At 30.4% G+C, this 52,861-nt stretch overlaps 1 protein-coding gene across 1 annotated transcript; it reads right to left on the minus strand.

Annotated features, from left to right (window-relative positions):
- Nucleotides 1–5,445: 5,445 nt before the first annotated feature.
- LOC108549084 (gamma-2-syntrophin) lies at nucleotides 5,446–39,479 on the minus strand. Its single transcript, XM_017902320.1, has 5 exons — nucleotides 39,106–39,479; nucleotides 13,066–13,490; nucleotides 11,310–11,495; nucleotides 8,037–8,383; nucleotides 5,446–6,066 (listed from the first exon to the last, which is right to left on the minus strand). The coding sequence occupies exons 1-5, from the start codon at nucleotides 39,254–39,256 to the stop codon at nucleotides 6,015–6,017; spliced, it is 1,161 nt and encodes a 386-aa protein (XP_017757809.1). The 5' UTR covers nucleotides 39,257–39,479; the 3' UTR covers nucleotides 5,446–6,014.
- Nucleotides 39,480–52,861: the final 13,382 nt, after the last annotated feature.

The raw sequence follows: 52,861 nt of genomic DNA on the forward strand, positions 1-52,861 counted from the left end.
TTAATTAATTCCAGTTTTGGCACTAGAAAGACGGACACGGTTACATTTGACCCTTTGTACTTTTACAATCACACTGATTCTACTTTTAATTACAACAATATTGCACAATATTTTCGTTTCTCATAAAAATTTCTTATTTTAACGCTGGGAAAATTCAAAGAAATCCGCCATTTTGTTGAATAAAATCGTTGTCGAATGAATCTGAATTTATAACAACGAATCACACGAATTTATAATAACGATCGTAACATGTAGAACAATTTTAAGATTTAAGACATGGCGACATGATTTCGATGAAAAATTAAAGAAAAGAAACGCTATACTTTTACGTAACACTATTATCGTGTAATTACTAACATTTTTATTCGTTCACTTATTTGCGAACTAGTTAAATCTTAACCGATATCGTATGTTTCTTCGATAAATTCGCAAATTTTGAATTTGTGCGCTTTTTTACTTTTCAGAGAGAGGTCTTTCATTGATCTATAGAGTGAATCGTATATTTGGATCGATATACCATTTCCAAAATCCTAATAAAAATATACCAAGTTCAAAAAAATTCTTAAGTGATTTAATCGTCTACAATAATTTTCTTTAAATAGCAATATAATATCGTTAATAATAAAGTATAATTTATCTATATACTAGTTATTATTATGTATTAATTATAATATATAACATATGTATAAATATATATATATATACAAATCTTATCTCAAAAACAGAAACAAAAAAAAAATAAATAAATCAAAAATTTTAATTTTCCAAACCTCCTCAAATTTTTCAATTCTCAATTAAATAAGTGACAACTGAAATTACACGACTCACTCTATAGCTTCATCGAACACCTAATCAAATCATAATCTCACGAACCACATCCTACAATTACTTCGTCGACAATGAACATATCGTAACTCCCATAGTTATTCATACTTCAACCCATTACAAACACATACACCTACAAACAAACCAAGTATATATATACCTCTATCTCTAAAACCGACCACTCTTTCAGACAGTAAACGAAGACAAAAATCCTACTCTTAACGCTAACTTCCTAAATTAATTTTAAATTTTAACATCAAACATTGAAAATGTCACGAACAAAAATCCTACACGATACTCTTAATACAATCTAATAAAAAGAGAAGAAAAAGCTATCCACGACGAAAGATACATTATTGAACGAATTTCCATTCTCGTAAAACATGCCAAGTACATACGAAAGAAAACGTCGATTTTTTGGTCAAGAAAAGCGACCGCTGTCCGGCTTTCTCGCCGGTAAGGGGATTCCCTTACCACGGGAAAAGACACTGCATCATCTAAACAGCAATAAAACCAACGTCCTTCAAACCAGCTCGAAGGGTGACAGGTAAATAATTGACGCACTTCATTCTACAATTGTATTAAACTTCCTATTTTATTATCTGTGCTTTTTTTTCTTTTTGAGCGGTCTGTCGTTCAATCTCGTAGCTCTCGACTCGCGTCGCGAACGCGACGTATGATCACTTCACGTGATCCTTCGTTCCACCTCGTTCCTCTTCCGCGCTCCGCCGCCGGGAGGCGCTGCAGTCGGTTCCCTGCAGTCGCGATCGACTCGATCGTTCGCGCGTTTCCTCGTTGAATATACTCTTCTTTGTCGATTTCGATGCTCGGGACTGTTCCTCTCTTGGGTTCGTCGTTGGTTCTAGGAGCAATTTCATCGTTCCGATTCTTCGTTTGGGTTCACGTGGTTCGCTATATCGATACAAATATTGGTAAGAATATCGACTCAGTGACAATTCCATGGTACTTACGCGCGAGCACGGGTGGTTGCTGGGTAATTAAGATAACCAATTGATGAAGGATTTTCCTCGCTCGTGAGATATTTTTATTATGTTTCCTTTTTATTTGTTTATTTATTTATTTATTATTATTCTTTGTTTGTTCGACGTGTTCACGTAATTGAAGGTTGTTTGAAGAATTATAATTCTTGTATAAACCTTTGTAACGTTGTGGTTTTTGTATTTGATTTTTGTTTTTGGTTTTGCTTTTAAGATTTTGATATGATCGAAGGTTACTTGGAGATGTGGACAACTTTCTTGTGATTCTCGTTATTTATTGATATTTTTGGATGATATTTTTCGAAGGTTACTCGAAGAATTTTATGATTTTTCCAGATTTTTCTTATGTTTGGTATATTTATTTTGATTTTTGATTTTTTCAGTGATTTTGAACCTTCTTCGATTTCATATTCACTCTGTTAGAGTTTTGCTTGGTCCAAACTTTCCTGATTTAATTTATATATTTTGTTTAAGATTTTCATTGACTTCTTTTTATTCCTTGGATAATAATAATGCGAGAAATATGCTTTAATTTTACATGTTTGAAAATTTTGGCATTGTCACGTAGATCAATTTAAAATGTATATTCATTTACCTATCTTATCTTACTCATTGGATTTTTATCTTTACCATTATTTTAAGTTACCTTTTTAAATTATACAAATTTGTATATTATCTCTGTCAGTATGACTTCATATTTTGCCACAGAAAATTCTGAAATTGAGGAAAAATAATTTAAAAGCTGAATTATTATTTGACATAATCTGACATCTAAACAAATTTTTCGAATCGCAACCTAAATACAAAATTCTATACCTAAATTATAAAGATTGCAATTTTATAGCTAGTTTCGTTAAATAAATAATTCTTTTCATTTTATTCGAATGAACCTTCGATCATTCTCACGGGCGAGGAATCATCCAAAGATTTCATTCGTTCTGCACGAATGAAAACTTTATCCGAAATAAATGCATCGTTATCTTATTCCTTACCTGACTCTAATCCACGAATGTTGCTAACTATTCACGATTCTTATACTTTAAACGATACTTGTTCACTCGACTGTGTAGACAATATGGTTACTTAAAGTTCTAAAAACAAGCACAACTCGAACGACAGAACAAATCGACCTCGCATATCTCGGCAAACGTTACAATAACCTTAGTCCAAGTATTTACTCGTCGACGATGATTTCTTGAACGATTAAATTACATACAAACAAACGCATTTCGGGAAACGTTCCCCGCAAGGATGTTCGAGAGCTTCAGCTCCGATGGGAATTCGTGAAAACGCAGTGGACGACAGTTTGAACCCTCTTAAAAGCTAAATCGATTCCTAGTACTGTAAGAGAAAAATCGGTGGGAGTCGTTCTAATTAATACAAGACACAATCGGTGAATAAACAATTCTCGTACCCCTTGGTTTTGTTGTTCCACGCTTGTCGAGTGTGTGATATCAATTCCTGTGTGTTGGTAAAGTATGCAACGTTTGTATACAAAAACGGAATCCAAAAGCTGATTAACAATACAAAAATCTGCTAAGTCGCGAAGATCACGGGTAGAACTCCATTTATCAGAACCCATTCAAGCTTTCAACAGATTAGATCAATTCGTACAGTGATAGATCCTTGATTTTCTTTACTCTTTATAATATTTAACATAAATATATTGAATTGAAAATAAATCTATAATAATTAATAATATAACGCTTTTGTAATATTTAATATTTAAATACCGAATATTATGTTAGATTTGATATTTGACGTATATATTCCAATATCATATATTACAGATACTTAGACATTTAATAATATTGGTATTTAAATATTAAATTTCAGTGATATTTAAATATCAAGTATCTATGATGTATTTAATACTTGATATTTAAATATTACATATTCAATTTCACTTTGTTATTAAATAATAGATACTTAAATATTAAATATTGTAGATATTGTATATTTTACTTCGCAATTTTTAATAATTTTTTCGATCGAATCAGGGTCCAAATTTTAACGATTAAACGTTTGCTGCCTATAATAGTTTCTATATAGTTTCTATACCTTCCACGTTCTTTCATCAAAGGACCAAATTCACCAGTGGAATCAAATTTGTAAGCGTTTATTTAATTGAAGTGACACTCGGCAGTATTTCAGATCACAAGAGGTCGGCAGAATTCTAGCAAATGGCGCATCGAGAGAAACTTCGTTTCAGTAAATGCCAATGGAAATAAATGGAGTTCTATCACGATCAAATTTGTCCGACTCGATATTGGGACTAGCTACTTGAAACAGCGTTTCTCAAGCTCTGTTCGCCGTTTTGAACGATGTTGTAGCTACTATTCGCTTATTCTCGTACGATGTTCGAATCTTTATACGTCGGTGAGCATTATTATCGAAAAAGTAACGATTATACAAACGGTAAAAATTGTGCGTTGTATTTTTGTAGGAAAATGAAAGGGACTCTGAAGTTGGATCGTTTTATTCGTACGTGATCGTTCGTGATCTAGATCGTGACACTAGTTAGTCGACATTCAACGAACACTAGATCATCTTAATTACCTTAATGACAGTGAGAGTGAGTTTCGTTTGAAATAAACGTTGGTTAGGGGTGTAATATAAAAATCTAAGGAAATTAAATCTAGTTGTACCCTTATAGCCTATGTACGTTCTTATAAGTGAAATATCGTGTACATGTATAACATGACTCTATAGAAATATATCCTGTCCAAAGTAATTAAGAAATTACATTACATTTTTGGAATGAGCAAAATATATAACATCTCCTTCATTGAGCTTCTCCTCTGATAAGGAAATCCTATTCCATCTCATTCTTTTCACATTTATACTATACTCTGGAGAAAATATTTACTGTACCTAGTGGTACAAAGATCAGGGTCAAAGACTTTTAAAGCTTGCAGTACTAAATAAGAGAAATAAAATATATCTAATTAAATATAGGTCTTACAGTCACCCTCTATATACCTCTGAATCAATTCCTCCGTTTAATTCAATGTGTGCGAAGAAACTCACGCATGCACACACATACACACTGATATCGAATAATTGTAAGTAATAAAAGTTGATCCTGAGTTGGAAGGATTAAATGTAGAGCCTATGTTTGTTAAATATTTTATATTTCTCTTAGCGAGTACTCAAGCGATTAAAATCTTTGACCCTTTCTTCCTGCCACTCTGTACTCTTTTACTACTCTTCTAGATTTGTTAAGTCAAGATTCTTCCGTTGCTTTCACCGAGTGCTTTAATAAACAGTCCAATTCATTCGAGCAGGCAATTATTAAATTACTTTGAACAGTGTACGATAATGGAACACAAATATTTTCTAGAATCCGAAGAAAATTAAAAGCACAGCTATTAAGTGTTCTAATTATAATACCTCTTGAGAAACATTGCTTCAAGTATCGATTACGTCAACGAGTATTTAATCTCCGACAAATACAACGCTTTTGACAACCAGTAATTATTACAAAATGGTGTTCGTGACGCTAAGAGACGAAGTTGGTGAATCGAGCATCAGAGTCACTGGTAATAACGAGATCGACGAAATTCAGTGAGAAATTGAAATATATATATATATAAACAGCTAGAAGACGAAACTTGGGAGTACACAGCAGAATAATTGAAATTTATACAATAAAGGATAATTCACGGAAATGTGTAGAAAATCGAAGTCGTCAAGAGCGCTTAAGAATGAATTCTTCACGATGTTTCCGACGTTGTTCGGTAATTAAACAGCAACACGTTTACACTGACTTATGTTCGAAGAAATTTGCGATTAGAAAAGAATATTTCTAATAGCAAAAAATATGGCAGATTTTAAAGTACGTTATATTAATCCTAAGTTAATTACTCGAGTGACCTCGAAATAAATAATTCATGTATTCTGTCGATGATCCCGATGAGGTTTCTCAAATGAAAGTGAAAACAATGGTTGTAACGCTAACGAAGTGGTTCAAGATCTCTGAAGAATCGCGAATTTGAAGAGTATCTGCGACATGATCCACGCGATGAATTTGCGAACGACAATCGAGGCGATGATGGCGACAGTGATCGATGAGTTTCTGATTTGCGACAATGTTCGTTAGGAACCGGAAACAGGAAGAGGCGAAGGACATCTCAAAGGATCTTCGCTGCTTCGACTTCTTTGCTTCTTTGTACGGTAGGTCGGCCTTTGTCAACCAATCTTTATCCATCTATCAATCGAATATTCGAGCGCTGCCAGCCATCTGCAAGCAAACACAGTCGCTTGTTCCAAATAAAATTCGTTTGAACTCGAGATGCTAAAGTCATCTTCTACGTCGATATTATAGTATTGGAAAATTATTATAACTTTTCGTCGGAGAAGCGAAAATTATAATATATATTCTTTCGATAATTAATTAATAAGAATTAAATAATTAATTGCGAGCAAACGCAGTCGCTTGTTCCAAATAAATTTCATTTGAACTCGAGATGCTAAAGTCATCTTCTACGTCGATATTATAGTATTGGAAAATTATTAGAATTTTTCGTCGGAGATGCGAAAATTATAAAGTATCTTATTCCAATAATTAATTAATAAGAATTAAATAATTAATTGCGAGCAAACGCAGTCGCTTGTTCCAAATAAATTTCATTTGAACTCGAGATGCTAAAGTCATCTTCTACGTCGATATTATAGTATTGGAAAATTATTAGAATTTTTCGTCGGAGATGCGAAAATTATAAAGTATATTCTTTTAACAATTAATTAAAAATTTAATCCAGTTTGATTAAAAATTGAAGTAATTGAAGATTATTAAAACCAGAATAGAAAATTGATCGATGATTCTCGGGATTTGAATTCAAATTTGATAATACTCGTTTCTTAAATATTTACTTGGTGTATAAATATTTATTAAAAATAGAGGGAACGTGGGCAATTAAAAATTTCAAATATCAAATGTACAAATATAAATCGTGTTATTTAAAAATTGATACTTTTTTTTTAAAAATAAGTTTTCTAATTTAATTTAATTTCTTTTATGGCGTAACAATCTTCAAATATAATTGAAGCTATTATAGCGATACTAAAAATGGCAAAACTATATTAAAATTTATAGGAGCTTCTCATATAATAATCATGACTGCCAATAATTCCGGAATATAAAAGAAACTGAGACATTTTTCATATTCCAGACAGGAATAGATGCAGATAGATGAAGATTTATTAACCTATTTCAATCATTCTAATATGTCAAATAATTAATAATACTTTAATTAGAATAGTACATAAATCAATAAAGATACGAAGAAATTGGAGTAACAAAAATAATAATATACAAGAGGAAATAAACTAATCCTGAGAGAAGAAATAATAAATAAATTAAACTAGAAAAAGTAATAAAATAATACCACAAGAATATAAGAAGAAAAAGAAATTGATTTAACGAAGATTTAATATCCCACTTCAATTATTTTAATATGTCAAATAATTAATAATACTTCAATTAGAATAGTAAATAAATCAATAAAAATACGTAGAAATTAAAGTAATAAAAGTAAGAATATACAAGAGGAAACAAACTAATCCTGAAATAAGAAATAATAAATAAATTATAATATAACAAAGAAGTAATAAATTAACGAAACTGGAATAATAATACCTAGAGTAATAATCCCACAAGAATAGAAGAAAAAGAAATTAATTTAACGAAGATTTAATATCCTGTTTCAATCAGTCTAATATGTCAAATAATTAATAATACTTTAATTGGAATAGTAAATAAATCAATAAAGATACGAAGAAATTGAAGTAATAAAAATAACAATATATAAAGGGAAACAAATTAATCCCGACAGAAAAAATAATAAATTAATTAAACTAGAAAAAGTAATAAAATAATAATACCACAAGAATATAAGAAAAAAAAGAAATTAATTTAACGAAGATTTAATATCCTGTTTCAACCATTCTAATATGTCAAATAATTAATAATACTTTAATTAGAATAGTAAATAAATCAATAAAAATACGAAGAAATTAAAGTAATAAAAGTAACAATATACAAGAGGAAACAAACAAATCCTGACATAAGAAATAATAAATAAATTATAATATAACAAGGAAGTAATAAATTAACGAAACTAGAATAATAATACCTAGAGTAATAATCCCATAAGAACATAAAAAGGAAAAGAAATTAATTTAATAATTGAAACAGGTAGCATGACTTACCGTTTCTTGTCCATTTCAGATTCCGTGGCAAAGATGTAACTCCTCTGCGTGGGGTCCGGTGGCTGCAGCTCGAACGCGTGTTTCCTGCCACCGGAAGTGGGCGCGCTGCTGTGCACCCTGAAGCCATGAAGACAGGCGACACCGAACGCCTTCTCCGCATTAGCGTCGTCGTAGAAATACAATGCGGCGTCTTTTAGCACGCAATATCGCCTGGACCAACCGGTTGGAGAGGACGTTTTCTTCGCATGTTCCTGCTGCTTGCTCAGGTATCCAAAGCAATCTGGTCTGTGAATGGCGCACGCCGCCATTTCACGCATTCTCAGCGACGCTTCCAGCCAGGTGTCAACCTGTGAAACGTGTCGAAGGCAAAATTAATTATCAATTATTAAATTAATTATTAATTTTTAACCTCCTGAGAACATTCGCCTTTATACACATTTATATAAAAATGATCTAAGATCCGAAGTTTAAGAACTAAATTATTTTACGAAAATCGGTGAAAAAATTTCTGTATTTTAATTTCTGATCTATTATCGATTAAATAAATAATCGCGATGTTTAGTAATATATCGAGATGAAAAGTGGAAGAAGTTGATGTTTTGGAAGATACGGATATAAATACATTTTAAAGGAGTTAAATTGGTAATTATTATTATTGTGAGTTTAGTTCGTTGAAAATATTTTTCGTTATGAACGGCAATTTATTTTTAGTAGAATGTATCACCGATGCCTCGGCATTAATGAAATTATTTTTGCGTGCGAAAAGTGGACTAGATGGATCGTTGGATGAATTTTGGTACTGATAGGAGACTGTGAGTAAATATTGAGCTGCTTTAGGAGACTATAGTGTAACTTTTTGTCGTAGAATATTAATTTATAGTAGAATTGAGTTAGATAATTAGGAAATACAAGCATTTAAGAAATAATAATTAGTATTATATGGGATGTCAACGAATTTTTTAATTTAAATTTTTTATTAACAAATTACCAGTTATTTAACTATTTATATTTAAAACGTGAATAGAAATTTTGATAAAATATCATTGGAATTTTTACATGACAGTAAATTAAATTCCAATGAAATACCTGAATTTGAATAACGAAATTATGGGAGAAATTTTGGAAATACGTGACTTTAAACATCATCGTTCAATATATCGTATGAATTTGTTAGAAATTTATATATTATATGTGAATAATAAAAATAAAATTATTATTAAAAAGATAATAAAAATCCTATAATAGAGAAGTTTAGAATTAAAAATTTGTTTAATAAAATCATAATATAAAGAGAAATTTTAGCAGATTGATGTTTTATTCCTTTTATAATTTCCATTAACGTATCTGAACTGCAATTCCTTCACGATTGCCATTTATTTTTCGTTAACCCAAATAATTTCTTATCACGAAAAAATCCAATTACTGTTTTATTAAATATTCAAAAATCGAGTGCAATTATGTCGAAGAATCGTGTTGTACAAAATTTCGTGGGAACAGAACGACGATAATCGAACGGTATAATTTTTCTGAAGGTATTCAGAAGTCCCAGCAACTAATCCACTGAAGCTACTCCAACAGGCAGATAGCCAAACTTGGAGAATTTAAAACGAATCTCATTTTCTTGAACTTACAAAGCCTCAGACCTTCGTCGTTTCCTTAAATTCTTGAAGCCTTTTTACCCACACAGAGCAACAAAGATATTACCAAAACTGTCTACCGAGGATCATAAGAATACCTTGTCAATTGTTACATTTACATAATTCTTGCATATCTGTTTAAGAAAATTTAATTAAATTTTTATTTTAGGTGAAGATTCCGAGTAAGATAGATCTTTATGCAAATTTTTAAATCTATGAAATAAATATATTTCATTCGATATCTTCAGTTTCTTATAATCGTGATATTGTTATTTCATATTATAAGCATAATCCATATGCAAACATTGGTTTTTCCTGTTATAATATCCTTCCTCCTCTCATATCTCGTTCGTCTCCCTATTATTACATTTCCAATGCGTATAACCGTAAAAATCGAAATATGATTATGACATTATCACAGTTCATTTGATTTATAATTTAAAGTACGTTTTATTCGGAAAAGTGTCCCAATCATAATAATAAAAATGTAAATACTTCCAAGCTATATAATTACAGTGATAATAAGAATCCAAATTTTTTTAAACGATGTAAGAATAAAAATCGAAATACCTCTGCAGGACATAATAAAAGAAGTCAAAAGATTTCTGAATTCAGGCATCGCATAATTTCTCAACTCATCCACAACATTTACTGGATATAATAGTCATCAAAATGTTTTTTTAAAATCCAGTACTGAATAATAAAAATCCAAAAATTTCTAAATGACGTAATTAATAATAAAAATCCAAATACTTCCAAGCTATGCAATTACAGTGATAAGAATATAAATTTTTTTCAAATACTTCTGCAGGACTTAACAAAAGTAGTCAAAATATTTCTGAATCTAGACATCGCATAATTCCTTGACTCATTCGCAACATTTATCGGACATAATAGTTCCCAAAATATTTTCTTTTAAATCCAATACTGAATAATAAAAATCCAAACATTTCTAAATGACGCAATAATTAACAATAAAAATCCAAATACTTCCAAGCTATATGACTTCAGCCATACCAAAAATCTAAATACCTCTGCAGGATTTATTTTGTCTCCTTTTATACAAAAAAAAAATTTGGATTTTTATTAGAAATTAGTTTGGAAATATTTTGACTTCTTTTCTTATTTTTAAACTCAGATATCGCATAATTCTTCAACTCATCCACAACATTTACCAAATATAATAGTCATCAAAACCTTTTCGTTTAAATCTAGTACTTAAAAAATTCAAATATTTCCAAATGATGCAATAATTAACATTAAAAATCAAATACTCCCAAGCTATATAACTTCAGTGATAGTAAATATCCAAATTTTTTTAAACGATATAACAAAAATCCAACACTACAGGATTTATTTTATTATATTACTAAATCCTGCAGAGGTATTTGGATTTTTGTTGTTACATCGTTTAACAAAATTTGGATCTTTATTAAAAATTAGTTTGGCAATATTTCGACTTCTTTTATTATTTCTAAACTCCATGCAATATAACCACAGTGATAATAAGAATCCAAATTTTTCTAAACGACATAAGAACAAAGATCCAAATACTTCTACAGGATTTAATAAAAGAAGTCAAAATATTTCTGAACTCAGGCATGGCATAATTCCTCGCCTCATCGGCAACATTTACCTGGTCGTTTCTCTCAATGGCTTCCTTGATGACCGTTGTCCATCGAGCGCCCGCGTCCTCGGTGTCTGCCGCGAGTCTCAGCGTTGGTGCACCCTGTTTCTTGATCGCGAAGCTGTGTAACCTCAGCTCGGGGGTTTGCTCCACGTCATATTTTATCAGCATCACCGCCCCGACTGGCTGTGAGTCCTATGAGAACGGAATCGTGGTCTGGTGAACCATTTTTCGTGCTAACGAGATACGTGTAAACACTCGTCGTGTCGATAGACGCTATTCACCGGAAGGAATATCGGTTAAATGGGTTCCGAGAGACCCGGAGGTGTGGGCGTGTGACTTTTCGTTTGGTTAACGACGGGTATCCAAGGTTTACAGGCTTTCGATGTATCAGGGTGAGTAATGAGTGCGGTCGTTTTTCACTGACGTATGCGGCGTTTCGTGCAGTCTTGTAAAAGCGTTATTTATGGCAGTTACAGCGAAGAAATATATAGAGAAATCAGTTTGTTTATGTTTATGCGAGGAAGTATGTGTTTAACCTCGTGAAAAGTTACTAGATGATTTTGAAGAAGTAAGAATTTACGTTCCACGAATTTTTTTTATGAGAAACAAAAGGCTTTTTTAAAGCTATGAGTGAAAATGTGTATAATGTGGTTTGATATAATGAGATATTAAAGTTGGGAAGTGATTTGACTCGCGTTTCTTATATTTGACATTAAATTACTAAAATAGGATACACTAAAATGAGTAAAAATCGATTTCCTCGATTAAAGCTATTCTGATTCGAGTTATTTATATCTCGATCGTATTTATATCTAGTACTAAATTAATATGAACTGTATATTTTATTTGATATTAGAATTATCAAATCATAATGTATAGTATATAATATAATGTACACTAATAAAAATAAGGAAAGTGACACGATTAGAAAAATAAAAGTAGTATATATACAAGAAAATCTATACTTATCACCATGAAAAACTACTTAAAAATGATCTAAAGAAAGTAAGCCTCTCCATTTTCAATCTCAAATGAAAACAAAAACAAGAGAGAAAAAAGAATATCCAAAAAGAAGCAGAGAATATAACCACACTAACAGCGTCAATTTTATAACAGTGAAGTTTATAATAGTCAGTTTTTATACAAGTTACAGCGAAGAAATAGAGCGAGAAGTCAATTTGCTTATATTTATACCAGAAAATATATATTGACTTTAATAAAAAGTTATTTAAAAATGATTCAAAAGAAGTAAGCCTTTGGATTTTCCAGAATAAATGAAATAAAAACAAAAGTAAGAAAAGAAAGAAATATATTTAAAAAAGCAAAGAGTATAATCCTTAACCACGTCAGTCTTGTAATACTAAAGACAGTATTTATACTACTTACAGGAAGAAATATAGTGAGAAGTTTGCTTATAATGCTTATAATGGATGTCTCAAAATTCACACAAGTAATTTTAACAGAAAACATAGGTTTCTAATTACAAATTGTAAATATTGCTTTATATATTATAAATATTCATTTGTAAATATTCACTCTATATATGTGTGAATATTTACAATTCACTATTCACAATTCACAATTTCACTATGAGTGAATTGTAAGTATTCACTCTATATATATATAATAAATGTAAATATTGCTCTATATATTGTAAATATTCATTTGTAAATATTCACTCTATATATTAAGAAAATACCTACTTTTATAAAAAGTAACTAAAAAATGATTGAAAAGAAGAAAAGTATGTAACGACACTAACCGCGTCAGTCTTGTAATAGTAGAGGCAGTTGTCGCGTCGCAGGGCGAACCACCTGCGCACCCACTTGTCCGTGTTCGACGAGGTCGCGGACTTCCGCCACAGGTAACCGGAACAGATAGGTGCCTCGTCGCTGCCTTCTTTCGTCCCTGGCCTGGCGACTCGCGGTGCCAGCACGTTGCAGGTCCTCGCCACCTCGAGTTCAAGGACGTCGGTGCCCGAGTGCGCCAGCCTCACCACCTCCGAATGAGTCGCGTCCATCTCGCTCTTCCCGTTCACCGCCATTATGATGTCCCCGACTTCCAGGCCCGAGCTCTCCGCCGGGGTGTCCGGCTCGATCGCTGACACCACCACCGGTTTCGAGCCGTGAATACGGAAACCGAACTCACCCCCGGCCTCTCGCTTCACCACCACCCTCTTGTCGCTCTCTGTAACCACCACCAGCTCCGTTATTTGCACTGTTATCGCTTTAACCGGACGAACGCTTTTATACGGACGCCTCGCGTTGAAAAGGGCTTCAACGAGACCAGTTCGTGGGAAATCGAACGATGGAATCGCGGATAGTGCAATCGGCGGGGATTTATTGGACGATAATGTCCCGCGTGTTCGAATCTATATGGACCTCTGTGGATCAGGGTTAGTAGATGGTAATAGGTACCGGTGCTATCAGGATAGAATTCCAGCCAGGATATTAGAGAAGCTTTAGATCTGTGTCTGAGGGAAAGGATTCTTCGATCGGGTGTAAGGGAGTTTTAAGTGCTTTTGGATAAGGTGTACGTAGTCTGGAATGGGTTTTGATAAACATTGGTATGGTGTTTTATCGAGTTTACTGTTAATATTATCGTTTTCACTGTAGTTTGCCCTAAGGGCCAGATAGTTTCGCGAATCCGTAAACATTTTGCTGCTTCTATTATTCCGAAATGAGGGGAATTTAATTTTATTTGGCGCAGAGGAAGACAAATAGCTCTATAAAGTGAAAAATAGTTCGATTAGGTTATGTTCTGTAATAATTTTTAACAGAGTATCGTGTATTCTTTAGGCGCTTTGCTAGCGGTCTCTAGCGGCTGAAATTCGTACCACGGCAATATGGCGCCAATGGTCGTCAAAGTGTTGTTAACGCTGTTATTAGAATTACTAAATTTTTGGACCAAATTGTTTCGTATATTTTATTTTTGCAGTGTCTGAAAATGCGTAGCTGTTTTTGACAAAATTTGACAGCATTTGTGTATAATGCATTTGGTTATTTATTAGAGATAGGTAATTCAAGTGTTCATTGATATACTAAATGATTAGATCAAATTACTCAGAAAATTCTTTGACGAGTTTCCTACAAAGTGTTTCATAAATTATCAACAAGGTATAGCACGATCAGCAGATCATTCTGTAGATGAATTTTCCGTGCACTGATGAGCATACTTCACTTTGCTGCCGAGACGAGAGTCATTTAATCTCGTTTCAAGTACAACGATAAGCTTTAGTTAATAACGAAGGCTGTCAGCGATGCACATAAGCAAATATACTCGGAGCTGCACAAGCGTTCGCATATATTAACAAGTATGTGCGAAATATCTCATTATCTGTTAGCAATCTTCGTGTCAAAAATTCCGAATTTTTATTTTACAAATTGTAGATATTAATGGAAAATATAGATAGAAAGTCTCGTGTTCTATTGTCTGAAAACTGATTAAAAATTTTTACACAAATAAAATTTTTAAATAAATTTGAAGATATTTGTTATATCCCTTAGATTTTGAATTTTTATTATATTAAAGAATTAAATATTGTAAATTTTTGTTTAATTTTTTGAATACTCTCCTCTGTCTCAAAATGAATCATTTATATTACATTATTCATTAATGTGTTTATTAATACACAATAATAAATATAAAATGAGTAAAATATTATAAAATTTTGAATAATTGATATTATAATTTGCAATAAAAATTACAAGAAAAATTTGAAACTTGTGTTCTATGAATACTAAAATTAACTATTAATGAACTCTCAAATTCTTCAACAAAATCATTCTCATAAAGTAACATTTCTATCAATATCTTCATATTTCATCATATTAATATAAACACAAATCCTTTCAATTCTTAATACATTTTAACCAATATCCACAATTATTCTTTTATTTCTTCGTAAAATTTAACTTTAATAATTAATTACTTATAAATTTCCTCCATACAAATTTTTCAACTTCCCATCATTTTGTCATAACCATTTTTATCATTTCTTCTTTTCTCTATACTCCTCTTTCTCCACGATTAAATTCTTGTACTTCGATGTCGTCTACGTCATCCATTTTTTATTTCCATTTACAAATTTATCTAGATATTATTTTCCCAAAACACACGGTCCTTCTTTGCGCTATTAATTTGTCAAAATCCCAAATATTTTTCTCCGCGCTGGCTGGTCAGGATTATTTCAACGTTGAAGGTATCTGTCACCCATTGCAAACACTATCAATCTATAGCACTTTCAGCAAACAGATTTACCGAACAGTAAAAATGACGGATACCAACGAAGCTCTCGAATTTCAGGTTCACCGTTGGCTCTTCCGCATCTCGGATACATCCGGAAGCAGCATACAGAATTAGGGTGAACGTCATGAGAATCGGACACAAATTGTCGTTCCACGGAAGTGGTGCATACAGTATTTTATTCGTGGCTTAACCCGATGACACGGTAGATTCGGTAGAATGATCTGTTCAACATTTGTCGGGACACGGTGCGCGATACTGGGTAGATTTCCGGTTTAGTATCATCCATCTTATTTATCGAGCATCGGATCACACGATTATTGATTGCGCATGATCGATTACGGACGGAAATTCACCAGCAAGACCACATGGTTTCAAATAAATTATACTGGAAGTTGTTGCACCTGTCAAAATGACGGAGCTGGTCGTCTTTTGGCATAATGGAGATTAGAATGTTGTTAGTGATGGATTGCACCCGATTATATCTGGTATTTAGAAATTTATAAATGGTGGAAATCAAGAAATTTAGAAATTTATATATGGTGGGAATTAACAAACTTAGAAATAGTGGAACCTTAGAAATGGTGGAAATTAAGAAACTTAGAAATAGTGGAAAGTTAGAAATGGATAGAAATTTAGAAATGGTGGGAATTAAGAAATGCATAAAAATTTAGAAATTTAGAAATAGTGGAAATTTAGAAATTTAGAAATGGATAGAAATTTGGAAATTTAGAAATTGTGAGAATTACGAAACTTAGAAATAGTGGAAATTTAGAAATGGTGGGAATTAAGAAACTTAGAAATAGTGGAAATTTAGAAATGGATAGGAATTTAAAAATTTAGAAATGATGGAAATTAAGAAATTTTGAAATTTAGAAACGGTGGGAATTAAGAAACTTAGAAATAGTGTGAATTTAAAAATGAATAAAAATTAAAAAATTTAGAAAGGGTAGGAATTAAGAAACTTAGAAAAAGTGGAAACTTAGAAATGGATAGAAATTTAGAAATTTAGAAATGGATAGAAATTAAAAAATTTAAAACCCAATTTCTATGAAAAGTTAGTAGTATACGTATTATATTAATTATTAAAGAGAAGAAATTTATTTTATGAAGATAATCCATGTTTTCACCTTGAAATTAATATATCCTGTTTAGCATATTCGTGAAGTCATTCGAATATTTATTAAAATTAATATTTCTTAATATTGTTAAACTAATTATATCTATATTACCAACTAATAACGTTTAAAAACACTTATTAACTTTTATTAGTATTTGATAAAATTATTCTAATACAGAAATAAGAATTGTAATTAAATACGATCAAAACCGATAATTAAACAGATCGTACAGAAGCTCGTAGATAATGATATACAGTTTCGAATAAATTATAATTAATGATGAATATTATTACTGATTAATTGCTCGTTACCTCTAATTTATTTTAAAAATATGAAAATCACATGATCCATCTTTATTAAGAACAATTACCTAATAACTACATAAATTCCACTATTTTAATTAATTTCATTTTATTCACAATTTTATTATTATTTTCTTTATTACCTATATTTTTCGTTCATATCCACAGTATGATTTCATTAATATAACAGCTACTATCCAAATATTACGATAAAATAAATTCAGTGAAAAATAGTATTCAAAACAGTGTACAGTCACTGCTACTTTTATAAGTGTATATTAAAACTGAATATAAACATTCAACAATTCCTCAGGATAATTAATGTATTAATAAAAACAGACAAGAAAATTCGTAAAACATACCAATTTAAAAAAATAACAAAATTCAGAGCTAAATAAGAACAAAAAAATAATAAAAAAAATATATATAAAGATATTTAAAATAATCTCAACAAAAATTTATAGCCACACATAGCAATGACATGACATGACCTAACCTAACCTTGCCCTTCAAAATTAAACATAATTACATAACAAATTAAATTCATAGAAAATTCATTTTCGTTACTCAAGAACATCCTCCCTCAGGCCCCTTAAACCGCGATGTAAATTCACCACGAAACGAAGTTAGGGTCATTAACGAGGATTCCTTAATTCCCTCGCATTTTCTAATTACAGTTTCTATTAGCCGGGGCCACGAGCGTCAATGATCATAAACGCAGGCGAAAGGATTACGGAAGCTTCTTGCGCCCTTTAACCACCCCTAAGAGGCATGTCACGAACAAACCAGCAATCGAGTGCAGAAGGGAGGAGCATTATCATTGCCAGCGCTTCTTTTTACTGGCCTGGTTTCCAATCCTTTCGAGGCGCTTATATTTATTTGCGATTACGTTTTCGCGTGAGATAACCGACGATTTACTCGATACGGAACTTTCGGCTTGCAATTTCGGGGATACTTTCGTATACGTACGTGCAGTCACGCAATAGATCATAGCTGAACGCTGGTTAACTTGTACGGAAGAGTTTTTGGCCAGGATTAAGGGTCGCTCCAATTCCACAACTTTATTTCCACACCCGTGAACCCCGTTTCCTGTTCCGTATTGTTGCGTATTCATCGAATGCAATTTCAGCCTTTGAGCTGTTCCTACACACTTGGGAGAAAACGCGAGATACGCATTCATGGTAGAATCTAGGGAATTTCGCGTTATCTGGAACCACACTGCCGGCCATTTTGAAACGGAACGGTTTTCTTCACATCGTGTGTGCTTTTAATTAAATATTTAGGTATTGTTGTGTGTTCGAAATAGGAAAGTTTGGTGTAACTAGAATATAGGGAAATTTTGTTTTATTTACAATTGTATTGACGGCCATTTTGAGTTCTTAGGGATTTCTTGACTTTATGTGTGTTCTTAATTAGATATTTAGGTATTATTGGGTATTCGAAATAGGAAAGTTTGGTATAACTAGAATATAGGGGAATTTTGTTTTATTTGGAATTGTATTGGCAGCCATTTTGAGAGCGTAAGGGTTTCTTGACTTTACGTGTGTTCTTAATTAAATATTTAGGTATTATTGGGTATTCGAAATAGGAAAGTTTGGTGTATTTAGAATATAGGGGAATTTTGTTTTATTTGGAGTTATGCTGGCGGCCATTTTGAGTTGTACAGGTTCCTTGACTTTATGTGTGTTCTTAATTAAATATTTAGGTATTATTGGGTATTCGAAATGGGAAAGTTTAATGTATTTAGAATATAGGAAAATTTTGTTTTATTTGGAATTATGCTGGCGACCATTTTGAAATATACGGTTTTCTTGATTTCATGCGTGTTTTTAATTAGACATTCGAAATAGGGGAGTTCAATGAGTAATACTGGGAATTATATTTTACTTTATATAGTACTATGCATATTGTGAGTAATTCAACAAGTAAATTTAAAGTTTGATACTAGGGAATTTCATTTTAACTAGAATTTTATTGCCTGCTATTTAAAATGTTTTTTTTTTTGTGTTTTCATTTAAATATATTTTTAAAAAATATTGTTAACATTGTTTCGTTAAATTTTGATTATTTTTTTTCCTACTTACCTATTTCTTATGAAAATACTGCATGTGCAATCATCTTAAAAGATCGAAATTATCTAATATTGAACGATATACCAAAAGACTTCAAAGATGATTTTAAACGGTTTGCGATATTTAGATATACAAATCGTTTTTCCTATGATTGCTAGAAATAAAAAGTTATTTGCAAAAGAATCTATTTGAACGTATTCCAAAATATAAATTCAAAGCGTGAATGCAACACGTGAACAGGAAATTATTAAAGACTGAACAATAGTCTTTTGTTCTAAAAATTCGAAATAAAAAAATTTGAATTTCATTTTGAATATAAGAATTGTTTAATTAATCTTTGATTGCAATTCCATTCTTTTCAAGCTTTTAACTATAAACTACATTTTTTGAAAGCGAACTTTAATTTTTTGCTAGAACTGCAGACTTCATTAAATATCCAGGAGCACTCTGATAATTACACTGGGACAGTTCTGATAGTATCATGCAGACATTTTATTACAGCTCTAGATCTACAATGTTCTTGAGAAGTGAAACTTTTATTGAACAAAATTTTTCTAGTAAGTGTGAGATACTTGTTAACATCCTATTTTTATTGTCGAAAATTTTACAAAAATTTTACAAAGAGTAATAAAATAAATAAAAATCGATAAAAAATCCCGTTTAAAAAATGTTTAATTTAATTGTTAAAATTTTTGCTAAAATTCTTGTTAAAATTAGTGAAAAGTTTTCTAAATAAAAATATTTTTCAACTGAATTTGTAACACGTAGAATGATTTTAATAAAATGAAATTTAATAATTATGCCGCACGTTGAATATGAATAGAAAGTGGTCCAACAAAATGATTGGATTCTTCATGAATAATCTTTAAGAATTTAAATGAAAACTTCCAGTACGAACGAGTGTGAAGAAAGAAGTAGGGTGAATAGTGGAATAAATCGATTTTTATTTACAGATACTCCATCAGTTGCTATGTTTACCGACTAGAGCTGTTTTCCTTATGAATATAAAAGCCTCTATATTTAGATGCAAGTTGAAATAAAACTCTTCCACTAAATTATTTATTCGAATAATTTCGACTTCGAGAAATATTTGTTTCATAAATTATTTTCAAATTCGTTTGAGGCAAAATAAAATAGCTCTAAAAATCAAAAGTACTTATCATCGATATCATATTCCAGGAGAATGTTCAACCATGGTAATTCTCCATTTAATATCGAATTTATCAGTAACAGACACAACAAGCCTCGAAATTATTCATGCTTATTGATTATCTGCATTTTAAGATTATTTATCCAAGAATATTTCAGAACCTTATATTTATTTAGGTTATAATTCCCGATGAATTATGGATTTATTCCGTCGTTCCTTCCATTCCCAACGATCCTACGGTTCATTTCTAGATGCTCAATATAACGTAATTGAGAAATCTCATCAGTATGCTTGAAATTGCTAATTAGTCGTATTAAATTAATGCTCGCCTCGCTCCCTGCTTAATTGTTACCAATTTTCCACGTAAAAGTCGCAGTGAAATTGAGTTCATGGTGATTCGGTTTATTCGCGAATTTCAATGTTAATGGGAATGGAAAATTTTCCATGTTTTATAAATATTGCATGTCGATAGATACGTTCGATTTAATTCGAAACGGTTCTCGTTCGTTTAAGAAAATGTATTTTTAGGTAAAAACATGGTTCCTTATATTACTGTTTTTTGTTAGTCGAATAACAATAGATAGTGGAGAAATTTTATTTATTTTTAATTTTTCGAGTTGTGATTATTGGTGAAATATATTTTTAAATAATAATGACAGTAGTTTGTTATTATAAAATATTTTTCTTAATTTTATTTTTTAAAAAAAGATAGGAATGTTAGGTTTAATATTGCAATCGATAAATGAGTGAAAATAATTTATATTGAGTTTTTGTTTTTTATTTTTTATTTTTCATTCTCATTTCTACGTTTGTTTTTATTTTTGCTTTTACAATAAAAATTAATAGCGATTTTTATTCAGGTAGAACAATATATATTTTTATTATATATATTTTTATTTATATATATTTTTTATATATATTTTTAATAATAAGTTCTTGGAAATAAATTACATTTTCCAGTTATTTCTAGATGAAATAGTAAGTAGTTTAAATAATTCACCTTTATACAGTATAAATAATTTGTCTAGTTTTTTTGATTATTTAAGCAATGAAGTTATGGTAATATTCGAGTTACCTAAAATATGATAACTGTACTATTCAACATAGTTTACATCACTAGTTACTGGGAATTTGAGAATCAATTTGAAAACAGAAAATATAACAAAGTAATTCAAACAAAATTTTCATACCCCCATCTAACAAAATTCCATAATGTGATTAAAAAACTGAAAAATAAAGAAAATTTTTAAATATTCACATATACTTAATTTTAACAAAATAAATTTTCTAAATACTATAATAATGATATATAGAACACAGAGTCGCAAAATAAATATTATAAATAATTGAAAAAATATTTAAACAGATATAAATAATGGAAAAATATTTTAACAGGTATTAATCTCCATTCTTCACATTTTCTTTCTCTTTCACAAAAAATTACTTTAAATGCAGAAGAATTAAACTTTCTTTCTCTTCCTTTATAACATAAAAAGCAATCAATGAAAGAAATTACAAATAAAATATTTTTACGAAAATATCTCGAACATATTCGAACTAATTACAGCAATCCAAATTTTAGAGTTGCATGATGGCGAAAAAGAAAAAAGATAAAAGAAAGAAACAAGAACAAATTTGTATTTCAGCAAGATAACATAAACAGCGAGTATTGAAAACATCTCGCGACAAAAGAACATATACTTTTGTGAAAAAGCAATGAATGAGCATACAATCGGAAACGTTTCAATCGTTTTCGTTGCACAGACAAGAAAATCTTCGCAACTCGCGACGTTTGTCGTGCAGATTTGAAGAGAGAGTGAGAGAGGGAGAGAGAGTACTATGCACGTCCCAAAGCAAGTGCACAAATAGAAAGGAATACTGGGTAAAAATAAAATGAAAGCGGGACGGTCTGCGTCGTCGTAGCTACATAAATAAATGCATTTTCAGTTCAGTATTTTTTGCACCTTTTTTTTAACCTTAACATTTAGAAAGTGAAGAACGTGAAGCATTCGAGCCTAAAAATTGTGGAACAAAAATTGTGTCAGATAAAACGAAGGTAGGGATGATAAGCTAAATAAAGTGAATTTATGAAGATTTCGATATAATAGTACATTGTTTTATGAACAATATTTTGTTGATTATATTTTAAAGCTATTTGTTTATGGAAAATTACAATATAAATTTGTTAAAACCATTATTTTTACTTGTTTATTAAATAATAGTTGAATTTGAATAGTAGTGGAATAACAGTTGAATCGAGTAATAGTTGAAATATCGAATAATAATGTTACTATAATGTGTCCAATTTGTGGAAAATTACAATATAAATTTGTTAAGACCATTGATAATAAAGTTCCGCTTTTTCACTTTTTTATTTATCAAATAATAGTTGAATTTGAATAGTAGTGGAATAACAGTTGAATCGAGTAATAGTTGAAATATCGAATAATAATATTACTATAATGTGTCCAATCTATGAAAATTACAATATAAATTTGTTAAGATCATTGGTAATAAAGTTCCGTTTTTTACTTTTTTTTTTTTTATTAAATAATAATTGAATTCGAATAGTACTGGAATAATAGTTGAAATATCGAATAACAGTGTTACTATAATGTATCAAACTTTCGCAGTATAGTGAAACTATCATAGCTCACAAAATACATAAAATAGTATAATATTTATACCTAAATAGTTCAATATGTATAGCTATTCTATTACTTATTTTATAATACAGCTCCATTAATTCCTATTATATTATTTATACTCATTATACTTTGCTATACTCACAAAATCAATGGACACTATATAAGATCGATTAACATTCACTAAACAAAAATTCATTTTAAATATATTAATTAATAGTGATATTATTCAACAATAATATTAATATACTAAATATATTTAAATTTATTTAATTATATTGCAATGTACATATTTCATCAAAAATTTATTTTAAATATAATCGAATAAATTAAGCATCAACCAAATGCTTCGACATTAAAATTAGAAGCAATTCGAAAAGTGGAGTTAATCGTTTTAATTTCAAATGGCTCGCTTAAATTTCAATTTACTATTCCACGTTTCGGATTCGAAATATCTCGCCAGAAAGTCACACGAAGAATATCAAGTTGCGAGATATTTTGTTAACAAAAAATGAATATTTTTCATTTTTCTTTTATACACACTCAGTGATATTCAGTTATAAATATCGAAAAACCGACTCTCGAGATGTCTGGACTAAAGGGGCAAGTCAGTTCACGAGACATCTCGTCTGCGGATGAAAAGAGGTTAACGATGCTATACGCAGGGTGCGTTATACTTTTACAAACCAATTCCTTCTTTTATTTTCATTCTACGTAAAACGGTATTCAGTCGCAAATGTTCAGAAATAGACTTCCGAGATAACTTGTTTAAAGACAGAAAGTGGCTACAAATTTGTATGACAGAGGTCTCATCCGCAGATGCGAGGAAATTAACGAAGGGGTTGATAAAAGTAGGATACGTTATGCTTTTAAAAATTTTTATTCGTAATTTTTATTTTTTATTTTACGCAAAGTAATGAGATATAAAATAACGAATGACGTAAATATCAAACGACTGTGAAAACGGAAACTCGCGTCACCGCTGCTAAAGTGGTTAACAAAAAATATGTTATATAATTAAAAACAAATTTTTTTCAATTTTTGTATTAATCGAAATACATAATTAAAAATATCGAGAGACTGACATTCGAAAGTGTTTAGCAGACTGCTGTGATAGAAATCAGTTCAGGAGACATCTCGTCTGTGCATGAAAAGGGGTTGATAAGCGTGGAACATGTTATATGCTCGAAACTAAATTTCTTTTATTTTTTTTTTACCTGAAAAATTTAATTTTAAAAAATATTGAGAAACTGACGCTCGAGATACTTCGTCCAAAAGGTTATAATAAAAATTCGACCCGTAAATGCAACGGGGCTGACAAAACCGGAGCATGTTACACATTTGAGAATAAATTGTTTTAATTTCCCTTGTACTCGAGAAAATTTAATTCTGAATATCGAGAAATTGATTTTCAAGATATTTCGTGCGAAAGAGCGTGAAATGGCTTGTGTGAAAAATGCCTCGATCACGAATTCAAAGGGCTTGATAATAACGGAATATGAAGCATATTTGAAAAGAAATTTTTCAAATATTTTGTACCTTTACACTGGAAATATTAAATTATAAATATCCAAAAATTACCTCTCGAAAAATTTCGTTTAGAAAATCATTATGAAAACCAATTCACGAGTCATCTCATTCGTAGATGCGAAAGAATTAACGATACTAAATATAACACGATAGACTAAAAAAAAAGAATTAACATTTTTTAAATATTTTTCTTCGGAAATGTTTAATTATAAATATCGAGAATCAGACTCTCGACAAACATCATTGAAGAGAGGGTAGAACGATTACAAATTTGTATGAGAAACGTTTCATTATAAATGCAAAGGGGTTAATGCAGGGGTGGATAAATATGTTATATTTCTACAAACCAATTCTCTTATTTTCACATTACACGAAAACAACATTCAAATATAAATATCAAAAAGCAGAACCGTGAGATGTCCCCATTAAAGTGGTAAAAGCCAGTTCATAAAATATCTTGTTTGCGGATACAAAGAGGTTGAAAAACACAGACTATGCTACATTTTTATAAACCAATCTTTCCTGTTTCTATCTTACGCGAAATAAAATTTATACATGAATATCAAAAAACTCGAGGTATTTTCAGTCAAGTTACGAGAGCCATAAAATATCCTACCCATAGATACAAGGGGGTTGATAAACACAGAATATCTCATGCTTTTACAAACCAATCTCTTCCTAATTTTCATTTTGCGCAGAGATAATATTTCTGTATAAGTATTGGAATAAAAACTCCAGATACGTCCATCAAAAGGGTGTAAATTGTTTCATGAGATATTTCATCCACGAATTGTAAAGGTGGTTGATAATATTATATTTCATTAAGTATAAAATAATAATATTTAAATAACCTTTAATTAATATTAACCCTTTTTTGGCTAAAGAAGGGTACGAGTTGAAAAATTTTCTGCTATAAGACTGATGATATTTTTTGAGCAGTAAATAAGAAATCATATAATAATTAACACGTAGAATTTTTTAATTTCGATATCTCGCACAATGTTATATTATTTTAAATTTGATGTATTAATTAATATCGAGCTTTGAAATTTTATCAAATGGCGACTGAAGAGCGCCTCTCGAGAGCAAAGGGTTAATATCTCGGCAGTATGAGGTATTATAGGTATTATATAAGGTATTACGGATATTATATATTTTGGCAGTTCTCAGTATTTTTGATTTTACGTAAAAAAATAAATGGGATATGTAGAACAAAATTTTCCAATATGCAGCTTCGTTTTCGAGAAAATTGAATTTAAATATTTAGTGGTTTGCTGTCGATTTAGATTGTCATGTTGGCAGACAGATAAATTCAAATTGATTACAATAAAAGAATAAAAGTTGTATTAAATTCAATGTATTTAGAAATTCAATTAAATGTAAAACATCTATGTCAAATATTTTTAAAAATATGAAACATTGATATTAAATAATTCATCAAACGTGACATGTTTAATTTTTTCTAATTTATTTCTTCCACAACTAATTTTCCTAAAACGATATTCAAACGTGAATATCGAGGAACAAACGCTGCAGCTATCTCATCTTCAGATACAAAGGGGTTAATTTCTATTTCCTGTTTCAACATCCAGAGAACAATACGCCCACATAAACGTCGTGTTGCGGATGTTTCTATTTACACGTAACTACTTGTTATTCGTGCGAGTAATTGCGATCTGGATCTCGAGCGAACAGCGGACGGAATCAAAGTAAGATGTCACCCACGAGTGCAACGCGCTACGAAAATAATGACTAGCGTCGCTGAGCTCTTGCCATTGGCGTAGGAATGCCCGTGCCCAAAGGGGCGATCATTCTTCTGGCGACCTGTGCTACAACTTTCATTCTCGCGTCAACGAAGTCACGTGGTCCTCCCCACTCACGCTACCGCACGCATGCACGCGATTGGGGGAAGTTTGGAGCTCAGAGACATCGCGTAATCGGTTTTATCTACCGTTCTGCATTATACAGGGAGTTTCAGTGTCACGAGTTTTTAATAGCTTGGTACTTTGACTTGTGGTTATCAAATACGAAACTTTTGTCGGTACGTCGTGTTTCTCCTATATAATAATCGGATTTTATTTCGTTTAACATTGAACCTACCACGACGGGTCAAAAACCTGTACGAAGAAGAACTTAAAACAAAATATATGGCAAGGAAAATATTGAAAAATTTATAATATGAATATTAAAGAAGAAATGGGAAAAACAAATAACTAGAGAGGTAATTCCGAATACAGAATTTTTAATAAGAAATTTTGAAACGGTATGGATACTGTTTATTTTATAAACTGAATATTGGTGTGACAAATTATAGCAATTTTGAGGTTCAGGCTTCCTTTATAAACAATTAAGGTATAGATGGTTTATTCAAACCATTTCATACTTTCCTAAGTATGAAGATAATATTTGTTTTTATTTTTAATTTCAAGTTTTAATTTTTTAATTTTAACTCAATTTTTAAATATATATTTGGAAGCACAAAATTTGTTAATTTAATAATTAAACGATTCCCCAATCTTTTCCTTAATAAAGTATTTAATATTATTTTATATCATAAAATGGTTGATGATTTTAGTATTTTATTATACGTAAGTATTATAAAATTACTTTTCACTATATTTTTATCCAATTTCCCTTCGATAATTGTTTGACGCAAGTTTTCTTAATTAATTAGTAATTCTATTTGTACTCTCGTCTCAAACGTATCCCGCATAAAGACAAAAACGAATGAGGAATGAGTCATATAATCCGTTACAAACCATTTTCTCGGGAATAGTTAGGAATAATAGGGAAACGCTTTTTCAGGATCCACTGGGGCCATTTTGTAACAAACGAGATGCTGCTGCTCCAATTCTCAAGATGGTGGAAAGACGTTCTGCCAGTTTTTTTGAAACAGGACAGAATGACGAATAGACTTTACATGCATGAATAATTTCTTTAATATCCTTTGAATTACTGTAACTCACGTTCATTTCTCCACATTCCTTTTCAACTTTCGAAATAAATATAGAAGTAAATAAGAAATTTATTCGAAAGTATTTCAATTTGTAATGAAATATAAAATTAGTATAACCTAGAAACCCAGTTCAAAGATTTTAATAAATACCTATATAAAATAACAATAATATTTTAATTAAAAAACTTTCCAAATTAAAAAAGAAACCAAGTTAGAAAATTTTCTATTTCATTAGAAGACTTAACTGAAAAATAAATAAAATTCCTAAACATTATTAGTTCTTAAATTATCAATTCTTACGAATATTTATAATTTTGTTTGTTATGTCAATAATAAAAATAAAGGAATATATCAAAAGTTCTATACTTCTTAATCGTTACTATTTTTGCCATATCAATCACTATCGATATCATTTCACCACACCTGATTAGTTTCAACTAGAGCGTATTTGAATTCCCCGGTAATTAAACTTGCCCTTAAACTGCAAGGGGGTCAATTTATGCGAAATCGATTATCGAGTACCTACCACGACTTCATTCAACAATATCTTCATCAAACGTTCCATGGATATATCGCAAATTGCTTATAACACTTGCAAAGGAACAATCGATTGAATTAAAAGAGCATTCGGAATTCACTCGAATTAATACGTCGTTCGTTAGCATTTAACCTTACAAATAAAAGCATATTTAACAAATAGCATTCACTGAAAAGCATATTTTGATCTCCATGTGTATGCTTATCAATGGTGTACAGGCTATTTTAGAAACGAATTTAATTCCAGCAGACGCTCACAATGCACCTTTCATCGCGTTTTAATTTTAAAATACAAAATCTACGTGGATATGAATTTTCATGTAAACAAGAATTTTCATTAATCCTCCTACGTGAAAATGCGCATTGTTAACGCTCAACGGAAGCTTCATAAACTAATATTTTTGTCCTGTTTAATTTCCAACATGGCGGAAAATTTTCTCTGAAATATTTGCTTAAGAGGAAATAAGTTGGATTATTATCTTTAGCCAACAATGTAACACGAATTCCTTGTTTTAAATTACTATACATTAATACGCATAATATTTGTACATTATTCTTCATTTATTAAGCTTCGCATTAATAAAACTGCTATTCTCTTTATCTCCCACACTACCAGCTTTATCTACCTTGAATAAGGATAATAGAATTTAACGCACCATTGACAAACAGGATTATCTACTTTAAATCATTTATTTTAATTATCTGTTCAAATCGTACTTCATCGCTTAAGCTTCATGTCATTTACATTAATCAATTTTCTTCCTAACAGAGAAGCCAAAATATATTAATTATCTATAAGCAAAAATATTTTACATTATGCATTTGATATTACAATTTAATCAAAGTCATAATAACGCAATTGAATAATTTACAAATTCGTCCATTAGTAACTTCAATGGCTTTTAATCAGCAATATATAAAACAAATTGAAATATCTCGTTAACAACATTAGGTTCCAATAGAAGTGTTATTACCGATGTGAACCCGCAGAACTAACGTGTAGAGAGCTAGAGAAACAACCGAACGTTGTACCGTCGGTAACATAACCTCACACCGGTGGCGAAAATTAATTAATTCTCAATTAAAATTACCAGGTAATTCCAGGTTGCGCAATTTCCAAATGCATTCGAGTGTCGAGAAGTCAAACACGAGATCGCGTTAAAAGCGCGTGTACGACTGCGGAAGACGCGGCGAAAGGAAGCGAGAGCGAGAAAGAGAAAGCGAGCGAGCGCGAGACGCGTGCGACAAGGAAGGAAATCGTCGAAACGCGTTGAAACGAGGTCGAACTCAAGCAAAACAAAAGCAGGCCGAGCGGAGAGGCTTTCCAGGAACACATCACGCCATAAAAATAATCGAGTCCTTGCGTCACCAGGTTCCGAACGTAATCGACTGTGTTCGTGCTTAGTCTTTTGTCTCATCATCGCCTCGGCAGAGGAACGACTAGAACGTGCAGGGCCTCTTTTATTCCTGCGATAAAGAAGTCTCACGCACTCCCGTCAACCCCTTTCGCGGCCTGTGTCAGAAATAGCTGAAAATTACTTTGTCGCCTTTTTTTCTGATAGCGGAAATTCTCGCACGTGCGACGCGGCCATTCTTCCAAGGTTGCCTCATCTCGTTGGGGAGAGCACCGTTGTTATGGATTTTAATAGCGAGCACGCGTCGAACGACACGCTGGGGAGGGGGAAGGCGAACTGACTGCGAGGTAACGTGTTTCGTTTTCTCGAGAGGCATTTAGCAGGGACACCATTGTAGTCGAGAGCTACGGATTGGGAATTGATCGCGAGTTTGCTGGTAGGTATACCTTATTGGAGGGATTCAATGGAGCCTTCGGTATGATTTAATCGGCGTGAAATTAATTTCTTTTGTGGGGGTATACTGAACGGTTTAAAAAGGGGTTTAAGGCATTAAGAGCTCATGGTAGTCATCCAGATGAATTGTTAATCGATATAAGTTCTAAAATCGGTACTTTCCATGTAAAATGTAATTTTGTACTTCTCTGTGCTGAGATTCCGCGAGTTTAATTTAGCTATGCACGATGAAGAATGTGGGAAATCGCATTGCAATTATGAACAGGAAATGTGTATATTCTGAGTATGTAAAACATGACAGGGATATTTGAAGAGGCACTGTACATATATTACTTGATTATAATTCAGACGTGTGAACGTCGTAGGGGATTAAAGGATGATGTATTACCTTTAGAAGCTAAAGGTAATTGAAATTGAAGGTAACTGACTATAATTTCTTTTTTACATTAGTGATCATTTTTAGTACAATATAGTACTTCTTCCTAAATAGATAGTGAGAGCAATGATTAAAAATTTTTTGAAATTTAAGAATTTTGTAAAATACAAATGTATAATATAAAAGACTATATTAACACTGGAATCACTGACCTGCAAGATGTGTCTAAATATACTGCACACAAATGATAATAGTTGGAGTGGTATAATGGGGGCAAATAAATATACACAATTTTTTACCAGAATAAAAATCGATATTAATTTTACTAAAATATGTTTAGATGTTTCCAGTAATTGCAAAAATAAATGATCAGAAACTGTCACTTTGATAGGGTTAGGTTAGGTTACAGTAGCAGTACTACTGCTAAATTTGATATATACACAAATGATAATAGTTGAAGTGGTATAATGGGGGTAAATAAATATACACAATTTTTTGCCAGAATAAAAATCGATATTAATTTTACTAAAATATTTTTAGACGTTTCCAGTTATTGCAAAAATAAATGATCAGAAACTGTCACTTTGCAGGGTTAGGTTAGGTTGCAGTAGCAGTACTACTGCTAATTAGAACAATATGTAGAATGCAGAATTGAAAATAAATTTGATGTATCCTAAACAATTGCAATTTCCTTAAGAAATGTTCCTTAAATTTCCAGCGTAGAAAGTATATGTAGAAAAAATCGAAGAATTGAATTCATTTGGACACAAAGCCATTCTATAAGCACGTCTTTAGCTTCGTGACCCTGATCGCGATGAAGGCACGATTGGCAGTGGCACGTATTGTTCGATTAATGACAACCAAACCATGCAGTGGCATCGACTTGGCACACTTCCGATTTTATCGTCCCGACGACAATCACGTTTCTCTATAAATTTCTGAATATCGGAATTGGCATTGTTCCGGCACCTAGTAGTTGCTACTTTATCCAAAAGAGGCGAAACAATAAAACTTGCGGCACCACGTTTCCTAACAATCGTTACCACTACACTAGTACGATTTCTTAAATCCCTCTTTAGTCTTTGAGTTACAAATTTGTCAAAAATCAATTATTAATAGCATTCTTTTATTGTCATTTTGTAAAATAAAAGATACTTATCTTTTTTCTTTAAATATGAATTATTTTTTTGTGTACAATCGTGAATATTGCATATTAATATTACGTTATTTTATTGTTATAAAGGTATTACTTTTCTCCAAGTATAGGATATTTTTCAAAGTACGTGAATATAGAATATTAATATGAATATGAAATGTTAATTTTAATTTTGCAAATTTTTAAAGATTTACATTGTAATAGTATTACTTTTATTATTATCCTGTAAGCTTAAAAGGCACTTATTTTTAAATATGTATAATTTGCTTTAAAATATGAATTCAAAACTATAAATGTAAAATATCAGTGTTGTGAATTTGTAAAAATTATTTCTACCATTACTTTTTAAGATTAAAAATTGTTACGAAATTTTTAATATTTATCTTATAATATTATTTTCTTCACTGCTTGTTATTTTCATGATATTAAAAGATATTTGATATTTTAAAATATAAATTATTTGTGAAAGTACAAATGCGAATATTGAGAGTTAATATGATGTTTTTCATTAAAAATTATCGTATAGTAATATTTCTAGAGATCCGCTTCATGTAATTGTATTTAACATTTCCGAGCTGAAGCTTTTTCGTGCTCCCACGCAAGCTGACGTTGAATTTTGCATCAAGTGAAATTTGCCACGGTTAATCAATTATTGCAGCACGAGTAGGAGATTAAATAAAAACAGGTAGAAAGTTTCGTTCATGAGCGAAATGAAATCGAACGAAAAACAGTTTATCGCTTTTTAAATTGACATTTTCACGTGAACACGTTATTTCGCATACATTGGTGCATAGAAAGTTGCACAAATATTTGCGAACGCTTTTTACCTGTAATTAGAAGTACAAACACGAAAGATTGTACACATTACTTGAAATTTCTATTTCTAAAAATATTCTTTTTATTATCAATAGAAGTTTTATCGATTTTTACATAATATTAGCATTGGGTGTTTACTTACTTACTCGTTATCAGAGTTAATAGAATATTTTATGGTGCGAATTCAAAAAAATATATATTTTCGTATTTATTTCTTATTTCTCGAGATCCTTCTATGTTTTATTATAGTGAATGCATTACTGTATTTTCCAATATTAATTACTTATCATTAAAAATATTTCGTTAATATAATACAAAACACATTATGGTGCCTGTGCAAAATTCTGCAAGAAAAGATAAATCTCTTCTTGAAGAATATAAAAAGAAAATCTAAGAAAATACTTTATATTATCAAACACTCTTTTTGAATAATTTAAAATAATTTAAAAAATACTTCGAGTCCAAAAAAGAAAAAAAAAAGAAAACATAATTATAGTAATGCAACTTTACAAAAATTTCAAACATATATTTATATTTAAAGTCCTAGTTTAGGATGACTCCTCTGATATAAGTATCGAAATTAATATATCAAAATTATCATTTCATCAGAATGAAGTTACATTAGCTCAGAAAATACAGTGTATTAAACCCTTGTTTGAGGTATGTCGTTTCGATGCACTTAAGGAAACCGACACCAGATGGATCAATAGTGGATTACATGGCCCGTGTCCGAAAGATCGAACACGGTAAACTAATTACAGGTAAGCCGTAACCATCGTTGATGTGGGAATTTAATTTTACTGTCATTAAATTGGTACACGTCAGAGACAAATTTGGGTGAAACAAGCGCAACGATGTCCGCCATGTTCGACGTCGCAGCGGCTTCGATAAATCGGTTACAAGACGAAAATCGTATCTTGGTATTCGATGTGGATATTTTCGTGCGGTTGCCTCAGGGTCACGCAGAAAATAATTATCGGTAACGACCGTGACTTCGTTCGACAAAAGATTCGAGGATCCGATTCGCGAGGATCGTAGAAGAGAAGACGGACATTTTTAACATTTGAGTAAGATGATCTTATTTTTAGCTTCGACGTGATTCTTCGAATGGCAGTCTATGGTCAAATTATGTGGAGGAAATTGGGGCTATTTTTGCTATTCGGTACGAAGTAAAATCACGTGATTATTTTATTATTAGACAAATTGAAATATCTAGATTATTAAGATTGAAAAGAGTTAAACAATGGATGCGATTATTTTATTGTTAGATTGATCATGTTCCTAATAATACTTGAAATTAGGTGCATATTTTGTAATTGAACAAATATTCACGATTTTTTATATTTATTTAAACGAAGTTTGCTATTTTATTATTAGCAGAAAAATATTATTTTTTGTTTTAGATGATTGTTTGAAATTAATAATACTTGATCCTAATAATAATTGAAATTAGGTGCATATTTTGTAATTGAACAAATATCCATGATTTTTTATTTTTATTTAAACGAAGTTTGTTATTTTATTATTAGCAGAAAAATATTATTTTTCGTTTTAGATGATTGTTTGAATAATAGTATACAGAAAAATTAGTTATTTTATAGATAAAGAAAAATTCATGATTCATTTTTAAGTAAAATTCCATGGCATGATTGCTTTAAAATTTTTTAAAAATTAAATTTTAGTGTCATATAAATTGTTCTTATAATTAGTAAGTACAAGATGAATTTTAATATTCTTCTTATAATTTTCTAATACTTTTTTTTAAATCTTTAGTCAATAATAAATTGATTTTCTATAAGAATTTGTTGAGTCTGAGTATTATTTTAAGAAATAGGAAGCTTTCAATAACTCTTTCATAATTTCATAGAATAAAAATAATTTAATAATCATTAGAATTAAAATTAGGATAGAAAATCCGGAATAAAAAAAATAATTTGAAATTCTGCAGTGTTAAAGAATTTAACTTTTCCATAAAATTTATTACTATTTATACTAGCAGTCTCACTGTTTCCTATTCTTCTACTCCCAGTTACTATTAATCACGAAGAACTCCAGAAGTTGGAATGACGTCGAAGGAACATCGGAAAAGAATACGAAATAATTAAATTTAAATTTGCTAAAAGCCGAAATGTAACGACGAAGCGAATTTCTCGAAAAAAGCCTCATTTGATCATTTAATCACTCGGAATAATCGTATTTACATATTAACACCCCAGTAAATCTGCGATTAATGGTCATTGCGTAATGGCTGTGCGCTGTTCACATTTTCATTACACGTGTTATCGAAAAGTCCCATTTATTACAAGAGTCGAGTTAAGTTATGTTAAGAGGTACATTGAGATAACAATTAAACGAAAAATTTCTATAATTAGGGCAGTGTCGAATTTTGTTCCTTCCGACGTAGCATAATTTATAACGAAGAATTATGCTCTACGAATACATGAAAAATAATTTCAAAAATTATTTAATAATAAATAAATAGATATTAATTTCATGTTTATTAATGTTTTAGCAACTACTGAGAAATGACACTTTTATTACTTGAATCTGTGCCTAGTAATCCTTCAATATGAGAAATATTATTTATTTCTACATCTGAATTTATTTGAAATGATTATTGCGTTATTGCGACGTTATATTGAACCATTACTGAGATTAACTGAATTTAATTAAATAAATTCTTAACAAATTTTCAGTTAAATTTGATCAATTATTATTGTACCGATAATTATAATAATTATAATAATCAAAGTAACAATAATAATTATTAATATTACTGAAATGAATGAAATAAATTAACCAAATTTACTTAAAATGAAACTGATTAAAATTCTGTTATACCTATTTTTAAATTCCGTTCTTCCTTATTTTTGTAGTCAGCGTAAACAATTCCTCGACACAGTGTACATTATTATTCATTTATGTGCATATAATTAACATAAATAAAATATTAAAATTCAGGAAATAAAGTTTCCAAATCCAAAAGAAAATCTGTTCTTCACTGTTATCTGATCGTCAATTTAGTCCTGTTCTTCTCTCACTCCTGACAAGTAGTTACAACTTATCAACAGTTTGCTTTCGAAGGAAAAAGAAGTTTGCAGAAATAATTTCGTGCAAGAGAAGCCGGATTTTAAAGAGAATTTATGGCTGTCTAGGTCTTTGCAGTAACAATTTCGCCAGGGAGCTTCGAAATTTTCTTAGGTCGCATTGTACGTATAAGTTTCGGGGGCAAAGAGTAGAAAAGTGAACCGCTTTGGGATACGTTTCATAACACAAACTTCGACGCCACGGGGGACTTCCTTCCGACCTGGCAAACATTCCGGATACCAATTTAATTATTCACTTACGGAACTCTCGTCTTTTTCGATTTTCTACTGTCCCCGATCTCGCTGAACAGCAGGAGAGATCGCGAACATACACGATTCAGTTCCTGATCGGTCGACAAAGAAATTAACGCAATTTTCGTGTGACCTGCACTCGACAATCCACCGTGTTTCGTTGAGATAAAAGTTTTCACTTTCCTGTTGTTTGAAATCGATTCCTCGCGTATAGCATGGGGAAACATCAAAGTAGAATATAGCATTATCAGGGAGGAATACTGTATTTTCTGTTCTGCTATTATTAGTGAAATATTATTGATTATAATAGTAGTGAATTTGGAGTGTCAATATATAGTTATAATGTATAAATTATTATCTGTAGTGTGTTGTAGTGTAGTGTAGTTGTAGCGTATAAATTATCATTTGTAATATAATTGAATATAGTTTATAGTTTTGTTATATAGTATACAGTTTTTCAACATAGAATATAATATTATCAAATAGAGTATTATCAGGTAGGAATATTGTATATTCTGTTCTGCTATTATTAGTGAAATATTATTGATTGTTGTAGTAGTGAATTTGGACTGCCAATATATAGTTATAATGTGTAAATTATTATCTGTAATGTGTTGTAGTGTAGTGTAATTGTAGTGTATAAATTATTATCCATAATGTAATTGAATGTAGTTCATACAAATTATTTCCACTGGAATGTTATAGAATATGGATATAAATATATGTTAATAAATATATCAACGAACATATAATATAGATAAATGTATACAATTATAGATTTCTTGTAATCAAACAGAACATAATTTATGAAAATTATTATTAATGAGGTATTAGCAAATGTAAAAATAATTTTGTATAGAATTGAATAAGGTTTACAGAAATTATTATTAATGGAATATTATTGAATATATAAATATTGATAAATATATTACAAAATATACGATATTTAAAAATATAAATTGAACGACCAACAAATATTTTTTCTCTTATTGTGGTTAAACAATGAATTGGAGAAAACTGAAATTTGTAGGTTAGTTTTGAATTGATGTGGGTGGAAACATTTCTGTTCTTTTAATTAAAAACATCCGAAACTTTATCTGTTATTTCACGCGACCGGTATTTTTCATTGAATAAATGTTAAATATTGGAATACGTGGATGTCGTGTTATTGGAAGCATGACAGGGAAATCGATGATTCTACATAGAAAAAGAGAAAAAATAATAGAAGAAAGGTAAATTAAAAATCCTTCTCGAATATATGGAATAAATCATAATTCACGAAACAATTAAAAAGGCAATTTAAAATTAAATGTAAGAAATAGTAAAAATTTAATTACAAGATTCTTCATATAAAAATAAATGAGTAATTTGGAATGCAATTTTTTTTATATAGAAGTTTCAAAAATAATTAAAAATAATTAGTTGCAACAGTAATTACTCGTGTTAGTATCTCTATATAGATTAATACAATTATTTCAATTATTTCAACATTTTCTATCCGACTTATTTCAATTTTACTTTTGACAGCTTGTATCGCATCTAATATTCGATTTAATTTCCATCAATATTTCTGCATTTTAACTTCGACAGCTTGAAAGGCTGATACGTATTAAACATCACGGTTCATTCTTAATTTAAAATTTTCATATTTTGTAAATTTCAATTTAACATTCTGAAAAGTTTCTGACAAAATATACCATTATTTTATTCTTTTAGAAATTGGATAAAATTTAATGATAATTGTAAACGATATTCTAAATATCTGTAATAAATGAAAATGTAATAGAATATAAATCAAGATTAATAGCGAATTTTGTTAAAAGTACTTTACAAAATTAAACACGATTTACTAGACTGGATTTTAAGCTTAATCCATTTTAAATAAGTTGCCAACAATAGATCTGTGAAAGGCAGTTGAACCAACGGGTTTTATGTCACGTGGTCGACAATTATAACCTACACATGAAGCAGCACACTTCCTACATCACTAATTTTGATTACTAGCATAAATACCCCTTTGCCACCTAAAATTAGCTTTTGCATCTGTTCGTTGACTTTTGAAGTACTCGAATATAAACGATAGTTCTAATGTTACAAATAATATCCAACTCCTAACTAATATTCAAATCTAAATTCGAACACGATCACGAAAATAATTCACACAGTAAGAAACAAATAACACAGTTATAAATTATTGAATAATGAATAAATATAAAAATAGTAAACCTTTAGAAGATCAATATTTCAAATTTCAATTCTCTAACTTTAAATTAAAATCACATAATCGACTTAAAAAAGATTAAAAGGAATAAAAAAATATAAATAAATAAATAAAAGGAAAAGGAAAAACTTAAAAGAGGAATTAGATATAGCCATAAAAAATTTAACGACATTCCAAACACCATATGCTCTTCGCATACTATGGACACCAGGACCAAGCATCTCTATTCTAGTAAAATCATTGGATAATTTTCAAAAATTAAAAAAAAAGAATTAAAAAAAATAAAAGAAAAAGGAAAAACTTAAAAGAGGAATTAGGTGTAGCCATAAAAAATTTAACGACATTCCAAACACCATATGCTCTTCTCATACTATAGACACCAGGACCAAGCATCTCTAGTCTAGTAAAATCATTGTATAATTTTTTGAAAAACTCGTATGTTCTTATTTCTTATTATTTTCAAATATATTGCAAAAATCAGTATTTTAAAAAATATTTTCTTATATTACATATAATGTTCTTAATTTTCGAGATATTTTCAAAAAGTAACCTGTAAAATAATTATTAATTTATCCTAAATTAACTCTGAGCCTTATCTTTTGTTTATAGTTTGGCTGATGGACAAAGACAAAGGGGTGAACATGTCGACTATGTTTGTGACTCTGTCACAGATATATATAACCAGAATGCGACGTAATAGTAAACAGTTTTGATAATTATGCATAAAATATAAAAGGTTTATGACAATGATTTTGATTAAATATCATTACGTTATCAAGCTTCTAAACATCCTTTCGAGATATCAGCAAAGAATGTTAGTATATTTGCATTAAGTTTGCGTGGATCTACGACACAGACATACGCAACCGATATGTTGGCTGCTTGATTTGTTTATAGGTGATCTCAATCTCCTTATCTGACTCAAATCTAAACTTAACCCAAACCCTCGTTTAATTCCTGAAACATGCGCAGAATTTTTAGAGCATTTATTTCTGAAATACACGCATGATAGTCCTTCAATTTCCAAAATACAGACAAATTTAATTGTTGAACATTTAAATTCCCAAATAGCTTTAGAAAGATATACTCCAAACTCCATAATTTCAAAATCATCGAAACCAGGAAGGAACACCGTTTTGTTCCGGCATTTTGATAATACCGAAATTCCGACACAGTAGAAACATAAATAAAATTACACCAACGAAATCATCAATACTAACAAATAACGAAATAGAATTCATTCGATAATACCTACGCATTATAATTTCCAATTATTTCAGCCTCCCATTATAATTAGCCAAGTCACATCGTTTAATAAAACGACAAAATAAAATTCATTCGATAATACTCATACATTATAGTTTTCAATTATGTTAGCCCCCTACGATAATAATCAAGTCACATTACTTAACAAACCCCCCAAAAAAAAGTTTTATTTAAAATATAAATTTCCATAACATTCCAAAAAGATATAAAATCAAACTGAAGTCTAATTACTTGTACACCTCTATCGGAAAAATCGAATTTACCATGTGTCGTAGCGCCTAGCCTGGTAAGGGCCTGACCCTCTCTGCACCATACTCTGAGCATGCACTTCAGCAGCTCCTCCAAGGCCCTCTTCAAGGACGCGTCCTCTCCAAGCTCCGTGGAACACTCGGACGGCGCGCAATCGCACACCATCTCTCGCGGTGACGCGTGTCCGGCCACGCGACGCGTTCCAACAGCGACGTCTACGCGGCGATGTAGCCGAGACTTCCTGTCGTGGCCGCGACGCGTTCGAAAAATCGCCGCGGTCCGTAGCTCGTGTGGTTCACGGCTTTGAAGCACGGGCGGATCACACGTGAGTGGAACGCGGGAGCCACGGTGGAAAGCTCTGTCTTCCGACGAGGATGCCTTCGGTCGGCTCGTGGAATGCGACTCGCCGCCCTGACCCACTGACTGCCAGCCAAAAGCTTCTTCCACTCGCTGCTCGCCCCCCTCCACACCACTCTCACCGCGCTGCTACGACTTCACCGGGAATATTCGCACTGGCCGCGAATCGCGCCTCCGCGTATAGAGTCAACTGCGAGCCGCACGCTCGAAATTGTATCCCGATGATGCCCGATCGATGCTTCCGGTGTTCTGTCGGGGATACAGTAGGGCGAGCCGAATGCGGTTCGAGATGTTGTTTCGATTGCTGGAATTGGACGATTGGGAATGTAAGGATGTTGGATGGAGGACGATGCGGCGAGGAAGTTGATTGGAGCGGGGTGGGAGAGGTGGTGGGTGTGGAGGGGAGCGGCTCGGTTGTAGTTCTGGTGCGCTGGGAGCGCTTGGGGTTTACTGTGGGATTTGATTTTTCGCTTGAAACTTCACTTGTTTTTGATATATTTTATCCTAAAGTACGTAATATTATTGAATATTGCATGTTATATTAGATGTTGAACATTCAGCAATGTCATGTGTCATATTATACAATGAAGTATATAATATAAGAATCCTGTGATGCAATATTTTATTAATGAGTTAGAGTTAGTCTCTTCACTGGGGTCCAGTGTATTTTTTTATTTTAGAGGTTTTGGGTTTTAGTGTTTGATCTGTTTGTATTAATTTTTGGTTTTTGTTGACTTTGGTTTGTTCTTTGATTTTTCTCTTATAAATTCTCTATTTGGTATCTCTATTTGGTATCTCTATTTTGTACTCTTTATTGGGGTTTATGGCATTTCTTTATTTTAGAGCTTTTGTGGTTTTAGTGGTTGATGTGTTTGTATTAGTTTTTTGATTTTTGTCTTATAAAGTTTCTATTTTGGTATTTACTTTGTATCTCTTTAGATGTTTCCCATCTTGACAATTTTTAGATTTTGATCTTCATTTTATACTTCAAAATTTGGCTCGAGTTTTAGAAGCTTCATGTATGTATAGATATTTGTTCACATAATTTTAGATCTTACGAGGTGTTGACATATCTTTTGTACATTGTAAATATCTATGACCAAATATATGAATATGCTGCTCAATAAAGTAACATGTGGAGAATGTGTGAACGAATTTGTGACATACTGTCTTTGTATTTGTTTCATATTTTGGTACTCCTTTTACGTCGTAGTATTTATTTTATACTACGGTATTAATTTTATCCTTTGAGATCTTTTGTTTCCTTAATAATTCTTTTATACTTTTATATTTATTTATTTGATTTTTTGATTACATTTTGTGTTTCAATAGTTGCTTCATATCTTCACATACGTTTTATACTTCGTTCAATATAAATATAAAAGTTGAAAGTTAGTATTACGATATTTTTCAAGCTTGGATTTTCTTCGTATCTACATGAATATATTTTAAATTTTGGAATCATAATATTGAAATTTAGAAATGAAATTTCAATTTCGTTAATTTTTAAATGGATTATTGATTTGGATACGAAATCCTGTAATATAATGATTCGTGGTAATATGCATATAAGATTACGTAATAAAACGGATTTCCTTCGCTTGCTTTCCATATGGAACGCTCCTATGAATTTTTCTTCAATGGGGTTTTCTGAGAAAATATTTGTCGAAGTACTATTATAGAAGTGGAGAGACAATGTTTGGAATGTCTGCCATTACTGGTAGTTATAATGCATACTAACGTGTATGCATAATCGATCATGAAAAGCACTGAAAGGATAATTCTGACGACTTGATAACGAAGTTTCGCGCAGAAAACATTGTAAACATTGAAATTACCAAAAAATTTATTTTTTAGTAATTCCCCCAACTTATTATAGTAATAGTAATTTTAATACTATTAATCGACTACCTTAAAATTACATAAATAATGAAAAATCAATTATTCAACTATCTAAAAATTACATAAATTATGAGAATCAAATAAAAATAAAAATATTTGCTTCACTATCAAATCTCTTTTTATTAATAAATAGTTAACTTCCACGTATAGTATTATTTTTTAACACCAAAATTAATAAAAAAAAAAAGAAAAGTTGTATAGATTTTGATTTATTCGAATAAGAAAACAAAAAAGAATGCTTAAATACTGCATGTTTTCAATTTCGTATCTTTCATTGTAAGTCACAAAAAGAAGTAGGCAAATTAATTTTCAATTACCCCAAAGTTATTACCTATACCAAATATTTACTCAATAAACAACGGTACTGACCTACGAACAAATATTTGAAACACATTCTCAACTTCAATCATTGATACATGAAACCTACTGTTGTTATATGTATAATTTTCATTCATACTCTTGCCAACTGATACATTCATCTTTCGTTCCAAATAACTCTCAACAAAACAGCATTAAATTTATGTGACTCAAAATCCCTATTGCACATCACAAACTGTTGAATGAAATTATTTCTCATTATCAAAATTGTTGTATTATACTTAAATTACAGACGGGATTCACGAAACCTGGAAAACCTCAAAATACTTAAAAATTTAAGAAAATTTAAGAAATTTCTTCTTTTATTTAGTTTAATTATGGTTGCTTAACTAAAGATTTGTGCTATAATTTTTTGAATTTTTCAGTTCTTAAAACAAGACATTTTTCTTGGAAAATAAAATCAGTATTTCGAAATGCAAGAGTTTCGAAAGTTTCGAAAGTTTCGAAAGCTTGGACATCTAACAAAGTTTCAGATTCAAGTTTCCAAAATACAAATAAATGTATATAGTGATACAAATAGACGTACAGTGAGCCACAGAAGTTTCGAAATCTTACAAAGTTTCGGCTACGAGTTTTGGAAAATAAAAAAGTCATCTTCTAATCCATGACTATATGTAAGAATTAATTAACGAGTTATTTAAATAAATTAATACAAAACAAGAAATATACCAAATAAATAAAATTATATATGAATCTCAAAATCTGTATATGCACGTAATCAGACACATCGTGAGTCAGAAGCATCCCTACTCTAATCGATGACCCCAAATTTCTATTTTTCAAGGATGCAGTTATAAGAACTTATTACATAAATTATTAATAAAAAAGATATTCAATGAATTTCAAATAATTTATAAAAATTAATTTAATATTATTACCTTTCAAGATTGACAATTTATATTTGTACATTAATAATTTATCTTTATGACCAAATGTACAATCTGCTCAAAAAATTTATTTAATTTCAGTACACGTACTATAAAATTCTAAAATTTCTAAAAATTTTTAAAAACAAATCCACTATTCTTATTATTTTACGTTTAAGAATATTTATTTTCAATTAAATATGTCTTACATAGTAAGATATTTGATCCTTAATTTATAAATAACTCTATCTGCAAATAATCTACTTTGAAAATTTATCCAATTTTTAATATACACAGTACATAATTCCAAAATTTAAAAAAATGTCTAAAAATATATTTAAAGTTAATCAATATTTATATTCTCAGTCTATGTGCACCCAAATCTGTCATTTTCCCATTACAAGACATCCAATTCCTAATTTATCACCAGCTTCATCCTCACGACCAGTTGCAACAATTTCCTCGATCATCGACATACGTATTACAAAATGCTGAAATTCCCACGAAAGTACAAGTCATAATAATTATGTGTTCAATCAGCAAAACCAGGAAGACGGCTGCATCCCGCGATTCGCCTATTCTAATCAAGCAACGACCTATTCGTCACATGTGCCTAGCTGACGCCGGTGTTGTAGGAGCGTCGGTACCAGCCGACGCTCGGCGTCTTTCTCTCAACTACGCCGTTTCGATTATATTTAGCCGCAGTATTACGCGGTGCTTATTTAAAGAAACGGGAAGAACGATTCCCTCTTTTTTCACCTCTCACAAGCTTGGCCGTCTCTCTTCCGCCCTCCATTTTCAGCACGGTTTCCCTCTTCCTTGGTCCACGGAAGCCATCTGCCGACGTCACCTCTCTCTCTCGCGCTCACGGTATCCAGTCGATATGGAAACCATTTCTTTGTCTAACCACCGCCATTTTGGGGCATTCTTTCGCGATGCGTTGCCTCGTCTTGAAGTAAATTTTAGTCACACCGGTCTGTCTTTGCTTTCTTTGAGCTTCCTCTAGGAAGTAGGTGATGGAATTTATAGGTTATGTTGTCAGGTTTCGATGTAGAGGCACTTTTGTAACCTGGATTTGCTTCAACACGATTGAGGAAATATTGGAATTGGGAAAATATTGGATTCGATTTAACACGATTTGGAAATTGGGAAAATTGAGGTCGCAATTTCTAAGTTCATTCTTGTACGGTTTGTATACATGTACATGTACTCAGGTATCACTCAGGCAACAAGGTACTTGTATAATATGGAGTTGTTTTAATATCTAAATTTATCTAAATTTGTTTTATATATTAATATTAATATATTAGGATGGTAGTAAAATAATTTCGTTTTTTGTATTTTCGATTTTTGCAGCTTGATATTGGAATAAATTGTAAATGCGGTTATGTTGTGTATCGTACGAAAGCGCTGACTCCGTTCTATATCTTGATAATAAACATTTTGTATGTAGTGATGATTTACGTTTTATTTAGGTTATTTAATTAGAGATGGAAAAGAAGCAAAACAAAATTATTTTTCTACCAATCTAATATTAACCTTTTAAATATATTATATTAATATTTTAATTGAGAATCGAAGAAATTTTCGTAGAATACGAATTTTCTTGAACACAGTTCGAATATTGGAAAATTTTTAGGTCCAATCACACGATTTGTACGATATTTTTTAGATATTATTTTCCTGATCATATTTTGAGGCTTTATACCGATCATTGTACCTAACTTCGTATAAGATCGCTGTATACTAATGGGTATAATTCTGCAAATTAAATTAAATTAAATTAGATTAAAATAAAATAGATATAGATATTACTCGTACAACGCTGTATTTGTATAATATGGACATGTTTTAACGCGATTCGAGAATGGGGAGAAATTTCGTGTAGCACGGATTTTATTTCACAGAATTTGGAGATAGGGAAAATGGCGGACGGAATTTGTGGGTTCAGTCGTAAAGTTTGTATATATAGATATTATAGTACAACACGCATTTGTTTCAACGTGGTTTAAGAATTTGGGAAAATCGCTAGAAAATGCTGGAATACCAGCCAGTGGCCGTTTAAAGGCATTCGTTTGCGATGCGTTGCACCAAGGTAGAGTAAATTTCGGTTACACTACCTTTTTTCGTTTTCTCTCTTTCTCTCTTGAAAATGGAATTGTTAAGTATTGTACAGCGAACTTGTTTCAACGAGCTTCGAGAACTGAAAAAATTTCCGTGCAACACGGTACTTCTAAAATATGACTTTGCATATAGCACGATTTAAAAATTGAGAAAAGTATTCTCATTTTAAAAATTGAAAGAAAGCAGCAAGTAATGAAGAGCAAACATTCATACTTTTATTGAAGCACATATAGTTTTAGATTTATACGTAGATTTTTAGAATAATCGAGACTGAAATTCATTTTTGGTGCATTTGGTATCCGTACTCGAAATTTTTTTTATTACAAAGAAACAGTAACTCGAAATTTTTCCGACAAAAGATCGATAATATTGTTTGCAATTAGAGTAATATAATATTAAAAATTTAATATTGAATATTAAACTTCCTTTTTTATACTAACATTAGTTTGCTATAGCAATATTAATATTTACTAATTTCAATTGATTATTATATTATTTTAATAATTTTTCTTAATTAAAAAGAAAATAGTATGCTTTTGTTAATTTTTGAAATTTAATCCTATTTTTTCTCTAATTTCGAATTTTATATCACAGATTTGCATACTTTTTGGAACCAAATAGTATTATATGCAAGATATCTATAGTTTTTGAGTTTGAATAGATATATATACTTGAGTGTATTATTAAATAGCTGTCACTGTTTTCACCAGATACAAATATGTATCTTAACCATGATGTCATATGCTGTCATATGCAACGTGATAGTATGCGAATTCACGTGACGTGATATTAATATGTTTCTACATTTGGAATACGCTGGGAATGTTTGTTTCGACTGTGGGATTAAGTTATTTATAAACATACTTATTTAGTGGTTTTGGTTTATTAAAAAGTGATTGACATTGATTGTGTGGTTCCAGGATTTTTGAGAACTTATTTTGTGACGTGAATTGATCGTTTTTGAATGAAATATTTGAATTTTTGAAATTTAAATTTGAAAATTTGCAGGATTTAGCAATTTTTGAAAATTTCTAAGCTCTAAATGATACGAGAGTATAGGAATGGTACAAATTTCAAAATCCTTAATTCGAGTAAACTAATATAATAACAAATAAATTTTAAGAGAAGAATTAGCAACTATATTTTATGGAAGAATAAAAGTTTTCAGAATTTGAATTGCATTTCGACCAATAATAAAAGTTACCCTATATTCGCCATACCTAACATCCCTCGAATTAATCCCTCTTTTGAATATTCTCTTTAGCTTCATCTCTGTCCATATTCTGCATACTTATACATAGTTTATGGTAGAAATTCGGAAAGTATGCTGCACTCATTTTTACCGTGAATCCTATATGAAATTCTCTGTAACTGCCATACAGAAATAATAGGCGATATTTTCCAATTTCCTTTTTCTTAAATTTCGTTCTTTTCTACACTAGGCTTTTGCAATATTATAATACTTTTTACCATACTATAGAATTCACTGTCCTTTTAGAAAGATAAAAATAAATTCTTTGAACTTTATAATAAATAAACTTTATAACAAATACTTCGAACTTTCCTGTTTATTAAGAGGAATAAAAAATTAAAAATAAGTTTGCATTTTTAATAAAACTTTTGTGTGTTTGTAGAATGTAAATTTTTCTTTTTAATTGGACGTAGTATTAAAAAGATAAAACCAATGTTCGAATTCTCAATGGTCTTTACACTATTTTAAATGTAGCTATACAATAATGCGAGGTTATCATTTTATTATAATATATTATTATAATTTTTCATTGTGGTAACCCAACACTTTCCACATAAAGAATATTAAATTGCTACCATGACTCCATCTCCGTCTCAAAACGATTTTAATAAAAGAGTTACTCCATGTGCTATATTACATGCACACAAATTTTCATTAACTCCTTGCACCACGAGTTAATATTAAAAATTTATACTTTGAGAAAGCATTCAATTTAAATAGTCACTACGTATCTATTTCGTTCTCAATAAATTTACAAAATTTTTTAGAACTTATATAAATCATACTTATCAATATAACGTTAAGTATTATATTTCGTTGCTCGAAAAGTAATTTCGTATAAAAAAATAAAATATTAAATAAAAATAAAATATTTATTCATTATAAGAAAATCGTCTTTCATTTTCATAAAAGAAAAAACAAAATGATTTTCCGAACAACCTAATATAATATCATAGCGTTAGGTATCATACTCGTATTATTAAAAATCCTCAACGAGCCAGACTCGTCATTATATTTTAAAGAGTTAATAAATTTCATATTAACACTTTAATAGCCGCTCGCACAACATGTGTATGACACTACCGCCGATTAATAATTAATAATTATGACACAAAGGAAAAATATTAAATTTCTTATTGTTTTTCGCTTTATGTGTATGTTCGCACATGTATTATTTCGTGAATTTTAAATAGAGTTTTTTAAAATTAATTCTTCAAAAATATTACCGGCCTCTGGCAACGTTTGACTGCGTAAACGGCCATTAAAGCGTTAATAAATTAATAAAAGCTCGTTAAAAATAGGCGCGTGAAATAGTCACTTAAAAATTAACCATGTCGTACATCTTAATCCAAGGATCGTTCGCAGCTAAAGAGTTAAACTATTCTCTGTAAACCTACCCCCAGATTATCTCGAGCACCCTCTGTGGTCTCGTGTTACGCGAAAAAATGTCGATTTATTCGGCTGACGTGTTACGTGTAATTCCTTCTTTCCGTCACGAGTATCTCGAGAGGCATGGCCACGCTCAGCAGACTCGTAAGATGTAACGTCTTTCGAGGATGGTAAACGCCCCTCGGAATCCCTGCGGCTGCTGCCATAAATTTAGTGGCAGCTTCAAGGCGTTCTGCATCGCAAGACGAATTTAGCGAATATTTATGCAACCATAGAGTTACATACACGTCGTCATCAGTCATAGTTGTCGCGAAAAATTGTACACTCGCGATCAATTACTCGGCCATTCCATCATCGTCGTTGGGAGTCGCGCATTGGCGAATAGTTGCTGGAATCTGTCGTTTTGATAGCTTTGCCTTTAGATGTGGATATAGAAGTGTTTGGTTTGTTTTGTAGAGATTGATCGCTGTTTTTCCAATTTTTTCTTTTTTTTTTTTCCTTTTTCTGTTTTTTGATTCTGTGAGATAGTTAGGAAAGCTTGTTTGAGTATATATAATAGATGGAGAGGTTGCTATTCATTCAGGATTTGGTTACACTATATGGATTTTTGATAGGGGTTATTGAGGGGTTTCTGAAATTATTTGCAAAATGATATTTGGGAAGTTATTGTTTGTGAAAGTTAGTTTTAATTCAATTACATTTATCGTATATTTTATATATTGTTACTATATACGTTTATTGGAAGAATTGATAGTATATTGATAGTAATTTACCATGTTATGGTGATAGTGAATTGCTGATCTGTAATTTGGAAAATTATACTTGTTTTTGAGATTATTTGCAGAATGATATTTGGGAAGTTATTGTTTGTGAAAGTTAGTTTTAATTCAATTATATTTCATGTATATTTTATACATTATTACTATATATGTTTATTGGAAGAATTGATAGTATATTGATAGTAATTTACTGTATCATGATGATATTGAATTGCTGATCTGTAATTTAGAAAATTATACTTGTTTCATTGTTAAATTTGTCATTGTGAAGAAGAGAGAATTTTTCTTAGTATTGGTAATTTATAACCTGTGACATATTATTCTTTTCACTGACAATAAATAATTGACAAATTTATTTATATTTTTTTCTAATGAAATAAATTAATCTCCCCTTGTATCCTAACATTTAGTAAGTACTTAATCCTCATTTAAGATCATAGTTATCAGTATGTTTTAAATTATTTTTCCAAACTTCTCCATTTATCCTGTAATAATCTGACACAAGATATTAAAAAGACTAATTTGATATAATATATTTGTCAAAAATTAATTTCACAAATTCTTCAAATCCCTTTGTAACTGAAACATGGGTTACCTTGGTCATCCCAGAACTTTGACTAAGAAATTAGAAACTATAAAGGCCAAAATTAAAAATTTCCCTCTATCATTTGCCTTAATAAAATTTATATAAATTTTCGACATTAATTTAACAACATTTAATATCATTAGTGTGGATAGAAATGAATACCAATATCTTCCACGTTTTTCAACAGTTAACAAATTAATATATTTATATAATAATATTTAAATATTTACAACAATTCTAAATAAACTATTTTAAACACAAAGATTGACTCTATTTTGAAAATTCTTCTCTCTCTCTCACTCTTATTAACACATGTTTACTCTATGACAATTCTCACGTAACTGTTTTATTCTGGCACATTCTTCTAAACATTTCTTTAACAACATTCATACTAGACTTCACTCGTACATGTTATATTTATATCATCCTAAATGACTTTCACTTATTCTACCTCATTCCCATTTACACATATAAAATCAACACTCACAATTAGCACCATCAGTCCTCAATTATCCTTTCAATTGTAAAAGTATCAACACACACCAAATTAATTAAAAATAATTCTGCTGCTTCTCCATTTTCTTCGTCCATGATTGATAAACGGATAACAGATTTGACAATAATAAGCAGCGACGAATGTTTATTTGCCAAATTGTAACGGCCATCCAGTTAACTGTCATCGAGAAACGAGCTGAGTTGCAAGTAAAGAGCAATCAGTTTTGTGTAAACTACTCTCGATTCCGATCCCGAACGTCACTGTTAAATATAGAGCATAAAGTGGAGATGTATTTAAAACGGTGATCCTTGTTTCCGCTGTGATCGACGTACCACTTAGGCAGCATCAGATTTATTTTAAACGAGCCTTTCGATGCTGTTTCCTCCTGATTATCGAAACATGGCCCATCATTCATAAGTAGCTTCGCTAATTTTCCACAACAACTAGTTTGCATCGACAAGTGGTTACAAATCGTTGTCAAGATCGATCCTCTTCTTACAGAATGCTTCTCAAGATCTAATTAACCCCTTTACTCCCACCAGATTCGTATGGTGAATATTTTCCATATTTTTTAATATAGTAGAACATTGATTATCCGAATTAACACTAAATTAATCAGAGCTTAAATGGTCAGTTGTAAATTTTAATAAAAAATTCTGCATTCGACACTGTCACTTCGTTCATTTGTCTTTGCGATTATTCTTCTGATATAGGTATAATTAATTTTCTAATTTTTCCTTTCAGTTCATTTTTTTAAATGTTATTCTTCTTTCGTTTATTCATTTAATGGTTATTGGAGTGATTATGACAGGTTTAGGGTTAATTGGAGACATTTGATAAATAGTAGGAAAAATATTGACAGACTATTATAGGGTGTCCCAAAAATCACGCAAGATTTGAATTTTGCGCCATTTGTGCAGTAAAGTGTTGCCAACGAGAGAAAAAGACAGCGTGACAGTTGACAGTTCAGGGTTCAGGGTTATTAAAAATGGAATATTATACGAAAGAACACCGCATCTTTATTGTTAAACAATATTTATTATTTTGAATTAAAAACCTATGTTTTCTATTAAAATTTCTTCTTGCATGAGTTTTGGTCACCCGTTATATTACTGTATTGTGGATAATAATTAATAGCTACAACTCATTTAGAGTCGATATACTGGGTTATATTGTATTATGTGAATTATAAATAGTATGAACCGGTTGTCAGTGAATAAATAAAGTTTCCTCCTTTTTTGAAATTTATTTTAATATATATCCGAATTGCCTGACGAATTAATTAATTCGGCAATAATTATGCAGTGAACGAACTGATTATTTGTTTGATAATTCCTACACCAGAAATTAATTTCGAAGCTTCATTATTTCGGTGCGTATGTGCTTTTAATTTCTGTGGAAATATTCCGGAAAATTATATCGTACATATACAGTGAGTGAAGAAAATGTATTGGCATAGTACATTATAAGGAAATTCAGCTAACCAAGAAGTTTCGATTTTAACGAAAATTTATGGTCGGCAAATCTTTGTGTGGGAGCCAAATGGATCTCCAAAGTTTCAGAATTTTTTCCTTCACTGTTTGCAGTTTTCTGTAGAATTTTCTCCTCACTATGGAGTATTTTTCGTTAAAGCACTAAATTAAACACTTTTTGTATGGAAAGTTTTGTTGTATTTTGTGAGAAAATATTTTCGGTGGGAAGGAAAGAGTTAAATATTTCTCATGGAGGGAGAAAAGTTAGGATTTCTTTTTATTTTTAATGCTAGGATTAATAATATTGTATTCCTTTGTTTTGCTTTTCTTTTTTCAATTTCCTTCTTCTTTTATGGAAGGGAAAAAATCGATAGTTCGAATTGAAATTTTATACAATATAAATTCTTATCTGATACTCCCTTTTATCTATATGGAAATTTATTTACTCCCTCGTTGCAGTACTTTCCGTTTTCATTTTTGTTACTGAAGCATTGTTCTCTAAAAATGAATTCTCATATGGAAAAAATTTGTTTTACGTATACTTTTCCACTCGCTTTTACAAAAATGAGAAAAATCATTCTTTATTCAATCGAAACACCATCTTGTAAATACCCTGTAACTGATGAATATAAATTTATTATAATCTCATTTAAGAAATACATTTAAATATATTCCTGTATAAAATGATATATTTATAATTGTTTACATTTTTATAAATATATATTAATAATAATATAAACAAGTATATAATTTACATAAATTTATAGTCAAAACCAATATATTGCTAATTATTCATACTACTATAACTATATAATTTAGACAAAATCATATTAATAATAAATAATATATTAATTATACCGAATATCGTATTTAAATATATTTTTGTATTAAAAAATATATTTTTGTACTAATATATAATTGTACTACGAAAGAATTGTATTAAAAAATATAAGTTTGTACTTATATTATAAATATGTACATTGTTATTAATATATTTAAATCACTAATAATAAATAACATGATATATTGGAATATATTTTTGTACTTTCTATTACCAAATAACTATTTTCTATTTTCACCATATTGAAACCAATAATCCTTATTGTACCGGATAAATAAATCTACATGTGTATACGTTTCAACCTATTCTACCCAGAATTCATGGAAATCCCGGAAATCCCCAGGTAAAGTTGCGAATGTACAAGTGGAACCTAGCAACAGAACTTTCCCATCAACATTTCAAATACTAAACAACGATCGAACCTGAAGCTTGAAATCTGTCATTGTCACTCTATATCGCTAAAATTATGTTACTAAAATTGCATAGTTATAAACAAGCATATACATATACAACGTTCGAGGCTGATTATAAATCGATCGATTACAGCCTTCATTTTAAATATTCCTATAGGTGTATATATATAGAAGGATAACCTTTACGTTCAAATTTGCTCACCAGCTTTTGGAGAACGGTCATGTAAGTCGGGGACATTCAATTCGAGATCGATTATCTGTATTAATAAAATTTATTTAAGGAAATTAAGCGACAGGGATAACTATGTTATGTAATACTGTTAGTTGTAACGTGGTAAATGTTCGACGATGAAAGTAATTCGGGTTTTAATTTCACGAAATGGAGAACATTTCGAATTATTTCGAGCAGAATGGATCCACTAGCTGCGAATTTTCAGCAATTCAACGTTGCATTTTTTAATGCATTTTTGGGAAGTGGTAATTCATTACCGAAGCACGCTATTGTTGGCGGTGTTATTAATGTTACGCAATGTTCTGAGTTTTGAAAATATTAATTTCACAAATATTTCGCGTTACAACGCTTCATGCGATTTTAAAATATTTATTTTTCCAAATTTTACGGGAAAAATATTTATTGATTCAAGTGTTCATACGATTTTAAAAATGATTTTATGAGGAAATTCGAAAGTTACTGAATTATTATTAAATAATAATACTAAGAATATTAGATGTTAGCGATTAATTATGTTACTTAAATTATCATTTTATACTAATTTTATGCAAATAATTTGTTGTAAAGTTGTTTTTATTAATAGTGTTTTATGCTAGTTAGGTTAGGTTTTCGAAAGTTATTGAATTATTATTAAATAATAATATTAAGAATATTAGATGTCAACTATTAATTAAGTTACTTAA

The sequence above is a fragment of the Eufriesea mexicana genome, unplaced genomic scaffold, assembly GCF_001483705.2.
Source record: "Eufriesea mexicana isolate 0111107269 unplaced genomic scaffold, ASM148370v2 scaffold1801, whole genome shotgun sequence".
In the NCBI taxonomy this organism is placed as follows: Eukaryota; Metazoa; Arthropoda; class Insecta; order Hymenoptera; family Apidae; genus Eufriesea; species Eufriesea mexicana.

Coding starts and splice junctions, on each gene's coding strand:
- LOC108549084 (XM_017902320.1), bottom strand. CDS start 39,256: ATGGTGTGCGATTGCGCGCCGTCCGAGTGTTCCACGGAGCTTGGAGAG. Junction 8,384..11,309: donor CCATTGAGAGAAACGACCAG/GTAAATGTTGCC, acceptor CACGTTTCACAG/GTTGACACCTGGCTGGAAGC. Junction 6,067..8,036: donor TCTGAAATGGACAAGAAACG/GTAAGTCATGCT, acceptor GTTTGCTTGCAG/ATGGCTGGCAGCGCTCGAAT.